This window comes from Aulonocara sp. 'chitande type north' Nkhata Bay, linkage group LG3 (assembly GCF_057382095.1).
Source record: "Aulonocara sp. 'chitande type north' Nkhata Bay isolate Kocher_YH1m ecotype deep benthic linkage group LG3, A_spYH_male_GT1.1, whole genome shotgun sequence".
NCBI lineage: Eukaryota > Metazoa > Chordata > Actinopteri > Cichliformes > Cichlidae > Aulonocara > Aulonocara sp. 'chitande type north' Nkhata Bay.
Window position 1 is genome coordinate 15364071 of NC_141346.1, and position 60948 is coordinate 15425018.

The following is a 60948-nucleotide window of genomic DNA, read 5'->3' on the forward strand; positions in this document are numbered from 1 at the left end:
AAATGAGTTCTGGTCACAAGCAAAGATATGATGAGAGGGAAAATGTGCACTGTGGAGCAGCAGCTCAAATTAGCAGAAAAGAGGTGAAGAGGAAGAACTTTGTTGTGAAATGAGGTAAAGAAACTGAAATTTGTGCTTAAAACAAGTGAAAAAGCTGAACTCTGAAATCCTGCTAAAACAGCAGAAGAGGCTGATATTTTTCAGCTACTCATTGAGCCAAACTGGTTCTCACGTAACTGAAAAAAGGTGGAAAAGCTTAAAATTCTAATGAAAACAGCAGAAGAGGCTGAGTGCACTGTGGAACAGAAGCTCAAATTAGCAGAAAAGAGGTGAAAACAGCAGAAGAGGGTGAGATTTGTGCTGATAAGAGGTGAAACTGCGGAACCAATCAGAGGTACTGCTTCTGTCTGCTTCATCAGGCTGTGTACTTGTATGTATTTCTGCCATAGACTGTTAACCAGAATCTGAGGTCCATATTAGAAAAGCTGCTAAAATCATTAAACTTTGCAGAATTGTAATAAATTATCAATATGAATTACCGGTCTGTGATAGTGTATAAATTTGTAGTTAAAAAAAAAACATGTGGGCCAAGGTGGAATCGAACCCACGACCTCTGGTCTGAAGAGCGGTGTCATTACCAATCGCGCCACCTCTAAGGGGGCGGGCGCTTTGAAAAAAAGGGTGATGAGGAGTCAGAATTAGATCGCGGTGAGACGCGAAAAACGCCGTTTTTTGGAGTTACAAAACGTCGTGTAACTCAAAAACTAGGTGGGATAGAAGCATAATTCTTGCACTGGGTGAATCAGCGGACTTTGGTGTACTTTGACTGCGATTTACATAGCTCTTTGTATCTCCGTCGCGGAGATATGACGAGAGAAGAAACGGCTTCATTTTCGGAATTTGAAAAATGAGAGGAGGACAGATTTCCACCCCTCAAACAAGTCTAACTCATCTCAGAACGGTAATAGGTGAGAAAATAATTCTTGAATTGTGAGTGTCAGGAGTGTCTGAAGATATACAGGGACAAGCCTCATGTCTTAACTTTGCTTCGTTAAGGAGATATGACGATTTGAAAATGCCTTCAGTTTCAGTATTTCAGCTCTGAGTTTCACAACCTCCCCATAGACTTTGAATGGGGAGTTTTTAGACCATGTGTCACTTCGAGGCAAATTGTGAAAAAAACGTAACTCTCACAATAATTATAGTGACACTGTCTTAAAGCCAGCAAAAATACCTACGTTTTGATGTATAATTTGTGGAAGTTGAGTGGAAATTGAGCGAGTAGCAAGGAGTTGTTCAGACATGAAGAGAAAATTCAGAACGGACGAGTGTGCAGTGGGAGTTAATTGCATAGCAACCATAGCAACACATGTATTTTCTGAAAAATCACAAAGTTGTAACTGAAAACTTAAAGAGTCATTACATGAAAACGGTAACAGATATGAAAAAGCTGAATCACACAGGAATAGCCCAATCATCTGAGAACGTTTTAAAGTTTGAATGGAGTTTCTAGGTGAAAGTATGAGGAAGTAGTTAAGTTTCAAAGACAAGCAAGTTTTAGCAGAATTGTAGAAGTTTCCCATTCATTTCAATGGGACAAATTAAAGGAAAAAAGTGTAATATTTTAAAAAGTATAATAGTAATAAGTACCAAAAGATATAGCAGTCGAAAGCAGAAATAGCAGAACAGTTTAGAGTTTGAATGGTAAAAATCGGCTGAAAACTGAGGGAGTAGTTAAGCGGCAAAGAAACGGAGCAACTAGAATAATAAAGGATAAAGAATAAAGAGAAACAGGATCTCAATAGTGTGGATGCCTACGGCATCCACCCAATAATAAAGAATAAAGAGAAACAGGAACTCAATAGTGTGGATGCTTAAGCATCCACACAACTAGAAAAATTTGCATTTCCTGCGAAAATGCAGTGTGGATGCTTAAAGCTGAAGCTGTATGCAAAAGGTAGTTGAAAAAGCTGAAAAGTTGCAGAAATTGTAAAAACTTTGCAGAAGCAAAAGAAGTTTGCTAAAATGGAATAACTTAGCAGAACTGCAATATCTTAGAGGAAACATAATACTTGGCAGAAATACAATAGCATAGCAGAATTTAGCAGAAATATTGTAACTTACCAGAAACATGATAACTTCTCAAAAATACAAGAATTTAGGAGAAATAGTATAAGATAACAGAAAGAATATATTTAGCCAAAAATACTTAAACATTACAGAAACACTATGATTTAGAAAAATAGTACAACAGAGCAGAAATATTGTGATTTACCAGAGACACTGTGATGAACTATGAATATTGTAATTTTAAATTAAGACTATGTTTTAGCACAAATATTATAATTTGGCAGAAATACTATAATTGAGCAGAAATACTATATTAAGCACAAATCCTATAAAAAGCAGAAATGGTATGATTAAGCATAAATACTACATTTAGTAGAAATACTTTGTTTTAGCACAAATCCCATAAAAAGCAGAAATACTGTACTATGATTTAGTAGAAAGACTATAATTAATCAGAAATACTTAATTTAGCAGAAATACTATATTAAGCACAAATCCTATGAAAAGCAGAAATAGTATGATTAAGCATAAATACTACATTTAGCAGAAATACTATATTAAGCACAAATCTTATAAAAAGCAGAAGTAGTATATTAAGCACAAATCTTATAAAATAGCAGAAATAGTGTGATTTAGCACAATAGTAATAAGTTAAACAGAAAAATTGGAAAAGCAAAATGGACAGCTGAAAAAATGCTGAACATGCTGAGGTTCCCTCAAATATACTTGTTAAATGACAAAAATCAGCAAAAAAATTTATGACTGCCACACAATTACAAATATGTACACATGAGGAAACACACATGCACAGAGAGACACACACACAAGATCCAATTCAGTCAACCAGTCTAAATATATTGAATTTGAATCTTACAATGGGATCATCCCATTAAAAGGCTTTCTCTCTCTCTCTCTCTCTGTCACACACACACACACACACACACACACACACACACACACACACACACACACACACACACACACACACACACACACAGGGAGAGAGAAGTAAGTTTCTAGGTCAGCCTGGGAGCTGGTGAATTTGAATCCACCAATCAGAGAGGCTGTGCACTTTTCCCCACCAAAACAGGTGCATCTGTTTACACACGCAGCAGCACAGAGAGACACAGGATTTTTGCAGTCTATTTCTCATAGTGACGACTCCCCTCAAACAAATGACCGTAATTTCCTAACCGTAGGGGCTAGAACGTTCATTCTTACACCGTTTTGTTCAGAAGAGATGGGGGAATCTTCAAGTGTTGACAATTTAATATTAAAATATGAATTTTTAGAGATATATGACATGGATGACTTGTTGACTTAGAAGCCACGAATTCCCCAATATGCAAATTTGAATGCCTGAGACCACATATGTGATTGGCTGGCTGGGAAGCCGTGCAGGCCCTGATTTGTGGATTTGAATTCCTCAGCCCTCAGATATGATTGGCTGGCTTAGAAGCCACGAAGGCCCCAATATGCAAATTTGAATGCCTCAGGACACTTATTTGATTGGCTGGGAAACTGTGCAGGCCCTGATTTGAAAATTTGAATGTCTCAGTCCTCACAGAGGATTGGCTGCCTGGGGAGCTGGCAGAAATATATAGAAATACTATTATTAAGCATAAATACTACATTTAGTAGAAATACTATGTTTTAGCACAAATACTATAAAAAGCAGAAATACTATAATTTAGCAGAAATACTATATTAAGCACAAATCCTATAAAAAGCAGAAATACTATAATTTAGAACAAATAGTATAAAAAGCAGAAATACTATAATTTAGCAGAAATACTATGTTAGGCACAAATCCTATAAAAAGCAGAAATACTATAATTTAGCAGAAATACTATGTTAGGCACAAATCCTATAAAAAGCAGAAATACTATAATTTAGCAGAAATACTATATTAGGCATAAATCCTATGAAAAGCAGAAATAGTATGATTTAGCAGAAATACTGTATTTAGCACAAGTACCGAAAAGTACCAGAAATACTATGATTTAGCAGAATAGTAATAACTTATTGAAACACAAATGCACAGAGGGACACACAAACACAGGCTCTAATCCAGTCAACCAGTCTAACTATGTTCAATTTAAATCCTACAATGACATGCTGTCAAATAAGGGCAGGGTCCTCTCTCTCCCACTAAACACACACACACACACACACACACACACAGGGAGAGAGGACTAAGTTTCTAGGTCAGCCTGGGAGCTGCTGAATTTGAATCCACCAATCAGAGAGGCTGTTTATGTTTTCCCGCCAAAACAGGTGCATCTTTTTACACACGCAGCACAGAGACATAGACCTGCTTCTTTCAGTTTATTTCACATAGTGAGGATTCCCCTCAAACAAATGACCATAATTTCCTAACCATAGGGGCTAGAGCGGTCATTCTTACACCGTTTTGTTCAGAAGAGATGGGGGAATCTTCAAGTGTTGACAATTTATCATTAAAATATGAATTTTTAGAGATATATGACATGGATGACTTGTTGACTTAGAAGCCACGAATTCCCCAATATGCAAATTTGAATACCTGGAGCCCACATACATGATTGGCTGGCTGGGAAGCTGTGCAGTTCCTGATTTGTGGATTTGAATTCCTCAGCCCTCAGATATGATTGGCTGGCTTAGAAGCCATGAAGGCCCCAATATGCAAATTTGAATGCCTCAGGACACATATATGATTGGCTGGGAAGCCGTGCAGGCCCTGATTTGAAAATTTGAATTTCTCAGTCCTCACAGAGGATTGGCTGCCTGGAGACCTGGCAGAAATATATAGAAATACTATGATTAAGCATAAATACTACATTTAGTAGAAATACTATGTTTTAGCACAAATACTATAAAAAGCAGAAATACTATAATTTAGAACAAATACTATAAAAAGCAGAAATACTATAATTTAGCAGAAATACTATATTAAGCACAAATCCTATAAAAAGCAGAAATACTATATTAGGTACAAATCCTATAAAAAGCAGAAATACTATATTAGGCACAAATCCTATAAAAAGCAGAAATACTATATTAGGCACAAATAGTATAAAAAGCAGAAATACTATAATTTAGCAGAAATACTATGTTTGGCACAAATCCTATAAAAATAATAAATACTATAATTTAGCAGAAATACTATATTAAGCACAAATCCTATAAAAAGCAGAAATAGGATGATTAAGCATAAACACTACATTTAGTAGAAATACTATGTTTGAGCAAAAATCCTATAAAAAGCAGAAATACTATATTAGGCACAAATCCCATAAAAAGCAGAAATAGTATGATTAAGCATAAATACTACATTTAGTAGAAATACTATGTTTTAGCACAAATAGTATAAAAAGCAGAAATATTGTAATTTAGCAGAAATACTATATTAGGCACAAATCTTATAAAATAGCAGAAATAGTATTATTTAGCACAATAGTAATAAGTTAAACAGAAAAATTGGAAAAGCAAAATGGACAGCTGAAAAAATGCTGAACATGCTGAGGGTCCCTCAAATATACTTGTTAAATGAAAAAATCAGCAAAAAAATGCACAGGGAGAGAGAAGTAAGTTTCTAGGTCAGCCTGGGAGCTGCTGAATTTGAATCCACCAATCAGAGAGCCTGTGTACTTTTTCCCGCCAAAACATGTGCCTCTTTTTACACACGCAGCACAGAGAGGCACAGGATTATTGCAGCCTATTTCTCATAGTGAGGACTCCCCTCAAACAAATGACCATAATTTCCAAACCGTAGGGGCTAGAGCGGTCATTCTTACACCGTTTTGTTCAGAAGAGATGGGGGAATCTTCCAGTGTTTACAATTTATCATTAAAATATGAATTATTAAAGATATTTGACTTGTAATGCACCATAACTGAGTAGAGCGAAGCAAAAACTGCCTTGACTTGCCCTCAAACAACGCTTTCTAACTCGAAATCTATTTGGAGTATCGATATCATTCTTTCACCGTAAGAGACAGCAGGCTTTGGTGAACAATCATGGAAATTTTCAGGTCTCTGTGGAAATCCAACAAAAAGTTATGACGAGAGAAAAAAGTGGTTCATTTCCACAGTTTGAAATCTGAAGAAATCTGAGCGAAGGACGAATTTCCTACCCTCAAACAAGTCCAACTCATTTCAGAACGGTAATAGGTGAGAAAGAAATTCTTGAATTGTGAGCGTCAGGGGTGTCTGAAGATATTCGGGGACAAGCCTCATGTCTTAATTTTGCTTCGTTAAGGAGATATGACGATTCGAATATGCCTCTCATTACAGAAATCCAGCGGTGATTTTGAACAAGCTCTCCATTCACTTTATATGGAGAGTTTTCTGACATTGTGTTGGTCTGAGGAGATTTGCCAAAATTCTATAAATCCCACAACAATGATAGTGACATTTTCTGAAAGCCAGCAAAAATACCTACGTTTTGATGTATAATTTGTGGAAGTTGAGTGAAAATTGAGCAAGTAGCAAGAAGTTGTTCGGACATGAAGTGAAAATTGCAAAAGCTTCAGTGACACACTGGAAGCCAAGAGCATAGCAACCATAACAACGCATGTATTTTGTGAAAAATCATAATTTTGCAACTCAAAACTTTAAGGGGCATAAAAGTAAAACGGTAAAAGATTTGAAAAAGCTGATTTATACCTGAATAGCCCAATAATTTGAGAACATTTTAAAGTTTGAATGGTTGTTCTAGGTGAAAATATGAGGAAGTAGTTAAGTTTCAAAAACAAGCAAATTTTAGCAGAATTGCTGAAGTTTCCCATTCATTTCAATGGGACAAATTAAAGGAAAAAAGTGGAATATTTTAAAAAGTATAATAGTTAAAAATACCAAAAGATATAGCAGGAATTAGCAAAAATAGCTGAATAGTTTAAAGTTTGAACGGTGAAAATAGCACAAAAATTGTGGAAGTAGTTAAACGGCGAAAAGTGTACGGAAGTCCTAAGAATAACTAGAAAAATTTGCATTTCCTGCGAAAATGCAGTGTGGATGCTTAAAGCTGAAGCTGTATGCAAAAAGTAGCTGAAAAAGCTGAAAAGTTGCAGAAATTGTAAAAACTTTGCAGAAGCAAAAGAACTTTGCTAAAATGGAATAACTTAGCAGAACTGCAATATCTTAGAGGAAACATAATACTTGGCAGAGATACAATAGCATTGCAGAATTTAGCAGAAATATTGTAACTTACCAGAAACATGATAACTTCTCAAAAATACAAGAATTTAGGAGAAATAGTATAAGATAACAGAAAGAATATATTTAGCCAAAAATACTTAAACATTACAGAAACACTATGATTTAGAAAAATAGTACAACAGAGCAGAAATATTGTGATTTACCAGAGACACTGTGATGAACTATGAATATTGTAATTTTAAATTAAGACTATGTTTTAGCACAAATATTATAATTTGGCAGAAATACTATAATTTAGCACAAATACTATAAAAAGCAGAAATACTATAATTTAGCAGAAATACTATATTAAGCACAAACCCTATAAAAAGCAGAAATACTGTACTATGATTTGGTAGAAAAAACTATAATTAATCAGAAATACTATATTTGGCAGAAATACGGTATTTGGCACAAATCTTATAAAATAGCAGAAATAGTATGATTTAGCACAATAGTAATAACTTAAACAGAAAAATTGGAAAAGCAAAAATGGACAGCTGAAAAAATGATGAACATGCTGAAGGTCCCTCAACTATACTTGTTAAATGAAAAAAATCAGCAAAAAAATCTATAACAGCCACACAATCACAAATATGTACACATAAGAAAACACACATGCCACATGCACAGAGAGACACACACACAAGATCCAATTCAGTCAACCAGTCTAAATATATTGAATTTGAATCTTAGAATGAGATCATCCCATTAAAAGCCTTTCTCTCTCTCTCTCTCTCTCTCTGTCACACACACACACACACACACACACACACACACACACACACACACACACACACACACAGGGAGAGAAAAGTGAGTTTCTAGGTCAGCCTGGGAGCTGCTGAATTTGAATCCACCAATCAGAGAGCCTGTGCACTCTTTCCCTCCAAAACAGGTGCATCCTTTTTACACACGCAGCACAGAGAGACACAGGATCATTGCAGTCTATTTCTCATAATGATGACTCCCCTCAAACAAATGACCATAATTTCCTAACCGTAGGAGCTAGAGCGGTCATTCTTACACCGTTTTGTTCAGAAGAGATGGGGGAATCTTCAAGTGTTGACAATTTATCATTAAAATATGAATTTTTAGAGATATATGACATGGATGACTTGTTGACTTAGAAGCCACGAATTCCCCAATATGCAAATTTGAATGCCTGAGACCACATATGTGATTGGCTGGCTGGGAAGCCGTGCAGGCCCTGATTTGTGGATTTGAATTCCTCAGCCCTCAGATATGATTGGCTGGCTTAGAAGCCACGAAGGCCCCAATATGCAAATTTGAATGCCTCAGGACACTTATTTGATTGGCTGGGAAACTGTGCAGGCCCTGATTTGAAAATTTGAATGTCTCAGTCCTCACAGAGGATTGGCTGCCTGGGGACCTGGCAGAAATATATAGAAATACTATTATTAAGCATAAATACTACATTTAGTAGAAATACTATGTTTTAGCACAAATATTATAAAAAGAAGAAAAACTATAATTTAGCAGAAATACTATATTAAGCACAAATCCTATAAAAAGCAGAAATACTATAATTTAGAACAAATAGTATAAAAAGCAGAAATACTATAATTTAGCAGAAATACTATGTTAAGCACAAATCCTATAAAAAGCAGAAATACTATAATTTAGCAGAAATACTATGTTAGGCACAAATCCTATAAAAAGCAGAAATACTATAATTTAGCAGAAATACTATATTAGGCATAAATCCTATGAAAAGCAGAAATAGTATGATTTAGCAGAAATACTGTATTTAGCACAAGTACCGAAAAGTACCAGAAATACTATGATTTAGCAGAATAGTAATAACTTATTGAAACACAAATGCACAGAGGGACACACAAACACAGGCTCTAATCCAGTCAACCAGTCTAACTATATTCAATTTAAATCCTACAATGACATGCTGCCAAATAAGGGCAGGGTCCTCTCTCTCCCACTAAACACACACACACACACACACACACACACAGAGGGAGAGAGCTGCCGAATTTAAATCCACCAATCAGAGGGGCTGTTTACGTTTTCCCGCCAAAACAGGTGCATCTTTTTACACACGCAGCAGCACAGAGAGGCACAGGATTATTGCAGCCTATTTCTCATAGTGAGGACTCCCCTCAAACAAATGACCATAATTTCCTAACCGTAGGGGCTAGAGCGGTCATTCTTACACTGTTTTGTTCAGAAGAGATGGGGGAATCTTCCAGTGTTAACAATTTATCATTAAAATGTGAATTTTTAGAGATATATGACATGGATGACTTGTTGACTTAGAAGCCACGAATTCCCCAATATGCAAATATGAATGCCTGAGACCACATATATGATTGGCTGGCTGGGAAGCTGTGCAGGCCCTGATTTGTGGATTTGAATTCCTCAGCCCTCAGATATGATTGGCTGGCTTAGAAGCCATGAAGGCCCCAATATGCAAATTTGAATGCCTCAGGACACATATATGATTGGCTGGGAAGCCGTGCAGGCCCTGATTTGAAAATTTGAATTTCTCAGTCCTCACAGAGGATTGGCTGCCTGGGGACCTGGCAGAAATATATAGAAATACTATGATTAAGCATAAATACTACATTTAGTAGAAATACTATGTTTTAGCACAAATACTATAAAAAGCAGAAATACTATAATTTAGCAGAAATACTATATTAAGCACAAATCCTATAAAAAGCAGAAATAGGATGATTAAGCATAAACACTACATTTAGTAGAAATACTATGTTTGAGCAAAAATCCTATAAAAAGCAGAAATACTATATTAGGCACAAATCCCATAAAAAGCAGAAATAGTATGATTAAGCATAAATACTACATTTAGTAGAAATACTATGTTTTAGCACAAATAGTATAAAAAGCAGAAATATTGTAATTTAGCAGAAATACTATATTAGGCACAAATCTTATAAAATAGCAGAAATAGTATTATTTAGCACAATAGTAATAAGTTAAACAGAAAAATTGGAAAAGCAAAATGGACAGCTGAAAAAATGCTGAACATGCTGAGGGTCCCTCAAATATACTTGTTAAATGAAAAAATCAGCAAAAAAATGCACAGGGAGAGAGAAGTAAGTTTCTAGGTCAGCCTGGGAGCTGCTGAATTTGAATCCACCAATCAGAGAGCCTGTGTACTTTTTCCCGCCAAAACATGTGCCTCTTTTTACACACGCAGCACAGAGAGGCACAGGATTATTGCAGCCTATTTCTCATAGTGAGGACTCCCCTCAAACAAATGACCATAATTTCCAAACCGTAGGGGCTAGAGCGGTCATTCTTACACCGTTTTGTTCAGAAGAGATGGGGGAATCTTCCAGTGTTTACAATTTATCATTAAAATATGAATTATTAAAGATATTTGACTTGTAATGCACCATAACTGAGTAGAGCGAAGCAAAAACTGCCTTGACTTGCCCTCAAACAACGCTTTCTAACTCGAAATCTATTTGGAGTATCGATATCATTCTTTCACCGTAAGAGACAGCAGGCTTTGGTGAACAATCATGGAAATTTTCAGGTCTCTGTGGAAATCCAACAAAAAGTTATGACGAGAGAAAAAAGTGGTTCATTTCCACAGTTTGAAATCTGAAGAAATCTGAGCGAAGGACGAATTTCCTACCCTCAAACAAGTCCAACTCATTTCAGAACGGTAATAGGTGAGAAAGAAATTCTTGAATTGTGAGCGTCAGGGGTGTCTGAAGATATTCGGGGACAAGCCTCATGTCTTAACTTTGCTTCGTTAAGGAGATATGACGATTCGAATATGCCTCTCATTACAGAAATCCAGCGGTGATTTTGAACAAGCTCTCCATTCACTTTATATGGAGAGTTTTCTGACCTTGTGTTAGTCTGAGGAGATTTGCAAAAATTCTATAAATCCCACAACAATGATAGTGACATTTTCTGAAAGCCAGCAAAAATACCTACGTTTTGATGTATAATTTGTGGAAGTTGAGTGAAAATTGAGCAAGTAGCAGGAAGTTGTTCGGACATGAAGTGAAAATTGCAAAACCTTCAGTGGCACACTGGAAGCCAAGAGCATAGCAACCATAGCAACACATGTATTTTGTGAAAAATCACAATTTTGCAACTCAAAACTTTAAGAGGCATAAAAGTAAAACAGTAAAAGATTTGAAAAAGCTGAATCATACCTGAATAGCCCAATAATTTGTGAACATTTTAAAGTTTGAATGGTTGTTCTAGGTGAAAATATGAGGAAGTAGTTAAGTTTCAAAAACAAGCAAATTTTAGCAGAATTGCTGAAGTTTCCCATTCATTTCAATGGGACAAATTAAAGGAAAAAAGCTTAATATTTTAAAAAGTATAATAGTTAAAAATAGCAAAAATCATAGCAGGAATTAGCAAAAATAGCTGAATAGTTTAAAATTTGAACGGTGAAAATCGGCTGAAAATTGTGGAAGTAGTTTAACGGCGAAAAGTGTACGGAAGCAACTAGAATAATAATAATAATAAAGAATAAAGAGAAACAGGAACTCAATAGTGTGGATGCTTAAAGCATCCACACAATAATAACTAGAAAAATTTGCATTTCCTGCGAAAATGCAGTGTGGATGCTTTAAAGCTGAAGCTGTATGCAAAAAGTAGCTGAAAAAGCTGAAAAGTTGCAGAAATTGTAAAAACTTTGCAGAAATGGAATAACTTAGCAGAACTGCAATATCTTAGAGGAAACATAATACTTGGCAGAGATACAATAGCATAGCAGAATTTAGCAGAAATATTGTAACTTACCAGAAACATGATAACTTCTCAAAAATACAAGAATTTAGGAGAAATAGTATAAGATAACAGAAAGAATATATTTAGCCAAAAATACTTAAACATTACAGAAACACTATGATTTAGAAAAATAGTACAACAGAGCAGAAATATTGTGATTTACCAGAGACACTGTGATGAACTATGAATATTGTAATTTTAAATTGAGACTATGTTTTAGCACAAATATTATAATTTGGCAGAAATACTATAATTTAGCAGAAATACTATATTAAGCACAAATCCTATAAAAAGCAGAAATGGTATGATTAAGCATAAATACTACATTTAGTAGAAATACTTTGTTTTAGCACAAATCCCATAAAAAGCAGAAATACTGTACTATGATTTAGTAGAAAAACTATAATTAATCAGAAATACTAAATTTAGCAGAAATACTATATTAAGCACAAATACTATGAAAAGCAGAAATAGTATGATTAAGCATAAATACTACATTTAGCAGAAATACTATATTAAGCACAAATCCTATAAAAGCAGAAATAGTATATTAAGCACAAATCTTATAAAATAGCAGAAATAGTATGATTTAGCACAATAGTAATAAGTTAAACAGAAAAATTGGAAAAGCAAAATGGACAGCTGAAAAAATGCTGAACATGCTGAGGGTCCCTCAAATATACTTGTTAAATGACAAAAATCTGCAAAAAAAATTATTACAGCCACACAATCACAAATATGTACACATGAGGAAACACACATGCACAGAGAGACCCACACACAAGATCCAATTCAGTCAACCAGTCTAAATATATTGAATTTAAATCTTAGAATGAGATCATCCCATTAAAAGTCTCTCTCTCTCTCTCTCTCTCTCTCTCTCTCTCTCTCTCTCTCTCTCTCTCTCTGTCACACACACACACACACACACACACAACGGTCATTCTTACACCGTTTTGTTCAGAAGAGATGGGGGAATCTTCAAGTGTTGACAATTTAATATTAAAATATGAATTTTTAGAGATATATGACATGGATGACTTGTTGACTTAGAAGCCACGAATTCCCCAATATGCAAATTTGAATGCCTCAGGACACTTATTTGATTGGCTGGGAAACTGTGCAGGCCCTGATTTGAAAATTTGAATGTCTCAGTCCTCACAGAGGATTGGCTGCCTGGGGACCTGGCAGAAATATATAGAAATACTATTATTAAGCATAAATACTACATTTAGTAGAAATACTATGTTTTAGCACAAATATTATAAAAAGAAGAAAAACTATAATTTAGCAGAAATACTATATTAAGCACAAATCCTATAAAAAGCAGAAATACTATAATTTAGAACAAATAGTATAAAAAGCAGAAATACTATAATTTAGCAGAAATACTATGTTAGGCACAAATCCTATAAAAAGCAGAAATACTATAATTTAGCAGAAATACTATGTTAGGCACAAATCCTATAAAAAGCAGAAATACTATAATTTAGCAGAAATACTATGTTAGGCACAAATCCTATAAAAAGCAGAAATACTATAATTTAGCAGAAATACTATATTAGGCATAAATCCTATGAAAAGCAGAAATAGTATGATTTAGCAGAAATACTGTATTTAGCACAAGTACCGAAAAGTACCAGAAATACTATGATTTAGCAGAATAGTAATAACTTATTGAAACACAAATGCACAGAGGGACACACAAACACAGGCTCTAATCCAGTCAACCAGTCTAACTATGTTCAATTTAAATCCTACAATGACATGCTGTCAAATAAGGGCAGGGTCCTCTCTCTCCCACTAAACACACACACACACACACACACACACACACACACACACACACACACACACAGGGAGAGAGAAGTAAGTTTCTAGGTCAGCCTGGGAGCTGCTGAATTTGAATCCACCAATCAGAGAGGCTGTTTACGTTTTCCCGCCAAAACAGGTGCATCTTTTTACACACGCAGCACAGAGACATAGACCTGCTTCTTTCAGTTTATTTCACATAGTGAGGATTCCCCTCAAACAAATGACCATAATTTCCTAACCATAGGGGCTAGAGCGGTCATTCTTACACCGTTTTGTTCAGAAGAGATGGGGGAATCTTCAAGTGTTGACAATTTATCATTAAAATATGAATTTTTAGAGATATATGACATGGATGACTTGTTGACTTAGAAGCCACGAATTCCCCAATATGCAAATTTGAATACCTGGAGCCCACATACATGATTGGCTGGCTGGGAAGCTGTGCAGGCCCTGATTTGTGGATTTGAATTCCTCAGCCCTCAGATATGATTGGCTGGCTTAGAAGCCATGAAGGCCCCAATATGCAAATTTGAATGCCTCAGGACACATATATGATTGGCTGGGAAGCCGTGCAGGCCCTGATTTGAAAATTTGAATTTCTCAGTCCTCACAGAGGATTGGCTGCCTGGGGACCTGGCAGAAATATATAGAAATACTATGATTAAGCATAAATACTACATTTAGTAGAAATACTATGTTTTAGCACAAATACTATAAAAAGCAGAAATACTATAATTTAGCAGAAATACTATATTAAGCACAAATCCTATAAAAAGCAGAAATAGGATGATTAAGCATAAACACTACATTTAGTAGAAATACTATGTTTGAGCAAAAATCCTATAAAAAGCAGAAATACTATATTAGGCACAAATCCCATAAAAAGCAGAAATAGTATGATTAAGCATAAATACTACATTTAGTAGAAATACTATGTTCTAGCACAAATAGTATAAAAAGCAGAAATATTGTAATTTAGCAGAAATACTATATTAGGCACAAATCTTATAAAATAGCAGAAATAGTATTATTTAGCACAATAGTAATAAGTTAAACAGAAAAATTGGAAAAGCAAAATGGACAGCTGAAAAAATGCTGACCATGCTGAGGGTCCCTCAAATATACTTGTTAAATGAAAAAATCAGCAAAAAAATGCACAGGGAGAGAGAAGTAAGTTTCTAGGTCAGCCTGGGAGCTGCTGAATTTGAATCCACCAATCAGAGAGCCTGTGTACTTTTTCCCGCCAAAACATGTGCCTCTTTTTACACACGCAGCACAGAGAGGCACAGGATTATTGCAGCCTATTTCTCATAGTGAGGACTCCCCTCAAACAAATGACCATAATTTCCAAACCGTAGGGGCTAGAGCGGTCATTCTTACACCGTTTTGTTCAGAAGAGATGGGGGAATCTTCCAGTGTTTACAATTTATCATTAAAATATGAATTATTAAAGATATTTGACTTGTAATGCACCATAACTGAGTAGAGCGAAGCAAAAACTGCCTTGACTTGCCCTCAAACAACGCTTTCTAACTCGAAATCTATTTGGAGTATCGATATCATTCTTTCACCGTAAGAGACAGCAGGCTTTGGTGAACAATCATGGAAATTTTCAGGTCTCTGTGGAAATCCAACAAAAAGTTATGACGAGAGAAAAAAGTGGTTCATTTCCACAGTTTGAAATCTGAAGAAATCTGAGCGAAGGACGAATTTCCTACCCTCAAACAAGTCCAACTCATTTCAGAACGGTAATAGGTGAGAAAGAAATTCTTGAATTGTGAGCGTCAGGGGTGTCTGAAGATATTCGGGGACAAGCCTCATGTCTTAACTTTGCTTCGTTAAGGAGATATGACGATTCGAATATGCCTCTCATTACAGAAATCCAGCGGTGATTTTGAACAAGCTCTCCATTCACTTTATATGGAGAGTTTTCTGACCTTGTGTTAGTCTGAGGAGATTTGCAAAAATTCTATAAATCCCACAACAATGATGGTGACATTTTCTGAAAGCCAGCAAAAATACCTACGTTTTGATGTATAATTTGTGGAAGTTGAGTGAAAATTGAGCAAGTAGCAGGAAGTTGTTCGGACATGAAGTGAAAATTGCAAAACCTTCAGTGGCACACTGGAAGCCAAGAGCATAGCAACCATAACAACACATGTATTTTGTGAAAAATCACAATTTTGCAACTCAAAACTTTAAGAGGCATAAAAGTAAAACAGTAAAAGATTTGAAAAAGCTGAATCATACCTGAATAGCCCAATAATTTGTGAACATTTTAAAGTTTGAATGGTTGTTCTAGGTGAAAATATGAGGAAGTAGTTAAGTTTCAAAAACAAGCAAATTTTAGCAGAATTGCTGAAGTTTCCCATTCATTTCAATGGGACAAATTAAAGGAAAAAAGTGGAATATTTTAAAAAGTATAATAGTTAAAAATAGCAAAAATCATAGCAGGAATTAGCAAAAATAGCTGAATAGTTTAAAATTTGAACGGTGAAAATCGGCTGAAAATTGTGGAAGTAGTTTAACGGCGAAAAGTGTACGGAAGCAACTAGAATAATAATAATAATAAAGAATAAAGAGAAACAGGAACTCAATAGTGTGGATGCTTAAAGCATCCACACAATAATAATAAAGAACTAGAAAAATTTGCATTTCCTGCGAAAATGCAGTGTGGATGCTTTAAAGCTGAAGCTGCATGCAAAAAGTAGCTGAAAAAGCTGAAAAGTTGCAGAAATTGTAAAGCTGAAGCTGTCTGCTGAAGATAGTTGAAAATAGCTGAAGAAGCTGAAGAAATCAAAACTAGTTTTTAAAAAGTTGTTGAAATTTTAATAACTTTGCAGAACAACATCAAGTTAACAAAAATGCAATAACTTAGCAGAAATGCAATAACTTAGAAGAAACATAACAATTCAGCAGAAATGTTGTAATTTACCAGAAGCTACAACTTAGCAGAAATGTAATAATTTAGAATAACATAACTTAGCAGAAATGATATAATTTAGTAGAAAATTAATAACTTGGCAGAAATATTACAACTTATCAGAACTGCTATAATTTTGCAGAAATGTAATTATTAGGAAAAAACTATAAACAGATAAAAGCTAAAAATGATGAAGTAACCTCAAAGTTACTTGTTTAACTGTGAAAAATGACCAGAAACATTAGAAAAGGAAGAAAACCAATTCAATTAAATTTATATAGCGCCAATTCACAACAAAAGTCGCCTTAAGGCGCTTCATAGATACAGAGAAAAACCCAACAATCATATGACCCCCTATGAGCAAGCACTTTGGCGACAGTGGGAAGGAAAAACTCCCTTTTAACAGGAAGAAACCTCCAGCAGAACCAGGCTCAGGGAGGGGCGGCCATCTGCTGCGACCGGTTGGGGTGAGAGAAGGAAGACAGGAATACCAGCCAGCAGATAAACTGATGTGAAACAAAACCAAAGTAAAATTGCAGAATTTACACAGTTGGTAAAATGTAAAAATGGCAACAAAAAAACCCCAAACAAACAAACAAACAAACAAAAAAACGAAAACAAACAACATTTAGTTAATAAATGCACAAGATGATTTGATGATAAATATGGTACCAATCTACAAAATACTGTCAAAATGAAGTCCACATTGTGATATATTTCAGGTGTGGAGAGTCACACAGCTAAACAATCGATGTGCATATTTAAAGAATCAAATAAAGAACATTGTTGTGGAATAAATTACAGTGAATAATAATCACTGCCCTGCGTTAGAGAGTGACTTATGATGAGGTATTAATTGGCTTAACTTTACCTCTAACAGCTTTTCACATAGTGCTGTGACCAGGGTGAAATCCATCATAAAGTAACTGTAAACAGTAGAACCATTAGCATGAATGTTATGGTTCTACTCTGATCAAAACTCAAGTCAGCTGTTTGACCTGATATAAAATGATAAAGAGGAACACATATAAATGACCTTTATGAACTTTTCAAAATGACTTTATATGTCTGACCCATTATCTATATATATTAGAGCAGATGTGGAAAACCACTGTTAGACCTACTCTATACTAAATGGTAAAATGGTAAATGGCCTGTATTTATGTAACTACTAACACAAACACAGTCACAAATTCATTGCTAGTGTGACATGTGGTCCTTTTTGCCTTTGACCAATGATATGCTGGTTACTTGGACCAGTTTAGTATTTGCTGTCACAGAGGAATGTTAACCATAAATCCAAAAGACAAAACTGAAAAAATATGTTAATTGCAAACATGTTTTTGCTTAGTAAAAGGATTGAAATTACATGGAAACTATCACCTTAAAGCCTCATTGTAAATATCATCACAAACAGATGTTTTCCACGCGGTTAACAAAGCTCCACCACATCCAATCACTGCATATAAATCTAAAAGAAAACAACAACAAATAAAATGTAATTAACACAAGTGAAGTCTAAGGAGCTTGGAAAGAAAAGCGTCTGGACTTCTTTGAGTTTCTTGAAGATGTTTCACCTCTCATCCGAGAAGCTTCTTCAGTTCTAAGGGTCAATGGTGGAGAGTCCCAGATTTAAACCCAGTGTGAGTTTCTCCCCAAACAGGGACAAAGAACCCCCTGATGATCCTCTACCTAATCACATGAGCCAAGGTGTGAAAGTGGGTGTGGGTCCCAATCAGCCAGGGTTTTGGGTGAGCTCATTGTGAAACCTGGCCCCACCCTATCATGTGATTTCCTGAGGTCAGGAAATCACCCACGCCCACTCCCAGGATGTGAGTGGACGTTACAGTGTCTGGGGAGGGAACTCAAAACTGGATTATAGATGGCAGACAGTTGGTGTTGTAAACCACCGCCTCTGTTCAAAGATGGTCGCTCACAGTGGACGTAAATGGCTTCTTTCACTCCTCCATCTATCCAAAATGTGAACATTGGCATCCTCAAAGAGTGACCTTTGTCCTTTAGATGCAGATGAACTGCTGAGTCTTGTCCCGTGGAGGTGGCTCTTCTGTGTTGTGCCATGCGCTGGTGAAGTGGCTGTTTGGTCTCTCCGATGTAGAAGTCTGGGCATTCCTCGCTGCACTGTACAGCATACACCACATTGTTAAGTTTGTGTTTAGGAGTTTTGTCTTTCAGGTGAACCAGTTTCTGTCTGAGTGTTTTGCTGGGTCTGAAGTACACTGGGATGTCGTATTTGGAGAAAACTCTCCTGAGTTTTTCTGATACACCGGCTACATAGGGGATGACAATGTTGTTGTGTCTGTCTTTCTTATCCTCCCTCGCTGGTGTCTGATGTTCTTTTCTGTGAAGCTGGAATGCAGGCACACTGGACGAGCTTGTTCTAAAAAATACAGAAAAAGGAACATTTTATTTGTGTTAAGGCCTAAAAACTACAAATAAGTTATACAATGAACAATATTGAAATACCTTATAGGTGCTGCGGGCCACATAACCAGAATCCAGAGCAATCTCACACTTACATGATGGTGAGGAAAGACATGAGCTCTGCAATGAGGTTTGAATGTCTCAGTTGGGACACTGAAGAACTCAGAAGACAGCAATACCTGCACCGAGAGACAGAGTAGAAAAAGCATAGATTTGTAATCCATAATGTCAATTAAAACTCAAAAAGTGTCAACAAGTATAATCATTTGAGTGTGGAATTATTTATGCAATAAACAGGATTTTAATTAATTAATTGAATTAAAAACACTGACATTTTTTTATCAAAGATAAAGAATCATACCTCTCTGCTCTGAGGATCACTGAGCATCTCTGACAGGAAATACAGTTTCCTCAGTAGGAGTCATCATTGATGGTCTCAGAGGTTGTAGTGTGGCAGCATGATGATGGTCTCCAGATCAGGCAGGAGGTCAGGTGATGGGTGTGTCATCTTCTCCATTGAAGACACACTGGTATGGCAGTTCATAACACAGCAGTCTCCTTGTGACATGTAGTTATCTGTGCAGTCCAGCACTGATGGATCAGGTTTGGCTCAGCAGTTCATGAAGATGGTGTTAAGATGTTGTTGTTTCAGCTGAGGATGGTGAAGTTTGAAGGTTTTCCCACAAAGGAGACTGTGTCGTGTCTGAAAAAATATATCTACAAAACAAGTGCTTTTAACACCACCCACCCAGCTCAGCCCCCAAGTGTCTATGTAATGCTGGTATGGGGTGTCGGTTACTAAGTCTAATTAGTACATGGGGGATGACAATGTTGTTGCATCTGTCTTTCTTATCCTCCCTCGCTGGTATCTGATGTTCTTTTCTGTGCATCTTTGCTGACTTTATAAACGCCTAATTAGGATAGCCACATGTTTTAAGCGCTTCATTTACATGTGTGTGTTCCTTCTTTTTCCCTTCAGGCTTAGAGGGAACATGTTCTGCCCGGGGAGTGGGGGGGGTCCTAATTACTCCAAGTTTGTGTTCCAGAGGGTGATGGGAGTCAAAGAGGAGGTACTGGTCCGTGTGTGTGGGCTTCCGATAAACTTCAATGTTGAGGTTGCCGTTCTCTTCAATGTGCACAGCGCAGTCCAGGAAAGGCAAACAGTCGTCCTTTGTGTCTTCCCTGGTGAACTTGATGTTTTTATCCACGGCGTTAATGTGCGCAGAGAAGGATTCCACTTCTTGAGTTTTGATTTTGACCCAGGTGTCGTCTACATATCTGTACCAGTGGCTGGGTACTCTCCCTTTAAAAGAGCCAAGAGCCTTCCTTTCCACTTCCTCCATGCAAAGGTTGGCTACAATAGGTGACACGGGGGAGCCCATGGCACAGCCATGTTTTTGTCTGTAGAAACCCTCGTTGTATTTGAAATATGTAGTGGTAAGGCAGAGGTCTAACAGTGTGCACATCTGATCGGGTGTGAAGTTGGTCCTGTCTTCCAAGGAGCTGTCTTCTTGCAGTCGTTTTCTGACAGTCTCCACTGCCTCTGTAGTGGGTATGCAAGTAAAGAGAGAGACTACATCAAAGGACACCATGAGAACCTTCACAGACATAACACAAGAGAAGACTTTTGATTTAATAACTAAGCTTAAAATAAATGTTACCTTTGAATATTTGTGGGAAAAATCTGATGCTACCCCAAGAATACAAAGCCACACTGGAAATGATGACAGGCTTGCAGCCCTCTGTCTTCCTGGATGAAGTGCCTGATCAGTAGCAGTGAGTTGACAGAAGTCAGTGTCTGTAAGAGTGGTCAAACACTGATACTCTGTCCACTTGCGTAGAGTCTAAGAAGCTGGAATGCAGGCACACTGGACGAGCTTGTTCTAAAAAATACAGAAAAAGGAACATTTTATTTGTCTGTAGAAACCCTAAAAACTACAAATAAGTTATACAATGAACAATGTTGAAATACCTTATAGGTGCTGCGGGCCACATAACCAGAATCCAGAGCAATCTCACACTTACATGATGGTGAGGAAAGACATGAGCTCTGCAATGAGGTTTGAATGTCTCAGTTGGGACACTGAAGAACTCAGAAGACAGCAATACCTGCACCGAGAGACAGAGTAGAAAAAGCATAGATTTGTAATCCATAATGTCAATTAAAACTCAAAAAGTGTCAACAAGTATAATCATTTGAGTGTGGAATTGTTTATTCAATAAACAGGATTTTAATTAATTAATTGAATTAAAAACACTGACATTTTTTATCAAAGATAAAGAATCATACCTCTCTCTGCTCTGAGGATCACTGAGCATCTCTGACAGGAAATACAGTTTCCTCAGTAGGAGTCATCATTGATGGTCTCAGAGGTTGTAGTGTGGCAGCATGATGATGGTCTCCAGATCAGGCAGGAGGTCAGGTGATGGGTGTGTCATCTTCTCCATTGAAGACACACTGGTATGGCAGTTCATAACACAGCAGTCTCCTTGTGGCATGTAGTTATCTGTGCAGTCCAGCACTGATGGATCAGGTTTGGCTCAGCAGTTCATGAAGATGGTGTTAAGATGTTGTTGTTTCAGCTGAGGATGGTGAAGTTTGAAGGTTTTCCCACAAAGGAGACTGTGCCCTATCTGAAAAAATATATCTAACAAAACACGTGCTTATAACACCACCCACCCAGCTCAGCCCCCAAGTGTCTATGTAATGCTGGTATGGGGTGTCGGTTACTAAGTTTAATTAGTGCATCAGAAAGCGGGGGCTACACCTAAAGCCCACACTTTCTGATGTCTTTGTTTATTAGCAGCTTTTTCCAGCTGCTCAGAGAATTCTGACTTGGCCTTTATCCACCCAAACCCAAACCCACCCGGATAAAGGCCAAGTCAAACTCACACACCATACCAGCATTACATAGACACTTGGGGGCTGAGCTGGGTGGGTGGTGTTAAACTGTAGTCGGGAACTTTCAGAAAACTATCCATTTACTTCTAAATCAGTTTTTATACATATTCTGTAAGCTGTACTAATGTTTTTCTCTACATAATGTATCATTATAGACATCTCTGGTAGCCTAAAGATAGTTTAAAACTTTTGACATTTTTTACCTGTAAAACATGATAAGCAAAAACTCATTCATCACAAAAACTTTTGATTCTACAAAATCTACTATAATCAAGAAAATATAATTGTCTGTATTTATTCGTGTATGTCATCATAATAAATACCTGCATTTATCTGGGATTTATTTATTTACTATTTCATATTTTAAATCCCTTGGAGGGGAAGATCTCGTTTGTTGAGCTACATACGTCATAGTAAAAAGATTTAGTCATTTAAAACATGATGTTGGTTTATCAAATGTTGCAGCACATTTCAGATCAGAGGTGCATGATAGCAGATGTTCTCTGCTCTGCATGAAGTTCAGCAATGATTTGGTGAAATGATTAATAACATTGCAATAAGAAAGAGTCTTCTGACAGACAGAGTAGGGAAGACCCTTTTTTCAATGAAAAATCTTTTTCATGCTCTACAATCAGTAAACTCTGTAACAAACATGATCTGTAATTGTTTCAAAACTCACCAGACGACTTCATGATTGGCTCGAGGACAGGACACAAAAGACAGGGTTGTGGTAACTGTAATATGATCTCAGAACACCTGAATACAGACATTTCTGTGGCTGAGAAATAAAAATGAGGTCAAGCAGGGTGTTCTTGTCTGTAGTGGCAGAAGTGATCAGCTGTGAATACCCTCTCGACTGAAACTGCTCCAGAATCTGTTTTCTTCCACTCTGCAACTGGTTCTCATTAAAATCTCCACACACAATGATTGGGTGACAGTCCATTATTTCAAGTGAATCTAAAAGACTTACCAGGTTTTGCATGAATGGTGTCAAACTGTAGTCAGGGGGTCTGTACACAACAGCAATGAGTGCAGGGAATGGAGCCTGAACCTTCAACACTAAAAACTCAAGATCAGTGACATTATGCAGATACTGTTTTACCTGAACCTGAAAATGATTCCTCAAATACACAACAACTCCCCCACCACTTCTGCTGGCCATGTGAGGAAAGTTTGTGTAGGACACATGTCTGTTGCGTTTGAACATGGTGTAGCCATCCAAATGAAGACTGTCTGCAACAAAGGAGCCTTGAAGGTGAGACTCAGTGAGACACAAAACATCTGCTAAACACATTTCATGATGACTCTTGATGTCACTGATGTGAGATGGCAAACCCTCTGTATTGTGATGGATCAGTGTAAGAGTGTCAAGTCTGCTGGCTGTTTCTCTGACCTGAAGAAGAGGCATCATTTCCTCAACACTGGCTTGTCTCATGGTTTGGAGCGCTGCAGTTACCTCGGGATTGGCGTAAATCTTTTTCTCATCCAAGTCCTGCAAATAGAGTCCACTGAGAGACGTCACCCTGCTGAGAGCAACGTAAGCCATACCTGGTTCAAAAATGTTCTTCATTGAAACTACAGCTGTCTGTGTTGTAAGACCCTGAGTTTTGTGAATTGTGCAGGCGAATGCTAGCTTTACAGGAAACTGTCTGCGTACTGCTCCTTTAAACTTCAGACTCTCCTCTGCTCTCTCAATGTAAACAAGATCATCAGATGCTGCATTAGCACTGCGGTTGTGTCTCATAGGCTGCCGGTTGTCCATCCTGAGCCCCAGTTTAATTATGTGTCCATCATTTTCAGATCTCACCACCTTTACCAGTATACCAAAAGCACCGTTGACTAAACCGTTTAGTGTGTCCAAGTTTCTGGTCAGCATGACTCGAGCTCCTTCAGCAACATTCAGAGTGTCAGGTAAATCATTTCGCCCACCTGTAAATGGTTTGTCTCTTCGTTCCATTCTGCCTGTACATTTATCCTTCTGGAAATCGTCTGCATTGATTATTATGATGTTTGAATGAAGCTTCTTCAGGGTATCTATGTTGTGGGATTCCACATTCTTGTTGGTGGCATAAATGTGTAAGACCTCAGTTGGACATTCTTCTGGTGCAGTCACAGCCTGTGACAACAAATCTCTGTCGCACTGAGAAAGCTCATCTGTCTTTTCTTTGACTCTAATCCTGTTCAGCATCTCTGCAAAGGCCACATCATCTTTCTGACGCATGATCTCGGTTAGAGTGATCATCTGAAAATGTTCCTGCCATAGGTCAATCTGTTCTGGATCGTAAACACAGAGAGGTTTAGACTGTCGCACTGGTGGCAGCTGGTAAAAATCTCCAACAGCTAAAACTGACATTCCACCAAAAGGTCTCTGAGTGCCTTTGATTTGTTTCAGTCTTGCATCCACATAAGCAAAAAGGGGTTTTGAAACCATTGAAATCTCATCAATAACAATAATTTCAGCATTCATCAGCTCAGATCTGACTTCATCCAGTTGGTTACCAAGTCCTTGAATGGGTGGTTTCAGACTCCTGGGTAGTTTCAGTAGAGAATGTAACGTAGAGCCACTGATAGAAAAAGCTGCTGTACCGGTAAATGAAGTCAGTAAAACAGTTGGATTTGATATGTCAGCTTCTTCTGCATTAGCAGGCAGTCTGCTCAGGATCTTTGATGCTTCAGAATGAATACACTTAATCAGATGTGACTTTCCAGTTCCTGCACCACCGTTGATATAGAAGAAAAATGGATCTGGGTTCAAACCACAAACTCGCTGAATACACCAGTCTCTTATGGCATAGAACACGCAGGCCTGCTTCTGGTTCAGATTCTGATACATTACACGTACCACGGCTGGATCTACTGCAGGTTGTTCTCTGACGGCTCTGATCTTTGTTACAGCATCAGACTGACGACTGTAGTCGGGAACATTCTCCTGTTCGTTCTCATCATCAGAATGTCTCTCAGGAAGATTCTCATCGCATTGCAGCCTCACAACTTCAGATTCAGGAGCAAGATTACACCATTCATCAATCACAACATCCCTATTTTGTTCAAACTCTTCCAGTGCACTCTCAATATCCTCAGAGTTCTTCTCATACTTGTCTTTATTTCTTTTCACAACCCTTTTCACAGACTCACTGTGGTCTGAACATGGAAGTCGTACAAAACCTGAGTTGTAGAAGGACTGATAGGTTTGGAACCCTTGTGGTTTCAGTTCCTGCTCTGATCTGTGTGGAAGGTAAAGTCTCAACAGTCGACCATAATATTGCTCAGGATCTTTTTCCTGTGAACAGTGGTAATATCTGATTATAGCTGGTTTATCATTCTTTCGCCTTTGTACAAATCCAAGCTGGTTTAGAAGAGGAAGCACATCTTTTCCTTCATTTGGACCACTCACCAACCTGCACAAGGCAGCAAAATCAGCCAGTGACATTTCCTCATATTCTGGGGTCTCAGGTCTGCATTTGTATTTATCACTCAAACTTGTCATCCAAATATTACAACTGTCGTGTGTTGTGCTTTCCAGGAAGCTCATGGGCCGACTCATTTTTACTGGGTTATCATCTGTTGGTACAAATACAACACTGCGGGAACATTTTTTCATTTTTAGGCCACAGACTCGAGTCACACACTCCTGTGCGCTGATTTCTCTCTTTTTTGAGTAAGCTTGCATCACAGCTCTCATTTCATCACATTCATTGACGGTGTTCTTATCAGAGTTGTCAATAACTGTCTTCAGGTATTCAGAGAGGCCAGATTCTTTCTTTGTTATATATTTACAGAGGTATTCTATACATGAATAGGCATTCAAAATGAATGAGACATCTAAATTAGAGTTCCAGGCTTCAAGCAGGTCTGGGTTGTAATTGTTGATCCAACACTCATTTGGGTCACGTTTCAGAATCAGAGCTGTTTTCTTGTTTATGTTCTGGAGGCATTGTTCATACTCATTCATTGTCAAGTTGCATCGTGACAGAATCTGCTCTATGGTGAGGGAAGCAGCTTCAGGTTCCTTCAGCAGGTTCAACAAAGGTCTGAGTTTGGCTTTTGCAGCTTCAGTGTCTGAATCCTCATCCTGTCTCACAATCATTGTTCTTGTGGCTGGTGGTTTGGGAAACCCAAATCTACAACCAGAGTTCACACTCTTAAAGCATGTCTTTGTGTGGTTTTTGCTGTGCTTTTGTAGCTCAGTGACTTTTTTGTGCAGTTCAGGTTGTTTTTCTGGATCAGGGAGTTGAGCTGAGATGTATCTGTCAACAAAGTCACAGACAGTTTGGTCATCATCCACATCTGCTTCTACCTTTTCTCGAATCCACAGCAACATGTGTATATGTGGACTACCTCTGTGCTGGAACTCAACTCTGTAAAAGTAATCAATGATCTCACCAAGGGGCTGTGCAGGAGAAAAAAGCAAATCTCTGAACAAAGCCTCAACACGTTTATCAAACATTCGCATGGTGGTTACTGGATTTGATCTTAGAATTTCACACTTTTCTGACCAGTCCAGGGCTTCAAAATCAACCTCTTCACCTTGCTGCCTCTTTATTGCTTGAATCACTTCAGGCCATCTCATCTCAGCAGCAGAGAAAGTGACAAAGAACTGAGGTGTTCCTATTTGGCGAACCATGCTGAATAGATCTCTGGTAGTTTTCTGCCAGTAAGCTGGAGTTCCTCTGAGTGGCTGCATAAATCTGATTGCATCTTTATTTCTTACCAGCTTCTCTACTTCTGTCTTACTTTGTAACATTCCTGATGTGATTTTGCGTCCATCTTTCGTCATAGTTTTACCTTTCCTTAGCTGTATTGTCATGCTGGAATTAGCCAAGTGTATTTCAGTGACAAACTGTGAGAAAAACAGGTAATTTGTGTCTTTAGCAAATCTTGCATCAATGTTGAAAAGCCTTGACTTGAAGTATGCACTCGGTGTTAGCTTGAGACGTCTCTTTTCATCAAGTGTATTCTGACCAGTAGGAAACTGCACAGGAAATGCCATGGCTTCCAAATGAGGAGTTCTGAAGAAGCTGACAGGATTGTTTCTTTCTGCAGGAGCCACACAATATGTGTTATCAGTGAAACAGAGAATCTCTTCTGAAATGTCTACAGGCTGCAGACAACTTTCTAGAGCAAAACCTCCATTGTTCAAATCACTTTCTGGTTCATCTGGATTTTGTTCCTCTGGTTGTTCATCACAGGATTGCATATTAATATCTTGGTCACTTTGAGACTCACTTTCGCACAAAAGGGCATCTTTTTCATAGTTGTCAATTTCCATTAAATCTGCTTCATTATAATCATCACTTGCCATGCTGGCTTCATCACTGCTGTCATCATCAGGTAACGTTGGATCACAAAGCAATGCATCATCTCTGATAACAATATCTGTGTACTGTGGATGAATTTGTTTCAGTTTACGCAGAGCTTGAATGAGTTTAGACCAGGTGACAGTCTGGAACAGCTGATGGCCTTTGTAGCACAGTCGTCTTTTCAGCTTTATCCTCATGATCTGTGATTGGCTTCTGATCCTCGGTAAAGAGTCAACTGTTTGTTGGACCTCAGATGGTACACACACCACATTACCACGTATGAGTCTCTGTCTCCCCTTTGGAAGAGGAATAATCTTAGCAAAAGGTATGCATTTGGCAATCAGATGTCTCTCCAGAATGTTGAGATCGCAAAGTTCAGCTGGAATATCCTGCAGTTCTAAACCATTAACAGCAGCAAGCCTGGGCATGCATCCACTTTTGAGGGAACTGTGACATGTGTGACAGATATACTCTTTTTTTCTCTCAACAGGAAAGCTGCAGTGATCATGACATGCTTCATCACACACATGAACAAATTTACCAGTTAGACACTGCTGAGCTACAGTCTGGTGTTTTGAGTAATTTTGTCTTTTGCAGATTTTCACCTGATTAGGAAAAGAAGCTTTTAGACAAACAGTACAAACATAAGATGGTGCTGACTTAATGTTTGATCTGAAACGAGATATGGCCTCATTCATTAAAGTGTTCTCTGGATGACACTGTAAAGTCTCAGCTGGTCGATGCATCTGGCGATATTTCCGTTTTATGTTCATTGCACATCTGATATTATGCATCTGTCTGAAAGAAAAACTGTTCCAATATTTTACTCTCATTCGTTCTCTCATATTGTCCTTGTGTTGTTGCTGAAATTGTTTTTCTTCTCCATACCGCTTAGTCATATAAGATCGTTTTTTCTGTTTAAAATCTTGGCTTTTTTTATATAGGTTATATACATATGACCTCATGTAAGCTTTATGTTTCTCTCTGAATCCAGCACAAGTTCTGTATATTCTTCTTATACGCTCTTTCTGCTTTTCTCTGAATATGGGAGACTCTCTATATGTTCTTGTTATACGTTCCTTCTGCTTATCTCTGAATATAGGAGACTCTCTATACATTCTTGTTATACGTTCCTTCTGCTTATCTCTGAATATGGAAGACTCTCTATACGTTCTTGTTATACGTTCCTTCTGCTTATCTCTGAATATAGGAGACTCTCTATACATTCTTGTTATACGTTCCTTCTGCTTATCTCTGAATATGGAAGACTCTCTATACGTTCTTGTTATACGTTCCTTCTGCTTTTCTCTGAATAGGGGATTGTCTTTATATGTCCTTATGACACATTCTCTTTTTCTCTCTCTAATTTTAGCACTTTCCCTATACATCTTTCTCAAATGTTCTCTGTGTTTCTCCTTATAGGTAGCATTTAATTTATACAGTTCATTTTTGTACATGCTCTTTTTCTGTCTGTGATCAGGATCATTACACTTCTTAGTTGAGTTTTTTTTCTTTGTCTTGAAGCTTTCATCAAACCTGTACATCTGCCTTTCTTTCGTCTTCTGATTTTCCTTTCTCTGTGGTAGCTTTTGTTGGGTCAATAATCTTCTCCTCATTTTTTGCCTTTCATGTTTACTATATTTCAGCAGTTTATCTGAGAGTTCCTCTGTTATCTTAGTTGAACTGGAGGCACTGTTTGAATCATTCTGAGGAACAGAATCTGATGTTACCTGAGTGTCTCTTACAGAAGATGCAGAGGTTTCTATTTCTAAATAATCAGAAGGACGATTGTTCAGCTCAGCAGCTGGCTCATTTGAATAATCCACTCTGGATGACATCACTTCAGTAGCTAAAGTGTCGGCCACAGTGTTCTGTGTCTGCTCAGTGGACTTTGGAGTTTCAAATTCAGGTTCATTTAAAGCTGGTGCTGGAACAGTTGTAGCTGTTTGTCTGTTTTCATCAGCATCTCTTTGGTCAGCAGCGTTTTCACTGTGAAACTCGATGGGCTGTAGCTCATAAGTGCAGGTTGGTGCGATGCTAAATTTTCGGTACAAACGTTTGATCCTGTCAATCATGTCATTAAGACGTGTGAACTTCAACATAACTGCAGTTCCACCACTTACACTTAGCGACAATGGCATACCAGTAGACTTACGTGGGTGAGGGTCAAAATATGCATATTCACCTGAAGTCAGCCTGCTAACAGCGATGACTGTTCCTCCCATGACTAGCAAAGCATAGCGAACGTCTGAAGCCAAACACTGTAATCCCTGTTCAAGGCTCGGAAAGTGATCTGTACCATCAAATGTGCCGTAATGAGCAAACTGAGACATGTCGACTTGATACTCGTGTCTGCGGCTGGTAACAACTGAGGGAAGTTCATCGCAGGCTAGAAACACACTGTTCACAAACCTCAGTCTGGCATCTGAATAGACGGCATGGCCTTTGTCCAATACACGGTTTAGATCTGCTCTGGTAATAAATTCATCCTCGTGTAAGAATGACAGGAAAACCAAACTGTTAGCCATGCATTGCTGATTCCGGTACTTTCCATACCTAGGAGCGGCCTGGCTTCGGGAAGCACAGACGCTACTCACTCGTGGACTTTCACTGTTTGTAACCTGTACATGAGACTGTCCTGGAGCTTGTCCATCATGCTGTGTTTGTACAGTTAGCTGGGGTTTAGTCTGGATTACCTGCATAACTTCAGGCTTTGGGACAGACACTGAGGGAACACTTCTTTTTACCACATCTGCATAAGACACTGTGGCTGTCTCTCCATCATGCTGTGTTTGTACAGTTAGCTGGGGTTCAGTCTGGATTACCTGCATAACTTCAGGTTCTGGGACAGACACTGAGGGAACACTTCTCTTTACCACATCTGCATAAGACACTGTGGCTGTCTGAACACTGCTCTGCGCTTCTGTGCTGGGAAAAGCTGAAACACACACCTTTACCTGCTCACTGCTCTGAGAAACATTCACCTGTTCTTTCTCCTTCTGACGTCTAAGCTTCTGAGACTGAGACCTTTGACCTTTTCTTGGCATTTTGCTGAAGTACAACCTGGAGCTTATATGTGGTTATACACAAATGTAAACAAAACTGAACCTTGAAACACAGAAAAACGTATAACTCCTCAAATTACTGTTAAATCTGAGAAATGTACTATTATATATAAAAAGCTGATTTTCTACTCCAAACTCAAAATAAAGTAAATTCAAAGTTCTCTGGAAACAATTTGATCTGTTTTATTGTAGCTCTTTTTGAAACTGTATAATTTTACTTATATATTTTTAACCAGACTGGTAAATAATTACAACTTCTGTAAAATGATATACAGAATAAATCTCAACAATCAACAGGCTATAATAAAAGTCTTAGCTCTTAGGGGAGTTTATGTAAATCTTTCAGATATCTAAAATTGAAATCAAATATATGGAGCTTTGGTGGTGTGGTGATAAGATGACTGGTGATGAGGATTCTTCAGCTGGATTTTCTGCAGCAGTCAGGAAACAGGAAGTCCTCAGGCGCTTCTCGATGACAATACTGACTGAATACTTACACTGAGTGACAAAATGGGTTTGTCCTTAAATAATAATACTATAAACTTGCAGTCAAATGTTATAGCCAATGAAACAGACTAACAGACTGGATCTAATTTATTATTTATCTGAATGTATGTATTACAAAATAACCAGATTATCTTATTACAAATAAACTTATAAAAAGGTGATATTTTATACAATTGATCAAAGTAAGCCAAACTAGCAGTCCAAACTAAAGTCTAATGCAAAATTAAAATGACAAATGTAGGGCTGTGTAAGTAGTTTCGACTAAAAGTTCTACTGTACTGTAATTCTACTACTGTATATTCAACTTGTAATTTCCAGCAAAATGACTGAATGTGAGAGTTTAATGACAGGAAAGAAAGAGCAGTGAGAGCAGAGATCTCTCAGAATTCTGTAACAGATAGATCAAGTTCTGGTAACTTGGATTTCTGAAAATTGGATTCTGAAAGGATTCTCAAAACTTGGATTCTCAAATTAGATAGAGCAGTAGAGATAGAGGGATACAAGATGGAATGGCTTTCAAATTAGATAGAGCGGTAGAGATAGAGGGATACAAGATAGAATGGCTTTCAAATTAGATAGAGCAGTAGGGATAGAGGGATACAAGATAGAATGGCTTTCAAATTAGATAGAGTTGGGAGAGTGATAGGATAGACAGAATTGCTTATAATGATAGAGAGAGAGAGGATCTTCTGCAGCAGGTCACCTGTAAGACACAAAAAGCCTGGAATTAGTCATATTTCCAACATGCTTGGATTTACCATATTCTTCAGACTATATGGCACACCTAAAATCCTGTCATTTTCTCAAAAACATACAATGTGCCTAGTGTATCGATTCTGGTTATGCTTACTGACCTCAAACGGGATTTCTGTGGTACACAGCGCTCAAAATTCTGTCAAATATTTTAGTAAGACTTCGGTAAGCTACAAAGCTGCGCTGCTTGATGTATTGTCAGAGCATTATGGCTACCATAGTCAGGACCCTCGTAGAGTAATTCGTACGGTGCTTCAACATAACATTATGGTGTGTGTACAAGGACCTGGCACGTGCTAAGAGACATGCTTAAGAAGCAGATTTCAAACTGATCAACCCATGAAGAGTTTGATGGATTTGTAGATGAGGAATGAACTGAAAAAGTGAGTGTATTGTTCTGTATTTTATGTGTTACAACTGAACAGTGTTGAGAGTTGTTTGTGAATGACTTGAATAAAGTTTGACTTATCTGACTGTTTGTTTGGGTTAATCTGCCTTAAAAACAGAATTGTTTATTGACGTTATGCCTTATAATTTCGAAAATACAGTACATGTAGGGCTTTAAATACTAAAGACTTCTACAGTAAATTATTGGAGTGAACAGAATGACAATGTTTAACAAATGATGGTGGAACTGTTATAAGGACATTTTTACGTTCTATTAAAACAATAAACTAAGTCTATAAACTCAAACCAAGACGTGCTGCTACAGTAACTTACTGTAAATATTATATGGTCCAAATAAACCCGCACACTGAGGTTACAGCAGAGTTTCAGGCCTCCTGCTTTAAATACTTTATATCCATTAAACTCAAAATTATTTATTGACTGGCCAAAAAGAACACAAACCTTCTCACATTTGCCTAAAAACATCTTGATGATCAGCAAGAGCTGTGAAATGATTTCACAACACTATTTTGGACCTTAATTAAGACAATTGAAATTCAAACAGCAGTCGCTTTCTAAAATATCGGATTTGTGCCGTTCACACTGTCATACCATGATACCATCACTGATACCAACATGACAAAAAAATCTGATTTGATGCGCTTTCGCCTGCAGTGTGAACTGCACTCAGGCCAGTCACTCAGGAAAAATACTTCTAGCGTTTTGACTTCATGCTAATTCATAAGTGGAATGAGAGAGACAATAAAAATCGATAGCTGTGGTGCTCTTAAGTGTTTAAGGTACCACCTAGACTCACACTTAAATCCACAAACATAAGGAGAAACCGAACAACTGCATAAAGATGTCTCTGACATTTAACTATGTTTGGACTTGATAAGCCATCAAAAATTAAAATCAGACATTAATGGGCTATTAAACTTCATTGACATTTTCTGGGGCAGTCAGTGGTCCTGTGTAGGGGCTTTGCTGCTACAGATTCTAAATCCTGACTATTTGTCTTTGCCCATGAGTGAATGGCAAGATAACACAAATAGCCAAACTACTGTAAGTAAATTACTAAACATTACCATTACTGTCTACTTACCAGCAAAGGCAAAGCCAAAGAGCTGTTCACTCTGTGTAACAAAAGACAAAGAACAAAAATACAGGCTCAGACAACTCCAATCAGCATTAGACAACAACAACTCTCCTCTGTTTTCTTTTTCCGCACCCTAATAAAGATGATCATCTTCATAAAGGTAATATGTAGTTTTATCCATTTGCAATAAGCCACACAAGTTTCTGAGTCATGTAATGCTCCAAAATTTAGGTTCAGTTACATAAGAGAGTAGATATCGTAACCAATGATTTGCTTCACCTACTACTACACACTTTATCAAATGGTGATGTCACAATTTAAAAGTAGGCAACAATCACAAATGATAGCTTGTATGGAATGTTTGTAGGCTTTGACATTTGAGGTGGCCTGCATTCAAATTCTATTAACACAGTAAAAAAAAAAAAAAACACTCTATAAACTTACACCAAGACGTGCTGCTACAGTAACTTACTGTAAATATTATATGGTCCAACAAAACCAACACACTGAGGTTAGAGCACAGTTTCAGGCCACTCTGTATGAATTTTGGCAAAATGAGAAATTTGGAGACAGCTAGTTTCTACACAGCAGTTTCTACATATTTCAGTCACATTTGGGGCATGTTTGATACACAGCAATAAGCACTACACTAAATCTATAATAAACTTATCATAGCTGATATTAAGGCCTAATTAGCAAAATTTAGTATGATGGTAATTTCTTTGTAGATCATTTCATGATAAAAAGAACAGAAGTGAGTGCTGTATCTGAGCTGTTGCATGTAAGATCTTAGCTGGAGATTCCCACATTTCTTAAACAAACAAACATGACTTTCAGACAGTTCATCTTTTGTAAATTAGGGCAGAATTATTTTCAAAAAACAGCCTTGATAAAAATATCAAGCCACTATAAAATGTCTTATGTTTATGTTTTCATCCCACCTATATTTTGCAAGTCATTATGACAAATTACAAAAAGCAGTTTTTAGGCAGTGATTTAAGGGAAGAAGCTTTTGAAATCCACAATGCCCTACCACCAGTGGTCTCAAACTCTTGGTCGTTAAGGCCTGGTGTCCAGAAACTTTTCTATGTGTCCCTGTTGCAACACACCTGAATAACATTAGTAGGTCATTAGCAAAACTCTACAGAACGTGACTGCATGCTGAGGTGGTAATTCAGCAATTTGATTCATGTTATAGCAGCTCATGGGTGAATGAACATGATGCAATGAAAGTACTTTTAGAAGTACATTTTTCCAAACACTTAAATTACTTACATTTGAGTAGTCTTAGGGGATGCCACTTCAGCACACAGTCAAATTCTATACTCTCACTAATGACCTACAAATGTTATTCAGGTGTTTTGTAACAGGGATGCGTGGAAAAGCTTCAGGACACCGGCCCTTGAAGAGTGGAGTTTGAGACCCCTGTCCTATGTGAATATTTAATTGTCCCTAAACTGCTAGTCGTGAGCTGCTCTAATGTGAAACAAACACATATAGTTCTGTAAAGGTTTACAAAGAGATTTCTAAGGATCTGGAGACCCCAGAAAACAAATACCCTCCCAGATGTTGTAGCTGAACATGCAAAAACAAGTTGCCTAATAATATCTCAATGATAACCAAGAGCTGTGCTGACTAACTGCACTAAACTGAATCATCTATAGTGAGAGAAAAACACCAGCATTAAAGTCAAACATGGTGCTGTTACTGTGATGTCCCAGAGTTCCTTTACTTACTACTTCAGGACCTACATCAACTCATCAGGTCCTGGGCTTAAGTTTAATTACACTTAGGATCTGAAGCACACAAGCAAGTCCAATTGAATGAATGAAACAAAACACATGGTGTAAACGAATCAGTCTGGACTTTAATGAAATTAAGATTCTTGGTATGACTTGAAAACCCTATATTGGGCCTTAATTAAGACTTTTTTCTTTTCTTTTTTTGCCTGTCCTGTTTGGATCTAATTATGACAATTCTGAAATTATAGTGGACCAAAATCAACCAGTGATGTAAACCAGTCATTACCAGTTACTGTAAATGCTTGATGGTAATTGTTGCTATCAGGGCATCCACAGCTGGGTATTAGAGACCAACATGTTTTTACATTAGACCAGGTTGTTCTGGTTCAAAAATGAAATCATCACTTTAAAACTGCTTTTTGTATTTATCCAGGTCATCCTTGTTAGATGATTTGAAACATGTGAAAAAAGCATAAACAAAATAAATCTGCAAAGAAGAAAGACCTTTCTCAGCACTGTACCGCAAACAAAACCTTTACTTACCAGACTTGCGACGATCAGATCAGTATCCTAGAGAAAGGAAACAACACATCAGATCACTGTTTAATGACTTACCACTGTAAACCTCTTCACACACAATCCAATTTACTGTGACATGAAATAACTAGTAAGATCCTCAATTTCTTCAAGCCTTTATGAACTCACTGTAGTCTGAAGAGGACAAACTTTAGTTACAGAGTCTCACATGGCGATAACATGTGTAATTAAGGCATGCATACTACAGAAGTGCAAAAAAGAGGCACCAATATTTGTTGGTACAGATTATGGCTTTTTAGCTCCATCATTTTCTATCACAAGTCAGTGCTTAATAAAGTGTGGAAAAACCACAACTGTTAGAATCAACGGAAAACCTCATTAGGTTTTAGTTCTGATCTGAATATGTAAATCCTAAAATACATGTAAATTCTGACATGTTATAGAAACAACAGTGGCACACCATTTTGCAATTACAAAAATTATAATAAAGAGTCCTTCCATTGTACCTGTTGGCAGGAATCTTTTTGTATTTTGCAATATTTCCCTTTTATATAAAATTTTAAACACATTGTATCAAGCAAATTATTAAGAAACTGATTTAAACTTATTGTATATAAATTACACACAGGCTTTAACATACACAACATTGCCTACTCACAACTCTGGTTCTCTGAGTTTTTTATTATTGCTTACATGTTTAACCTACCACTTCTGTTCACTCAGGCAAAAATACTTCTATAGTGGTCTGACTTTAATGTAATACATAAGCAGAATATGAGTGAAGATATAAATCAACAACTGTAGTGCTCTGCTACGTAAATCCACAAACAAACGGAGAACATGAACAACTGTATAAAAACAGTTGTTTGTGTTCAAACATAAAAATCAGACACAAATGGCCTGTTAAACTTCAGGGACAGTCAGAGGTCATGTGTGGGGCCTTTGCTGCTACAAGGTATAAATTCTGACCATTTGATTTTGCCCATCAATAAATGGTAATGTCACAAAAACCAAACTACGTTATAGGTAAGTTGCTAAACATGTTACACAGTGACAATGTCATATTACTGCAGTTACAATTGCTGCTTACTTACCAGCAAAGGCAAAACCAAAGTTCTGTTTCACTCTGTAACAAAAGAACAAAAATACAGAATCAGACAACTGAAATCAGCATCAGAGTCAATACTGCATCACAATCTGTAGTGAAAAAAAAAATCTGTTAAATTCTTTGTTTACAACAGCTTTACTATAAACACCCCATCTTCTCTTTCTGCACCTTATTAAAGATTTCTGTCTTTATTAAGGTGATGTGTCGTTTTATCAATCTGCAATAAGCCACAGAAATTCCTCATTAACGTAAAGCTCTAATACTTTGGTGCTATTACATAACACAGCAGATACCACAAGCAATGATTTGCTCGCACTGCACACTTGATCAAATGATAACATCACAGTTTCAAAGCGTGCAACAATCACAAATGATACTTGATACTATAAATGCTTGATGGTAGTTCTTCGTATCAGGGCTTCCACAGCTGGGTATTAGAGACCAGCATGTTCTCACATTAGAACAGATAGCTCTGGTTTGGTTTTCTCTGCTTCATACGTGAAATCATCACTTTAAAATGCTTTTTTGTATTTATTCATATCATCCCTGTTAGATGATTTGAAACATGTGACAAAAAAGCATGAACAAAATAAATCTGCAAGGAAAAAAAGACTTTCCCCAGCACTTTACCTCAGACAAAATGAACTCACTTTAGTCTAAAGAGGGCAAAATTTAATTGCAGAGTCTCAAATGGCCTTAACATGTGTAATAAAAACAATAATTACTACAGAAATGCTTTGATAAGCCTTTAAAATTAAAAACAAATGGCCTATTAAACTTCAGGGACATTTTTAGGGACACTCAGAGATCTAGTGGGGGGGGGGGGCTTTACTGCTTATAAATCCTAAATGTGTTTTTGCCCATGAGCAAATGGCAAGATATCACAGAAAGCCAAACTATTGTATGTAAATTGCTAAACATGTTACACAATCCCAGTTTCATATTGTTTCAGTTACAATCACTGTTTACTTACCAGCAAAGGCAAAACCAAGCTTCTATTTCACTCTGTGTAACAAAAGACAAAGAACAAAAATACAGGATCAGAAAACTCAAATCAGCATCAATACTGCATCACTCTCTGTTGTCAAAAAGATTCACTAAACTTCTTTGTTTACTACAGCTGGAATACAAACAACAACAACTCTCCTCTGTTTTCTTTGGTCTACATCTCATTTAAGATTGCAATAACACTCATACATGAAAAACTGCACGATGTATATTTTTAAGGCTTTAATATTTGAGGTGGTGTGCATTCAAATTCTACTTCCTAAAATATTACCAACTGCACATAGTATCATTAAATATGCTGTTATTTTAAAATAAATATCTATATACCATATTATTAATAATAATATACTGCCATATTTTATTTATGTGAAGGTGGGCTGTTGTTTATTTCATTAATTTTCCACAAAGTGAGAATTTAAACTGTGCTGCAGATTTAGGTTGGCACAAACAAGCCTTGTTAAACAGTTCTTAAAAATTAAAGTCTACAAATTAGGAGTTCTTATTATTCTTGGGCTATGTCCACATGTACACAGGTACTTTTGAAAATGGAGATTTTTCTATCCGTTTGCACCTTTCGTCCACACTTAAACGGCGTTTTCGGTCACTGAAAAACTAAAAACGCTTGCCAGGATATTTTCGAAAACTCCGTTTTTGCATTTATGTGTGGACAGGGAAACGGAGAAAACGCAGCGCCTTTTTTGACGTCACACTGTGCGCCACGTTATTGTTTCAATGAAATGCATTTCTACAATACGGTTACTGTTAATTGTTCTCTCTGCAGTGTTTAAATGCTTACATATACACACACAGTTACTGTCCCCCCACACATATGACTCGGTTCTGCTTTTATGCCCCATCTTTGTTTGCTATTTCCCACCGAGGCTTCTAGACTTTTCTGATTGGCCAACATTTCTACACGGTTAGGAATATATCGCCACCTGTTGTTTTGGTATGTTCCTAGCAGCGTTCTCCTTCATTTCTGCATTTATGTGTGGACGGGATCATTTTTTAAAACGGAAACGGAAAATCTCCGTTTTCAAAAATACCCGTGTATGTGGGGACATAGCCTATGTTTAATCCTCAGTTTCTCCCCCCCCTCCTTTCTCTTAATTAATCCACAAGACCTGCACACACGCGACTCTTTTTCTCCCGTGTTCGGTCAGAGGCGGTAAAATGGCTCCTTTGATCTTGCCGACAGCTGACACTGAATCTAAGATGGCAGTTCGTTAAAAACTTTACAGCATAAAGAATGAGGCTGTTTTAACCAACTGATTTGTGAAGAGAACTAACTGCACCTTATGTAACAGACTGCCAAACACACCAAATGTAATTAATAAAACAACACAATAACCGTGGTTCACAGTCAAATGAACCATTTTCATTTCACACTGGGCTCAAAGGAGCGCTAGGCATTAGCATCGGGATGTTAGCGTTAGCTCATCAAACACTGCTTTTACATACAAAAATGACAACTTTTCACTAAAAAGCAACCATTGTGTTACTTTAACATGAGTTATACCTCGGCTGGCTTTATAAATCACTAACAAGAACTTGTTACATCGCGCAAACAGAGTATAGACATTTAGAAGAGGAGAGGAGAAGCAGAGGCGCAGCACTCACCCAGAGCGGACTCAACGAAGTGTGCAGAAAGGCGGATGTCCGGCAGTCAGGTAAAAGATGAGGCGTTCACGGATCGTAGGAAAATCCAGTATTACACACAATGGGCATTGTAAACATAAAAAATGTAGGTAATTTTAAATATTTTATACAATATCTGTTTGCTACAGAAAAAAACTAGCAGAACTTTAATTCTATAAGTTAAATAAATATTATTAGAAGGCTCTTCTCCTGAACACCAACACCAAATAGCTGGTGATAGAGTTCACCAGACCTAAAAAAACAAACAAAAAAGACAACCAGTCCAGGACATTCTGCAAAGATGTTTTAAAGACAATATATTTATATATATATATAAACCTTATCCAGTAAGGATTCCCCTCAAACAAATGACCATAATTTCCTAACCGTAAGGGCTTGAACGGTCATTCTTAATTCTTACACTGTTTTGTTCAGAAGAGAAGAAATGTATAGAAATAGTATGATTAAGCATAAATACTACATTTAGCAGAAATACTATACTAAGCAGAAATCCTATAAAAAGCAGAAATAGTAAATTAAGCACAAATCTTATGAAATAGCAGAAATAGTATGATTTAGCACAATAGTAATAACTTAAACAGACAAATTGGAAAAGCAAAATGGACAGCTGAAAAAATGCTGAACATGCTGAGGGTCCCTCAAATATACTTGTTAAATGAAAAAAATCAGCAAAAAAAAAAATATAATAGCCACACAATCACAAATATGTACACATAAGGAAACACACATGCACAGAGAGACACACACACAAGATCCAATTCACACACACACACACACACACACACACACACACACACACACACACACACAGGGAGAGAGAAGCAAGTTTTCAGTCAAGCAGCCTGTGAGCTGGTGAATTTGAATCCACCAATCAGAGAGGCTGTGTACTTTTTCCCAGCAAAACAGGTGCCTGCAGCACAGACACAGAGAGACACGGGATTTTTGCAGTCCATTTCTCATAGTGAGGACTCCCCTCAAACAAATGACCATAGTTTCCTAACCGTAGGGGCTAGAGCGGTCATTCTTACACCGTTTTGTTCAGAAAAGATGGGGGAATCTTCAAGTGTTGACAATTTATTATTAAAATAGGAATTATTGAAGATATTTGACTTGTAATAGACCATAACTGAATAGAAGTGAAGCAAAAACTGCTTTGATTTGTCCTCAGCTGGCTGGGAAGCCATGGAGGCCTCAATATGCAATTTGTATGTCTCTGATATGTAAATTTGAATATTACAGTTCTCACAGAGGATTGACTCCCTGGGGACCTGCCACAAATATATAGAAATACTATGATTACCCAGAAATACTACATTTAGACGAAATACTATGGTTTAGCACAAATACTCTGGTTTTGCACAAATATTATAACATAGCAGAAATACAATTCTATAGCAGAAATGCTATATTTAGAAAGAAAAATATAATATAGTAGAAATAGTATGATTTAGCAGAAATACTACAATATGGCATAATAAAAATGATTTAGAACAAATACTATTATTTAGCAGAAGTACTAAGATGTAGTAAAAGTACTTTGATTTAACAGAAATACAATTATGGAGGAGTAATACTTTAAAATGGGAGAAATATTGATACACACACACATACATACACAGAGCCTAAAGGGAAGAGTATTTGTGTCATGGAGTGTTAACAAGAATGTGAGGTCCATATTAGAAAAGCTGGTAAAATCATAAAAGTTTGCAGAATTGTAATAAATGATGAATATGAATTACTGGTCTGTGACAGTGTATCAATTTGTAGGGAAAAAAACATGTTGACCAAGGTGGAATTGAACCCACGATCTTTGGCTTGCAGACCCGTGTCATTACCAACTGCGCCACTGGGAAAGGGAGGAGCCGCTTTGAAAAACAGGCTCATAAGGAGTCAGAATTAGATCGCGGTGAGAGACGAAAAACGCCGTTTTTTGGAGTTACAAAACGTTGTGTAACTCAAAAACTAGGTGGACTAGAAGCATAATTCTTGCACTGGGTGAATCAGCGGACTTTGGTGTACTTTGACTGCTATTTACATTGCTCTATGTACATCCGTCACTGAGATATGACGAGAGAGGAAACGGAAGACCTCAGATATGATTGGCTGGCTGGGAGGCCGTGCAGGCCGTGATCTGTATACTTGAATGTCTGAGTCCTCACAGAGGATTGGCTGCCTGGGGACCTGGCAGAAATATATAGAAATAGTATGATTAAGCATAAATACTACATTTAGTAGAAATACTATGTTTTAGCACAAATAGTATAAAAAGCAGAAATACTGTAATTTAGCAGAAATACTATATTAGGCACAAATTCTATGAAAAGCAGAAATAGTATGATTAAGCATAAATACTACATTTAGTAGAAATACTATGTTTTAGCACAAATCCTATAAAAAGCAGAAATACTGTACTATGATTTAGTAGAAAAACTATAAATAATCAGAAATACTATATTTGGCAGAAATACTATATTTTGCACAAATCTTATAAAATAGCAGAAATAGTATGATTTAGCACAATAGTAATAAGTTAAACAGAAAAATTAGAAAAGCAAAATGGACAGCTGAAAAAATGCTGAACATGCTGAGGGTCCCTCAAATATACTTGTTAAATGAAAAAATCAGCAAAAAAATGCACAGGGAGAGAGAAGTAAGTTTCTAGGTCAGCCTGGGAGCTGCTGAATTTGAATCCACCAATCAGAGAGCCTGTGTACTTTTTCCCGCCAAAATAGGTGCATCTTTTTACACACGCAGCACAGAGAGGCACAGGATTATTGCAGCCTATTTCTCATAGTGACGACTCCCCTCAAACAAATGACCATAATTTCCAAACCGTAGGGGCTAGAGCGGTCATTCTTACACCGTTTTGTTCAGACGAGATGGGGGAATCTTCCAGTGTTAACAATTTATCATTAAAATGTGAATTTTTAGAGATATACGACATGGATGACTTGTTGACTTAGAAGCCACGAATTCCCCCAATATGCAAATTTGAATGCCTGAGGCCACATATATGATTGGCTGGCTGGGAAGCCGTGCAGGCCCTGATTTGTGGATTTGAATTCCTCAGCCCTCAGATATGATTGGCTGGCTTAGAAGCCATGAAGGCCCCAATATGCAAATTTGAATGCCTCAGGACACATATATGATTGGCTGGGAAACCGTGCAGGCCCTGATTTGAAAATTTGAATGTCTAAGTCCTCACAGAGGATTGGCTGCCTGGGGACCTGGCAGAAATATATAGAAATACTATGATTAAGCATAAATACTACATTTAGTAGAAATACTATGTTTTAGCACAAATTCTATAAAAAGCAGAAATACTATAATTAGCAGAAATACTATGTTAGGCACAAATCCTATAAAAAGCAGAAATACTATAATTTAGCAGAAATACTATGTTAGGCAAAAATCCTATAAAAAGCAGAAATACTATAATTTAGCAGAAATACTATATTAAGCACAAATCCTATAAAAAGCAGAAATAGTATGATTAAGCATAAATACTACATTTAGTAGAAATATTATGTTTTAGCACAAATCCTATAAAAAGCAGAAATACTATAATTTAGCAGAAATACTATATTAAGCACAAATCCTATTAAAAGCAGAAATACTATATTAGGTACAAATCCTATAAAAAGCAGAAATACTATATTAGGCACAAATCCTATAAAAAGCAGAAATACTATAATTTAGCAGAAATACTATGTTAGGCACAAACCCTATAAAAAGAATAAATACTATAATTTAGCAGAAATACTATATTAGGCACAAATCTTATGAAAAGCAGAAATAGTATGACTTAGCAGAAATACTGTATTTAGCACAAGTACCGAAAAGTACCAGAAATACTATGATTTAGCAGAATAGTAATAACTTACAAAATTACAAATATGGAGGCATATTGAAACACAAATGCACAGAGGGACACACAAACACAGGCTCTAATCCAGTCAACCAGTCTAACTATATTCAATTTAAATCCTACAATGACATGCTGCCAAATAAGGGCAGGGTCCTCTCTCTCCCACTAAACACACACACACACACACACACACACACACAGAGGGAGAGAGCTGCCGAATTTAAATCCACCAATCAGAGTGGCTGTTTACGTTTTCCCGCCAAAAAAGGTGCATCTTTTTACACACGCAGCACAGAGAGGCACAGGATTATTGCAGTCTATTTCTCATAGTGATGACTCCCCTCAAACAAATGACCATAATTTCCTAACCGTAGGGGCTAGAGCGGTCATTCTTACACCGTTTTGTTCAGAAGAGATGGAGGAATCTTCCAGTGTTTACAATTTATCATTAAAATATGAATTATTAAAGATATTTGACTTCTAATGCACCATAACTGAGTAGAGCAAACCAAAAACTGCCTTGACTTGCCCTCAAACAACGCTTTGTAACTTGAAATCTGTTTGGAGTATCGATATCATTCTTTCACCGTAAGAGACAGCAGGCTTTGGTGAACAATCATGGAAATTTTCAGGTCTCTGTGGAAATCCAACAAAAAGTTATGACGAGAGAAAAAAGTGGTTCATTTCCACAGTTTGAAATCTGAAGAAATCTGAGCGAAGGACGAATTTCCTACCCTCAAACAAGTCCAACTCATTTCAGAACGGTAAGAGGTGAGAAAGAAATTCTTGAATTGTGAGCGTCAGGAGTGTCTGAAGATATGCCGGGACAAGCCTCATGTCTTAACTTTGCTTCGTTAAGGAGATATGACGATTTGAATATGCCTCTCATTACAGAAATGCAGCGGTGATTTTGAACAAACTCTCCATTGACTTTATATGGAGAGTTTTCTGACCTTGTGTTAGTCTGAGGAGATTTGCGAAAGTTCTATGAATTCCACAACAATGATAGTGACATTTTCTGAAGGCCAGCAAAAATACCTACGTTTTGATGTATAATTTGTGGAAGTTGAGTGAAAATTGAGCAAGTAGCAAACAGTTGTTCGGACATGAAGAGAAGACTGCAAAAGCTTCAGTGTCACACTGGAAGCCAAGAGCATAGCAACCATAACAACGCATGTATTTTGTGAAAAATCACAATTTTGCAACTCAAAAATTTAAGAGGCATAAAAGTAAAACAGTAAAAGATTTGAAAAAGCTGAATTATACCTGAATAGCCCAATAATTTGTGAACATTTTAAAATTTGAATGGTTGTTCTAGGTGAAAGTATGAGGAAGTAGTTAAGTTTCAAAAACAGGCAAATTTTAGCAGAATTGCTGAAGTTTCCCATTCATTTCAATGGGACAAATTAAAGGAAAAAAGTGGAATATTTTAAAAAGTATAATAGTTAAAAATAGCAAAATATATAGCAGGAAAGAGCAAAAATAGCTGAATTGTTTAAAATTTGAACGGTGAAAATCGGCTGAAAATTGTGGAAGTAGTTAAACGGCGAAAAGTGTACGGAAGTCCTAAGAATAATAATAACTAGAAAAATTTGCATTTCCTGCGAAAATGCAGTGTGGATGCTTAAAGCTGAAGCTGTATGCAAAAAGTAGCTGAAAAAGCTGAAAAGTTGCAGAAATTGTAAAAACTTTGCAGAAGCAAAAGAAGTTTGCTAAAATGGAATAACTTAGCAGAACTGCAATATCTTAGAGGAAACATAATACTTGGCAGAAATACAATAGCATAGCAGAATTTAGCAGAAATATTGTAACTTACCAGAAACATGATAACTTCTCAAAAATACAAGAATTTAGGAGAAATAGTATAAGATAACAGAAAGAATATATTTAGCCAAAAATACTTAAACATTACAGAAACACTAGGATTTAGAAAAATAGTACAACAGAGCAGAAATATTGTGATTTACCAGAGACACTGTGATGAACTATGAATATTGTAATTTTAAATTAAGACTATGTTTTAGCACAAATATTATAATTTGGCAGAAATACTATAATTTAGCAGAAATACTATATTAAGCACAAATCCTATAAAAAGCAGAAATGGTATGATTAAGCATAAATACTACATTTAGTAGAAATACTTTGTTTTAGCACAAATCCTATGAAAAGCAGAAATACTATATTAAGCACAAATCCTATAAAAGCAGAAATAGTATATTAAGCACAAATCTTATAAAATAGCAGAAATAGTGTGATTTAGCACAATAGTAATAAGTTAAAAAGAAAAATTGGAAAATCAAAATGGACAGCTGAAAAAATGCTGAACATGCTGAGGTTCCCTCAAATATACTTGTTAAATGACAAAAATCAGCAAAAAAATTTATGACTGCCACACAATTACAAATATGTACACATGAGGAAACACACATGCACAGAGAGACACACACACAAGATCCAATTCAGTCAACCAGTCTAAATATATTGAATTTGAATCTTACAATGGGATCATCCCATTAAAAGGCTTTCTCTCTCTCTCTGTCACACACACACACACACACACACACACACACACACACACACACACACACACACACACACACACAGGGAGAGAGAAGTAAGTTTCTAGGTCAGCCTGGGAGCTGGTGAATTTGAATCCACCAATCAGAGAGGCTGTGCACTTTTCCCCACCAAAACAGGTGCATCTGTTTACACACGCAGCAGCACAGAGAGACACTGGATTTTTGCAGTCTATTTCTCATAGTGACGACTCCCCTCAAACAAATGACCGTAATTTCCTAACTGTAGGGGCTAGAACGGTCATTCTTACACCGTTTTGTTCAGAAGAGATGGGGGAATCTTCAAGTGTTGACAATTTAATATTAAAATATGAATTTTTAGAGATATATGACATGGATGACTTGTTGACTTAGAAGCCACGAATTCCCCAATATGCAAATTTGAATGCCTGAGACCACATATGTGATTGGCTGGCTGGGAAGCCGTGCAGGCCCTGATTTGTGGATTTGAATTCCTCAGCCCTCAGATATGATTGGCTGGCTTAGAAGCCACGAAGGCCCCAATATGCAAATTTGAATGCCTCAGGACACTTATTTGATTGGCTGGGAAACTGTGCAGGCCCTGATTTGAAAATTTGAATGTCTCAGTCCTCACAGAGGATTGGCTGCCTGGGGACCTGGCAGAAATATATAGAAATACTATTATTAAGCATAAATACTACATTTAGTAGAAATACTATGTTTTAGCACAAATATTATAAAAAGAAGAAAAACTATAATTTAGCAGAAATACTATATTAAGCACAAATCCTATGAAAAGCAGAAATAGTATAATTTAGCAGAAATACTGTATTTAGCACAAGTACCGAAAAGTACCAGAAATACTATGATTTAGCAGAATAGTAATAACTTATTGAAACACAAATGCACAGAGGGACACACAAACACAGGCTCTAATCCAGTCAACCAGTCTAACTATGTTCAATTTAAATCCTACAATGACATGCTGTCAAATAAGGGCAGGGTCCTCTCTCTCCCACTAAACACACACACACACACACACACACACACACACACACACACACACACACACACACACAGGGAGAGAGGACTAAGTTTCTAGGTCAGCCTGGGAGCTGCTGAATTTGAATCCACCAATCAGAGAGGCTGTTTACGTTTTCCCGCCAAAACAGGTGCATCTTTTTACACACGCAGCACAGAGACATAGACCTGCTTCTTTCAGTTTATTTCACATAGTGAGGATTCCCCTCAAACAAATGACCATAATTTCCTAACCATAGGGGCTAGAGCGGTCATTCTTACACCGTTTTGTTCAGAAGAGATGGGGGAATCTTCAAGTGTTGACAATTTATCATTAAAATATGAATTTTTAGAGATATATGACATGGATGACTTGTTGACTTAGAAGCCACGAATTCCCCAATATGCAAATTTGAATACCTGGAGCCCACATACATGATTGGCTGGCTGGGAAGCTGTGCAGGCCCTGATTTGTGGATTTGAATTCCTCAGCCCTCAGATATGATTGGCTGGCTTAGAAGCCACGAAGGCCCCAATATGCAAATTTGAATGCCTCAGGACACTTATTTGATTGGCTGGGAAACTGTGCAGGCCCTGATTTGAAAATTTGAATGTCTCAGTCCTCACAGAGGATTGGCTGCCTGGGGACCTGGCAGAAATATATAGAAATACTATGATTAAGCATAAATACTACATTTAGTAGAAATACTATGTTTTAGCACAAATACTATAAAAAGCAGAAATACTATAATTTAGCAGAAATACTATATTAAGCACAAATCCTATAAAAAGCAGAAATAGGATGATTAAGCATAAACACTACATTTAGTAGAAATACTATGTTTGAGCAAAAATCCTATAAAAAGCAGAAATACTATATTAGGCACAAATCCCATAAAAAGCAGAAATAGTATGATTAAGCATAAATACTACATTTAGTAGAAATACTATGTTTTAGCACAAATAGTATAAAAAGCAGAAATATTGTAATTTAGCAGAAATACTATATTAGGCACAAATCTTATAAAATAGCAGAAATAGTATTATTTAGCACAATAGTAATAAGTTAAACAGAAAAATTGGAAAAGCAAAATGGACAGCTGAAAAAATGCTGAACATGCTGAGGGTCCCTCAAATATACTTGTTAAATGAAAAAATCAGCAAAAAAATGCACAGGGAGAGAGAAGTAAGTTTCTAGGTCAGCCTGGGAGCTGCTGAATTTGAATCCACCAATCAGAGAGCCTGTGTACTTTTTCCCGCCAAAACATGTGCCTCTTTTTACACATGCAGCACAGAGAGGCACAGGATTATTGCAGCCTATTTCTCATAGTGAGGACTCCCCTCAAACAAATGAAAATAATTTCCTAACCGTAGGGGCTAGAGCGGTCATTCTTACACCGTTTTGTTCAGAAGAGATGGGGGAATCTTCCAGTGTTTACAATTTATCATTAAAATATGAATTATTAAAGATATTTGACTTCTAATGCACCATAACTGAGTAGAGCGAAGCAAAAACTGCCTTGACTTGCCCTCAAACAACGCTTTGTAACTCTAAATCTATTTGGAGTATCGATATCATTCTTTCACCGTAAGAGACAGCAGGGTTTGGTGAACAATCATGGAAATTTTCAGGTCTCTGTGGAAATCCAACAAAAAGTTATGACGAGAGAAAAAAGTGGTTCATTTCCACAGTTTGAAATCTGAAGAAATCTGAGCGAAGGACAAATTTCCTACCCTCAAACAAGTCCAACTCATTTCAGAACGGTAATAGGTGAGAAAATAATTCTTGAATTGTGAGCGTCACGAGTGTCTGAAGATATACCGGGACAAGCCTCATGTCTTAACTTTGCTTCGTTAAGGAGATATGACGATTCGAATATGCCTCTCATTACAGAAATGCAGCGGTGATTTTGAACAAACTCTCCATTGACTTTATATGGAGAGTTTTCTGACCTTGTGTTGGTCTGAGGAGATTTGCCAAAATTATATAAATCCCACAACAATGATGGTGACATTTTCTGAAAGCCAGCAAAAATACCTACGTTTTGATGTATAATTTGTGGAAGTTGAGTGAAAATTGAGCAAGTAGCAGGAAGTTGTTCGGACATGAAGTGAAAATTGCAAAACCTTCAGTGGCACACTGGAAGCCAAGAGCATAGCAACCATAACAACACATGTATTTTGTGAAAAATCACAATTTTGCAACTCAAAACTTTAAGAGGCATAAAAGTAAAACAGTAAAAGATTTGAAAAAGCTGAATCATACCTGAATAGCCCAATAATTTGTGAACATTTTAAAATTTGAATTGTTGTTCTAGGTGAAAGTATGAGGAAGTAGTTAAGTTTCAAAAACAAGCAAATTTTAGCAGAATTGCTGAAGTTTCCCATTCATTTCAATGGGACAAATTAAAGGAAAAAAGCTTAATATTTTAAAAAGTATAATAGCAAAAAAATAGCAAAAGTCATAGCCGGAAAGAGCAAAAATAGCAGAATAGTTTAAAATTTGAACGGTGAAAATCGGCTGAAAATTGTGGAAGTAGTTCTACGGCGAAAAGTGTACGGAAGCAACTTGAAGAATAACTAGAAAAATTTGCATTTCCTGCGAAAATGCAGTGTGGATGCTTTAAAGCTGAAGCTGCATGCAAAAAGTAGCTGAAAAAGCTGAAAAGTTGCAGAAATTGTAAAGCTGAAGCTGTCTGCTGAAGATAGTTGAAAATAGCTGAAGAAGCTGAAGAAATCAAAGCTAGTTTTTAAAAAGTTGTTGAAATTTTAATAACTTTGCAGAACAACATCAAGTTAACAAAAATGCAATAACTTAGCAGAAATGCAATAACTTAGAAGAAACATAACAATTCAGCAGAAATGTTGTAATTTACCAGAAGCTACAACTTAGCAGAAATGTAATAATTTAGAATAACATAACTTAGCAGAAATGATATAATTTAGTAGAAAATTAATAACTTGGCAGAAATATTACAACTTATCAGAACTGCTATAATTTTGCAGAAATGTAATTATTAGGAAAAAACTGTAAACAGATAAAAGCTAAAAATGATGAAGTAACCTCAAAGTTACTTGTTTAACTGTGAAAAATGACCAGAAACATTAGAAAAGGAAGAAAACCAATTCAATTAAATTTATATAGCGCCAATTCACAACAAAAGTCGCCTTAAGGCGCTTCATAGATACAGAGAAAAACCCAACAATCATATGACCCCCTATGAGCAAGCACTTTGGCGACAGTGGGAAGGAAAAACTCCCTTTTAACAGGAAGAAACCTCCAGCAGAACCAGGCTCAGGGAGGGGCGGCCATCTGCTGCGACCGGTTGGGGTGAGAGAAGGAAGACAGGATTACCAGCCAGCAGATAAACTGATGTGAAACAAAACCAAAGTAAAATTGCAGAATTTACACAGTTGGTGAAATGTAAAAATGGCAACAAAAAAACCCCAAACAAACAAACAAACAAAAAAACAAAAACAAACAACATTTAGTTAATAAATGCACAAGATGATTTGATGATAAATATGGTACCAATCTACAAAATACTGTCGAAATGAAGTCCACATTGTGATATATTTCAGGTGTGGAGAGTCACACAGCCAAACAATCGATGTGCATATTTAAAGAATCAAATAAAGAACATTGTTGTGGAATAAATTACAGTGAATAATAATCACTGCCCTGCATTAGAGAGTGACTTATGATGAGGTATTAATTGGCTTAACTTTACCTCTAACAGCTTTTCACATAGTGCTGTGACCAGGGTGAAATCCATCATAAAGTAACTGTAAACAGTAGAACCATTAGCATGAATGTTATGGTTCTACTCTGATCAAAACTCAAGTCAGCTGTGTGACCTGATATAAAATGATAAAGAGGAACACATATAAATGACCTTTATGAACTTTTCAAAATGACTTTATATGTCTGACCCATTATCTATATATATTAGAGCAGATGTGGAAAACCACTGTTAGACCTACTCTATACTAACACAAACACAGTCACAAATTCATTGCTAGTGTGACATGTGGTCCTTTTTGCCTTTGACCAATGATATGCTGGTTACTTGGACCAGTTTAGTATTTGCTGTCACAGAGGAATGTTAACCATAAATCCAAAAGACAAAACTGAAAAAATATGTTAATTGCAAACATGTTTTTGCTTAGTAAAAGGATTGAAATTACATGGAAACTATCACCTTAAAGCCTCATTGTAAATATCATCACAAACAGATGTTTTCCACGCGGTTAACAAAGCTCCACCACATCCAATCACTGCATATAAATCTAAAAGAAAACAACAACAAATAAAATGTAATTAACACAAGTGAAGTCTAAGGAGCTTGGAAAGAAAAGCGTCTGGACTTCTTTGAGTTTCTTGAAGACGTTTCACCTCTCATCCGAGAAGCTTCTTCAGTTCTAAGGGTCAATGGTGGAGAGTCCCAGATTTAAACCCAATGTGAGTTTCTCCACAAACAGGGACAAAGAACCCCCTGATGATCCTCTACCTAATCACATGAGCCAAGGTGTGAAAGTGGGTGTGGGTCCCAATCAGCCAGGGTTTTGGGTGAGCTCATTGTGAAACCTGGCCCCACCCTATCATGTGATTTCCTGAGGTCAGGAAATCACCCACGCCCACTCCCAGGATGTGAGTGGACGTTACAGTGTCTGGGGAGGGAACTCAAAACTGGATTATAGATGGCAGACAGTTGGTGTTGTAAACCACCGCCTCTGTTCAAAGATGGTCGCTCACAGTGGACGTAAATGGCTTCTTTCACTCCTCCATCTATCCAAAATGTGAACATTGGCATCCTCAAAGAGTGACCTTTGTCCTTTAGATGCAGATGAACTGCTGAGTCTTGTCCTGTGGAGGTGGCTCTTCTGTGTTGTGCCATGCGCTGGTGAAGTGGCTGTTTGGTCTCTTCGATGTAGAAGTCTGGGCATTCCTCGCTGCACTGTACAGCATACACCACATTGTTAAGTTTGTGTTTAGGAGTTTTGTCTTTCAGGTGAACCAGTTTCTGTCTGAGTGTTTTGCTGGGTCTGAAGTACACTGGGATGTCGTATTTGGAGAAAACTCTCCTGAGTTTTTCTGATACACCGGCCACATAGGGGATGACAATGTTGTTGTGTCTGTCTTTCTTATCCTCCCTCGCTGGTGTCTGATGTTCTTTTCTGTGAAGCTGGAATGCAGGCACACTGGACGAGCTTGTTCTAAAAAATACAGAAAAAGGAACATTTTATTTGTGTTAAGGCCTAAAAACTACAAATAAGTTATACAATGAACAATATTGAAATACCTTATAGGTGCTGCGGGCCACATAACCAGAATCCAGAGCAATCTCACACTTACATGATGGTGAGGAAAGACATGAGCTCTGCAATGAGGTTTGAATGTCTCAGTTGGGACACTGAAGAACTCAGAAGACAGCAATACCTGCACAGAGAGACAGAGTAGAAAAAGCATAGATTTGTAATCCATAATGTCAATTAAAACTCAAAAAGTGTCAACAAGTATAATCATTTGAGTGTGGAATTGTTTATTCAATAAACAGGATTTTAATTAATTAATTGATTTAAAAACACTGACATTTTTTTATCAAAGATAAAGAATCATACCTCTCTCTGCTCTGAGGATCACTGAGCATCTCTGACAGGAAATACAGTTTCCTCAGTAGGAGTCATCATTGATGGTCTCAGAGGTTGTAGTGTGGCAGCATGATGATGGTCTCCAGATCAGGCAGGAGGTCAGGTGATGGGTGTGTCATCTTCTCCATTGAAGACACACTGGTATGGCAGTTCATAACACAGCAGTCTCCTTGTGGCATGTAGTTATCTGTGCAGTCCAGCACTGATGGATCAGGTTTGGCTCAGCAGTTCATGAAGATGGTGTTAAGATGTTGTTGTTTCAGCTGAGGATGGTGAAGTTTGAAGGTTTTCCCACAAAGGAGACTGTGCCCTATCTGAAAAAATATATCTAACAAAACACGTGCTTATAACACCACCCACCCAGCTCAGCCCCCAAGTGTCTATGTAATGCTGGTATGGGGTGTCGGTTACTAAGTTTAATTAGTGCATCAGAAAGCGGGGGCTACACCTAAAGCCCACACTTTCTGATGTCTTTGTTTATTAGCAGCTTTTTCCAGCTGCTCAGAGCATTCTGACTTGGCCTTTATCCACCCAAACCCAAACCCACCCGGATAAAGGCCAAGTCAAACTCACACACCATACCAGCATTACATAGACACTTGGGGGCTGAGCTGGGTGGGTGGTGTTAAACTGTAGTCGGGAACTTTCAGAAAACTATCCATTTACTTCTAAATCAGTTTTTATACATATTCTGTAAGCTGTACTAATGTTTTTCTCTACATAATGTATCATTATAGACATCTCTGGTAGCCTAAAGATAGTTTAAAACTTTTGACATTTTTTACCTGTAAAACATGATAAGCAAAAACTCATTCATCACAAAAACTTTTGATTCTACAAAATCTACTATAATCAAGAAAATATAATTGTCTGTATTTATTCGTGTATGTCATCATAATAAATACCTGCATTTATCTGGGATTTATTTATTTACTATTTCATATTTTAAAGCCCTTGGAGGGGAAGATCTCGTTTGTTGAGCTACATACGTCATAGTAAAAAGATTTAGTCATTTAAAACATGATGTTGGTTTATCAAATGTTGCAGCACATTTCAGATCAGAGGTGCATGATAGCAGATGTTCTCTGCTCTGCATGAAGTTCAGCAATGATTTGGTGAAATGATTAATAACATTGCAATAAGAAAGGGTCTTCTGACAGACAGAGTAGGGAAGACCCTTTTTTCAATGAAAAATCTTTTTCATGCTCTACAATCAGTAAACTCTGTAACAAACATGATCTGTAATTGTTTCAAAACTCACCAGACGACTTCATGATTGGCTCGAGGACAGGACACAAAAGACAGGGTTGTGGTAACTGTAATATGATCTCAGAACACCTGAATACAGACATTTCTGTGGCTGAGAAATAAAAATGAGGTCAAGCAGGGTGTTCTTGTCTGTAGTGGCAGAAGTGATCAGCTGTGAATACCCTCTCGACTGAAACTGCTCCAGAATCTGTTTTCTTCCACTCTGCAACTGGTTCTCATTAAAATCTCCACACACAATTATTGGGTGACAGTCCATTATTTCAAGTGAATCTAAAAGACTTACCAGGTTTTGCATGAATGGTGTCAAACTGTAGTCAGGGGGTCTGTACACAACAGCAATGAGTGCAGGGAATGGAGCCTGAACCTTCAACACTAAAAACTCAAGATCAGTGACATTATGCAGATACTGTTTTACCTGAACCTGAAAATGATTCCTCAAATACACAACAACTCCCCCACCACTTCTGCTGGCCATGTGAGGAAAGTTTGTGTAGGACACATGTCTGTTGCGTTTGAACATGGTGTAGCCATCCAAATGAAGACTGTCTGCAACAAAGGAGCCTTGAAGGTGAGACTCAGTGAGACACAAAACATCTGCTAAACACATTTCATGATGACTCTTGATGTCACTGATGTGAGATGGCAAACCCTCTGTATTGTGATGGATCAGTGTAAGAGTGTCAAGTCTGCTGGCTGTTTCTCTGACCTGAAGAAGAGGCATCATTTCCTCAACACTGGCTTGTCTCATGGTTTGGAGCGCTGCAGTTACCTCGGGATTGGCGTAAATCTTTTTCTCATCCAAGTCCTGCAAATAGAGTCCACTGAGAGACGTCACCCTGCTGAGAGCAACGTAAGCCATACCTGGTTCAAAAATGTTCTTCATTGAAACTACAGCTGTCTGTGTTGTAAGACCCTGAGTTTTGTGAATTGTGCAGGCGAATGCTAGCTTTACAGGAAACTGTCTGCGTACTGCTCCTTTAAACTTCAGACTCTCCTCTGCTCTCTCAATGTAAACCAGATCATCAGAAGCTGCATTAGCACTGCGGTTGTGTCTCATAGGCTGCCGGTTGTCCATCCTGAGCCCCAGTTTAATCATGTGTCCATCATTTTCAGATCTCACCACCTTTACCAGTATACCAAAAGCACCGTTGACTAAACCGTTTAGTGTGTCCAAGTTTCTGGTCAGCATGACTCGAGCTCCTTCAGCAACATTCAGAGTGTCAGGTAAATCATTTCGCCCACCTGTAAATGGTTTGTCTCTTCGTTCCATTCTGCCTGTACATTTATCCTTCTGGAAATCGTCTGCATTGATTATTATGATGTTTGAATGAAGCTTCTTCAGGGTATCTATGTTATGGGATTCCACATTCTTGTTGGTGGCATAAATGTGTAAGACCTCAGTTGGACATTCTTCTGGTGCAGTCACAGCCTGTGACAACAAATCTCTGTCGCACTGAGAAAGCTCATCTGTCTTTTCTTTGACTCTAATCCTGTTCAGCATCTCTGCAAAGGCCACATCATCTTTCTGACGCATGATCTCGGTTAGAGTGATCATCTGAAAATGTTCCTGCCATAGGTCAATCTGTTCTGGATCGTAAACACAGAGAGGTTTAGACTGTCGCACTGGTGGCAGCTGGTAAAAATCTCCAACAGCTAAAACTGACATTCCACCAAAAGGTCTCTGAGTGCCTTTGATTTGTTTCAGTCTTGCATCCACATAGGCAAAAAGGGGTTTTGAAACCATTGAAATCTCATCAATAACAATAATTTCAGCATTCATCAGCTCAGATCTGACTTCATCCAGTTGGTTACCAAGTCCTTGAATGGGTGGTTTCAGACTCCTGGGTAGTTTCAGTAGAGAATGTAACGTAGAGCCACTGATAGAAAAAGCTGCTGTACCGGTAAATGAAGTCAGTAAAACAGTTGGATTTGATATGTCAGCTTCTTCTGCATTAGCAGGCAGTCTGCTCAGGATCTTTGATGCTTCAGAATGAATACACTTAATCAGATGTGACTTTCCAGTTCCTGCACCACCGTTGATATAGAAGAAAAATGGATCTGGGTTCAAACCACAAACTCGCTGAATACACCAGTCTCTTATGGCATAGAACACGCAGGCCTGCTTCTGGTTCAGATTCTGATACATTACACGTACCACGGCTGGATCGACTGCAGGTTGTTCTCTGACGGCTCTGATCTTTGTTACAGCATCAGACTGACGACTGTAGTCGGGAACATTCTCCTGTTCGTTCTCATCATCAGAATGTCTCTCAGGAAGATTCTCATCGCATTGCAGCCTCACAACTTCAGATTCAGGAGCAAGATTACACCATTCATCAATCACAACATCCCTATTTTGTTCAAACTCTTCCAGTGCACTCTCAATATCCTCAGAGTTCTTCTCATACTTGTCTTTATTTCTTTTCACAATCCGTTTCACAGACTCACTGTGGTCTGAACATGGAAGTCGTACAAAACCTGAGTTGTAGAAGGACTGATAGGTTTGGAACCCTTGTGGTTTCAGTTCCTGCTCTGATCTGTGTGGAAGGTAAAGTCTCAACAGTCGACCATAATATTGCTCAGGATCTTTTTCCTGTGAACAGTGGTAATATCTGATTATAGCTGGTTTATCATTCTTTCGCCTTTGTACAAATCCAAGCTGGTTTAGAAGAGGAAGCACATCTTTTCCTTCATTTGGACCACTCACCAACCTGCACAAGGCAGCAAAATCAGCCAGTGACATTTCCTCATATTCTGGGGTCTCAGGTCTGCATTTGTATTTATCACTCAAACTTGTCATCCAAATATTACAACTGTCGTGTGTTGTGCTTTCCAGGAAGCTCATGGGCCGACTCATTTTTACTGGGTTATCATCTGTTGGTACAAATACAACACTGCGGGAACATTTTTTCATTTTTAGGCCACAGACTCGAGTCACACACTCCTGTGCGCTGATTTCTCTCTTTTTTGAGTAAGCTTGCATCACAGCTCTCATTTCATCACATTCATTGACGGTGTTCTTATCAGAGTTGTCAATAACTGTCTTCAGGTATTCAGAGAGGCCAGATTCTTTCTTTGTTATATATTTACAGAGGTATTCTATACATGAATAGGCATTCAAAATGAATGAGACATCTAAATTAGAGTTCCAGGCTTCAAGCAGGTCTGGGTTGTAATTGTTGATCCAACACTCATTTGGGTCACGTTTCAGAATCAGAGCTGTTTTCTTGTTTATGTCTTGGAGGCATTGTTCATACTCATTCATTGTTAAGTTGCATCGTGACAGAATCTGCTCTATGGTGAGGGAAGCAGCTTCAGGTTCCTTCAGCAGGTTCAACAAAGGTCTGAGTTTGGCTTTTGCAGCTTCAGTGTCTGAATCCTCATCCTGTCTCACAATCATTGTTCTTGTGGCTGGTGGTTTGGGAAACCCAAATCTACAACCAGAGTTCACACTCTTAAAGCATGTCTTTGTGTGGTTTTTGCTGTGCTTTTGTAGCTCAGTGACTTTTTTGTGCAGTTCAGGTTGTTTTTCTGGATCAGGGAGTTGAGCTGAGATGTATCTGTCCACAAAGTCACAGACAGTTTGGTCATCATCCACATCTGCTTCTACCTTTTCTCGAATCCACAGCAACATGTGTATATGTGGACTACCTCTGTGCTGGAACTCAACTCTGTAAAAGTAATCAATGATCTCACCAAGGGGCTGTGCAGGAGAAAAAAGCAAATCTCTGAACAAAGCCTCAACACGTTTATCAAACATTCGCATGGTGGTTACTGGATTTGATCTTAGAATTTCACACTTTTCTGACCAGTCCAGGGCTTCAAAATCAACCTCTTCACCTTGCTGTCTCTTTATTGCTTGAATCACTTCAGGCCATCTCATCTCAGCAGCAGAGAAAGTGACAAAGAACTGAGGTGTTCCTATTTGGCGAACCATGCTGAATAGATCTCTGGTAGTTTTCTGCCAGTAAGCTGGAGTTCCTCTGAGTGGCTGCATAAATCTGATTGCATCTTTATTTCTTACCAGCTTCTCTACTTCTGTCTTACTTTGTAACATTCCTGATGTGATTTTGCGTCCATCTTTGGTCATAGTTTTACCTTTCCTTAGCTGTATTGTCATGCTGGAATTAGCCAAATGTATTTCAGTGACAAACTGTGAGAAAAACAAGTAATTTGTGTCTTTAGCAAATCTTGCATCAATGTTGAAAAGCCTTGACTTGAAGTAAGCACTTGGTGTGAGCTTGAGACGTCTCTTTTCATCCAGTGTATTCTGACCAGTAGGAAACTGCACAGGAAATGCCATGGCTTCCAAATGAGGAGTTCTGAAGAAGCTAACAGGATTGTTTCTTTCTGCAGGAGCCACACAATATGTGTTATCAGTGAAACAGAGAATCTCTTCTGAAATGTCTACAGGCTGCAGACAACTTTCTAGAGCAAAACCTCCATTGCTCAAATCACTTTCTGGTTCATCTGGATTTTGTTCCTCTGGTTGTTCATCACAGGATTGCATATTAATATCTTGGTCACTTTGAGACTCACTTTCGCACAAAAGGGCATCTTTTTCATAGTTGTCAATTTCCATTAAATCTGCTTCATTATAATCATCACTTGCCATGCTGGCTTCATCACTGCTGTCATCATCAGGTAACGTTGGATCACAAAGCAATGCATCATCTCTGATAACAATATCTGTGTACTGTGGATGAATTTGTTTCAGTTTACGCAGAGCTTGAATGAGTTTAGACCAGGTGACAGTCTGGAACAGCTGATGGCCTTTGTAGCACAGTCGTCTTTTCAATTTCACCCTCATGATCTGTGATTGGCTTCTGATCCTCGGTAAACTGTCAACTGTTTGTTGGACCTCAGATGGTACACATACCACATTACCACGTATGAGTCTCTGTCTCCCCTTTGGAAGAGGAATAATCTTAGCAAATGGTATGCATTTGGCAATCAGATGTCTCTCCAGAATGTTGAGATCACAAAGTTCAGCTGGAATATCCTGCAGTTCTAAACCATTAACAGCAGCAAGCCTGGGCATGCATCCACTTTTGAGGGAACTGTGACATGTGTGACAGATATACTCTTTTTTTCTCTCAACAGGAAAGCTGCAGTGATCATGACATGCTTCATCACACACATGAACATATTTACCAGTTAGACACTGATGAGCTACAGTCTGGTGTTTTGAGTAATTTTGTCTTTTGCAGATTTTCACCTGATTAGGAAAAGAAGCTTTTAGACAAACAGTACAAACATAAGATGGTGCTGACTTAATGTTTGATCTGAAACAAGATATGGCCTCATTCATTAAAGTGTTCTCTGGATGACACTGTAAAGTCTCAGCTGGTCGATGCATCTGGCGATATTTCCGTTTTATATTCATTGCACATCTGATATTATGCATCTGTCTGAAAGAAAAACCGTTCCAATATTTTACTCTCATTCGTTCTCTCATATTGTCCTTGTGTTGTTGCTGAAATCGTCTCTCTTCTCCATAACGCTTAGTCATGTAAGATAGTTTTTTCTTTTTAAATTCTTCACTTTCTTTATATAGGTTATATACATATGACCTCATGTAAGCTTTATGTTTTTCTCTGAATTCAGCACAAGTTCTGTATATTCTTCTTATACGCTCTTTCTGCTTATCTCTGAATATGGGAGACTCTCTATATGTTCTTGTTACACGTTCCTTCTGCTTTTCTCTGAATATGGGAGACTCTCTATATGTTCTTGTTACACGTTCCTTCTGCTTTTCTCTGAATATGGTAGACTCTCTATATGTTCTTGTTATACGTTCCTTCTGCTTTTCTCTGAATATAGGAGACTCTCTATACGTTCTTGTTATACGTTCCTTCTGCTTATCTCTGAATAGGGGATTGTCTCTATATGTCCTTATGACACGTTCTCTTTTTCTCTCTCTAATTTTAGCACTTTCTCTATACATCTTTCTCAAATGTTCTCTGTGTTTCTCCTTATAGGTAGCATTTAATTTATACAGCTCATTTTTGTACAGACTCCTTTTATGTCTGTGATCAGGATCATTACACTTCTTAGTTGAGTTTTTTTTCTTTGTCTTGAAGCTTTCATCAAACCTGTACATCTGCCTTTCTTTCGTCTTCTGATTTTCCTTTCGTTGTGGTAGCTTTTGTTGGGCTAATAATCTTCTCCTCATTTTTTGCCTTTCCTGTTTATTACGTTTCAGCAGTTTATCTGAGAGTTCCTCTGTTATCTTAGTTGAACTGGAGGCACTGTTTGAATCATTCTGAGGAACAGAATCTGGTGTTACCGGAGTTTCTCTCACAGAAGATGCAGAGGTTTTCTTTTCAAAATAATCAGAAGGATGTTTTTTTCCGGGAGCAGCTGTCTCATTTGAAGAATCAACTCTGGATGACATTACTTCACTGGTTAAATCTTTGGCCACAGGTTTCCGTGTCTGCTCAGTGTATATTTCGGAGTTTAATTCATGAACACGTTCATTTAAAGCTGGTGCTGGTGCACTTGTAGCTGTTTGTCTGTATTCGGTGGTTTGATTAGCATCTCTTTGGTCAGCAGCGTTTTCACTGTGAAACTCGATGGGCTGTAGTTCATAAGTACAGCTTGGTGCGATGCTGAACATTCTGTACAAACGTTTGATCCTGTCAATCATGTCATTAAGACGTGTGAATTTCAACATAACTGCAGTTCCACCACTTACACTTAGCGACAATGGCATACCAGTAGACTTACGTGGGTGAGGGTCAAAATATGCATATTCACCTGAAGTCAGCCTGCTAACAGCGATGACTGTTCCTCCCATGACTAGCAAAGCATAGCGAAACTCTGAAGCCAAACGCTGTAATCCCTGTTCAAGGCTCGGAAAGTGATCTGTACCATCAAATGTGCCGTAATGAGCAAACTGAGACATGTCGACTTGATACTCGTGTGTGCGGCTGGTAACAACTGAGGGAAGTTCATCGCAGGCTAGAAACACACTGTTCACAAACCTCAGTCTGGCATCTGAATAGACGGCATGGCCTTTGTCCAACACACGGTTTAGATCTGCTCTGGTAATAAATTCATCCTCGTGTAAGAATGACAGGAAAACCAAACTGTTAGCCATGCATTGCTGATTCCGGTACTTTCCATACCTAGGAGAAGCCTGGCTTCGGGAAGCACAGACGCTACTCACTCGTGGACTTTCACTGTTTGTAACCTGTACATGAGACTGTCCTGGAGCTTGTCCATCATGCTGTGTTTGTACAGTTAGCTGGGGTTCAGTCTGGATTACCTGCATAACTTCAGGCTCTGGGACAGACACTGAGGGAACACTTCTCTTTACCACATCTGCATAAGACACTGTGGCTG

The 60948-nt window shown here is 37.6% G+C and overlaps 2 protein-coding genes and 1 long non-coding RNA gene across 7 annotated transcripts; all 3 read right to left on the reverse strand.

Annotated features, from left to right (window-relative positions):
* Positions 1 to 16651: 16651 nt before the first annotated feature.
* Positions 16652 to 26564, reverse strand: LOC147334145 (uncharacterized). Of its 3 annotated transcripts, none has more exons than XM_086271277.1 (6): positions 21476 to 26564; positions 21158 to 21268; positions 20847 to 21068; positions 19547 to 20728; positions 19228 to 19364; positions 16652 to 19141 (listed from the first exon to the last, which is right to left on the reverse strand). In XM_086271277.1, the coding sequence occupies exon 1, from the start codon at positions 26538 to 26540 to the stop codon at positions 22776 to 22778; it is 3765 nt and encodes a 1254-aa protein (XP_086127403.1). In that variant the 5' UTR covers positions 26541 to 26564; the 3' UTR covers positions 16652 to 19141; positions 19228 to 19364; positions 19547 to 20728; positions 20847 to 21068; positions 21158 to 21268; positions 21476 to 22775. The 3 variants fall into 3 exon arrangements, with proteins under 3 accessions (XP_086127403.1, XP_086127392.1, XP_086127412.1); XM_086271266.1 differs by having other exon boundaries at positions 21158 to 21294; XM_086271286.1 differs by lacking the exons at positions 16652 to 19141; positions 19228 to 19364 and having other exon boundaries at positions 20725 to 20758; positions 21158 to 21294.
* Positions 26565 to 31028: 4464 nt separating this feature from the next.
* Positions 31029 to 39243, reverse strand: LOC147334146 (uncharacterized). Its single transcript, XR_015125986.1, has 6 exons — positions 39214 to 39243; positions 37559 to 37590; positions 36572 to 36603; positions 35484 to 35510; positions 33205 to 33235; positions 31029 to 31662 (listed from the first exon to the last, which is right to left on the reverse strand). It is a non-coding gene; the product is annotated as an uncharacterized LOC147334146 (long non-coding RNA).
* Positions 39244 to 49410: 10167 nt separating this feature from the next.
* Positions 49411 to 59337, reverse strand: LOC147334147 (uncharacterized). Of its 3 annotated transcripts, none has more exons than XM_086271308.1 (3): positions 52303 to 59337; positions 51984 to 52094; positions 49411 to 51897 (listed from the first exon to the last, which is right to left on the reverse strand). In XM_086271308.1, the coding sequence occupies exon 1, from the start codon at positions 59177 to 59179 to the stop codon at positions 53603 to 53605; it is 5577 nt and encodes a 1858-aa protein (XP_086127434.1). In that variant the 5' UTR covers positions 59180 to 59337; the 3' UTR covers positions 49411 to 51897; positions 51984 to 52094; positions 52303 to 53602. The 3 variants fall into 3 exon arrangements, with proteins under 3 accessions (XP_086127434.1, XP_086127425.1, XP_086127441.1); XM_086271299.1 differs by having other exon boundaries at positions 51984 to 52120; XM_086271315.1 differs by lacking the exon at positions 49411 to 51897 and having other exon boundaries at positions 52043 to 52061.
* Between the last annotated feature and the right edge of the window lie 1611 nt (positions 59338 to 60948).

Bases quoted from the DNA above. Each gene is read 5' to 3' on its own strand.
- LOC147334145 (XM_086271277.1), bottom strand. From the start codon at position 26,540: ATGCGAATGTTTGATAAACGTGTTGAGGCTTTGTTCAGAGATTTGCTT.
- LOC147334147 (XM_086271308.1), bottom strand. From the start codon at position 59,179: ATGAGGTCATATGTATATAACCTATATAAAGAAAGTGAAGAATTTAAA.